The sequence below is a fragment of the Arachis hypogaea genome, chromosome 7 (assembly GCF_003086295.3).
Source record: "Arachis hypogaea cultivar Tifrunner chromosome 7, arahy.Tifrunner.gnm2.J5K5, whole genome shotgun sequence".
Lineage (NCBI taxonomy): Eukaryota > Viridiplantae > Streptophyta > Magnoliopsida > Fabales > Fabaceae > Arachis > Arachis hypogaea.
Genome location: NC_092042.1, coordinates 76,941,795 through 77,013,883, shown reverse-complemented (window position 1 = coordinate 77,013,883; position 72,089 = coordinate 76,941,795). Strand labels below are relative to the sequence as shown.

The following is a 72,089-nucleotide window of genomic DNA, read 5'->3' as shown; positions in this document are numbered from 1 at the left end:
GGGTTAGAGGTTAACTAAGTGAAGGCAATTTACATTTACCATCACAATTGACGACGATAACGAGGATAAGACTTCTAATTCTCTTTCCTTGCTAAGAGCTTTCTTAGTTGTTACTTTATTTTCTTGCTATTTTACTTTCTTGTATCTTAGTTCAAAAAACCCCAAAAATGTTTTTCCATAACCAATTATAAGTACACTTCCCTACAATTTCTTGAGAGACGACCCGAGGTTTAAATACTTCGGTTAATTTTATTGGGTTTGCTTAAGTGACAAACAATCTAAATGTTGATTGAGGTTTAATTGTCGGTTTAGAACTATACTTGCAACGCGATATTTTTGTGAAAATCTTTACCGACATTTTTCCTCCGTCAAGTTTTTGGCGGTGTTGCCAGGAAATTACAAATGTGTGCCTTATTATTGGTTATTGTATATATTGTGAATATGTTTGCCTTTGCTTCTTTGTTAGTTGTTGCTAGTTTTAACAGTATATTTTCATTATCTCTCATTAACTTTTGATTTTATTTTGTCTTTTCACCATGAATTCTCACTCCCTTGGCTATGAATGTAGTTCAAACTATGTTGTAGGAAATGGAGATTATAATGAAAACATGCATCAAGGATGGAACAACCAAAGGTGGGAGGAGTCTCAAGGATTTGATCAACCCTCTTGGCAACAATCCCCTCCAACATACTATGAGCAAGAGCCATCTCAAGATACATACCAAGACAATGGTTATGGTCATGGTGAACCTTCTTTTGATTATTAACAACCACCACCATATGCCCATGAAATCCAATTTCAACATAGTTTTGAACCACCATACTCGCAAGCTCCTTACCACCATTCACCTCCATATGACCCTAATTCATACCCACTATACCAACAATGATATGAGCCATATGAACCATATATGGAACCACCACAATTTCAACACCAATACTTCCAAGAACCACCACCTCCATACTATTACCAAGATGAACCACCTCCCATGTATGAAAACTTTCAACCACAAGCTGAATTCCCCTTTTCACCTCAACCCTCCATGGAAGAATGTCCATATCTATCAATCCAAGATCAATTTCACCCTACCTATATTAACCAAGTGGAACAAGAGCCAATGGATCGTCTTAAGGAAGTAATGGATCGGCTTCAAGCAACCATCTGTCAAAAGTTAGACTCATGGGATTCATGCCACAAGCAAAGCATTTCCACGGATGAATGTGAAAAATCAACTGGAGAGAGGAGCATGAAGGAGGTTTTAGAATCTCAACATGAGAACAAGAAAATAGAGTGTGTTTTGCAATAAGTGGAAAGGGTGGAGATTGTTGAAGAAGAAGAAGTGGTTGAAGACCTAGGTGAAGTTGAGCAAGAGGTGGATTCTAAGCTTGAGAACACTTCCACATCAAGTAATGTTGTTGATGATTTTGTGGACATTGTGGAACCTTCTTCCATTGAGCTTGAAGGTGATGTTGAGGAGGGTGCACAACCTCCAATCCATATGGTGAACGAAGAATTGGAAGAAGTTGAGCAAGCAACAAATCTTCCCCTTGATGATGATTTCACACCAACGCATAATCCTCTTGAGTTTGAGGATCATTCTCCCATTAAAATTTCGGTTGATGTTGAGATAGGTTCTACATTACCTCTAAGTTGTGATATGAAGAATGGAGAAGAATTAGAAGTGGATGTGAAATTGATGTTGAAGTGGACTTCGCACAACCTCCAAAATTTAATGTGATTGATGATGAAGAAGATTTAAAGGTGGTTAATGGAGAAAAGCTACAAAGTATTGAAGTGGACTTCACACAACCTCCAAAATTTGATTTTATTGATGATGAGGAAGAGTTGGAAGAAGTTGACAAACAAGTGGAAGTTGAAGAAAGTTGTCAAAAGGTAGAAGTCATCAAGGAGGAGTCAAAAGGAGTGGAGCTTACATTGTCAAGGCCATTGGATATCGTCCATGCTAAATCACCATCAAAATTACAAATTGAGTGGGTAATAATCTCATCCTTTAATTTTTTTGGCCCATATCAATATGCTTTGTTAAAAACGGATAGTCAACTTAGAGCTATTTGTGGGTTAGAAAGTAGAGAAAAGTTGGATGTTGGTTGGCAACAAGAATCAAGGTGCATAGTGGATGGAAGCTCAAAGTTTTGGATTCATAGGTGGAGTGAAGCTCAAGTCAATGGAATTAGGATGAGGATTAGGAGTTCTAAGGAGAATTCAAGAAGTTTATCACCCAATTGGAAGCATGACCATCAAGAAGAAAGGGTGTTAACAAACAAAGCATGGGATCCCGGAATACACATCAACAATCATCAGCCTTGGGGTCTTACTACTTGCTTGAGGCTTCTTGGAAGAGTGGTGTACATAATTTGAGATCTCGGAGGCTATTGGAAATGCAAAAACTGGTGGGGATTTATGGAACAATTCAAGTATAAGCCACCCTAGCAAGGGCATCCCCAATTGTCCAATTTAAAGACAATAAATAAAAGTGGTAGGTGGGAGACACCCCACCAAGGTAACATCTTTCCATTCTCTTGTAGATATAATCAATGAATGAATTGAGTTGCCATTATTAGGTACTTTCTTGATTTTATATTACTCTTGCATATATTGCTTTTGTTGTTAGTTTGTTTGGTTAGACTTATGCCTTAAATTGTAAGTTAGTAGTTTTGAATTACATCTTGTTTGGCATTGCATTATTTGTTTGAATTACTTAGTTGTATGTTTGCATAATTTTTATAAGTTAGGAATTTTGTTAATTTTGAATTTTGGTTGGCCTTAAGAATGTATGTAATGGGCGGGAGTGCCCTGTTTCTGTTTTATGCTTCTTTAATATATATATATATATATATATATATATATATATATATATATATATCACCCACAATATATATACATAAAAAAAAGAAAAAGATAAAAAGAAAACAATAAAAAGGGGACAAAATGCCCCAAAGTAAGTGGTGATGTCAATGCATATGTATTGTGTTCAAAATTAGGATGCATGAATATGTAGAAAAGATAGTCGATGGGTAGTTAGGTTTTGTATTTTGATTACATGGATTGTTTTAGGTTAGGTGGAAAGTTTAGGTTAATCAAGGATTCAAATTTTAGTCCACTTGGCCAAATACAATCCTACCTTGACCCTAACGTCATTACAACCCATGAAAAGACCTCTTGATATGTGTATTCATGCATTGAGTATATGTTGATTGGTAGAAGAAAAGCAAGCATTGGAAAGCAAGATTAGTAGAGAATAGAGAAAATCGACCCTCAAACACCAGAGAGATTAGAGTGTAAACACTTCCAGGGAGGGTTCGATGCTCAATTCCTTGTTCCCTGCTTTCACAAGCTTTCTTCTTGCAAGTCTATTTGAACTTCATTCTTGAGATTTGAATTAGTGGAATTCATGAATCATCATACTATCTTAGCCCTACTTGTTCATATATGTTCTTGGAGATTGATTTACTTTTAACCAAGTAGGTAGAAGCATTTAGCATGTAGTTGCATTCATATAGATAGGTTGCATTTAACAAATCCTACCATTCCTCTTCACCCCTTTATTGCTTTTCTTGAGCTTAGCATGAGAAAATATTTAAGTGTAAGGATATTGATAAACCACTATTTTACGGTTAATTTTGGATTGAATTGAGTGGATTTTGTCAACTATTTCCACACTTATTCATATAAATTTCATGGTTTTGTGAATCCTTCCTAATTTGTACTTAAGAATGAAAACATGCTTCATAGGCCTTAAAATTGCTAATTTTTAATCCTCTCTTATTATCATTCGATGCCATGATATGTTTTTTAAGTGTTTTCAGGGTTATATGACAAGAATGGCTTAGAGGATAGAAAGGAAGCATGCAAAAGTGGAAGGAACACAAAGAATTAAAGATTTGAGAAGCTGGTCCCAACGTGTAAGCATGGCTGACGCGTGCGCATGACCAGGAGCATCGTCCACCGGCGCGTACGCGTGATTGACGCGTGCGCGTGACCTTGTGCAAAGTTTGATGACGCGTACGTGTGACAAGCGTCATGTGCCTCACTTAAGGAAACACGCTAGGGGCAATTTTAGGCTGATTTCTGGCTCAGTTTCGAGCTTAGTCTGCAAATTAGAGGTTGGGGAGTGAAGGAGGATGACACACAACAACACATTAGTTTAGTTTTAGTTTTAGATAGATGTAGAATTCTAGAGAGAGAGTCTCTCTCCTCTCTCTAGGTTTTAGGGTTCTTAGTTTAATTTCTTCTTAGATCTAGATTTTAATCTTGTTTCAATTTAGTTTTCCTTTACTTTTTATCTCTAGTACCTTATTTTATCTACTTCTCTTGTTAATTTCTTTATTTTGCTAATTTTAGTTCGTGAACTCTTTTGTTAATCTCAATTCTCTTTTTGTACAATTTTATGTTTTCATGTCCCTTGATGTTTACCTTAGTTGCTATTGATGATTTCTTGCTTATGTTAGTTATGGCTTTTATTAATTCTTGCATTTTAAGATGTTTGCCTTTATTGCATTCTAGGTGTTTGATGAAATGTTTCTTTTTGCTTTAGTGTATATTTTTTTCTATTCTTGGCTTGGGGTGGTAACTTGGGGGACCTTGAGTTGCTAATGTCCAAGTGATTGATAATTGGTGTCCATTGACACTAGTCTTCACTAATTCAATTTGTGAGTGGCTAGGACTGATGGATTTGGATTGATGAAACTCATTTGACTTTCCTCCAATTGTTAGAGGATGACTAAATAAGATTGATCCTTACAATTATCATATTGTGGTTAGTAACAAGGATAGTGAAGCTTAACCATCAACCCTTGCCAAGACTTTTTTTATCATTTGAATTTTCCTTTCTTTATTAGTTAATTGTTATTTACTTTCTTACTGTTCACATTTCTTATCAATTGCTACCTCAACCCCCAATTTCCCTCATAGCCAATAATTGAGCACCCGCTTGCAATTCCTAGGGAGAACGACCCGGGATTAATACTTCCGATTATTTTGATTTGTATTGTGACAACCTTTTTAAACTTTGATTGGTAGATAAATTGTTGGTTTAGACTATGCTTACAACGAAATTCCTTTGAGAAATTCTAGACTGACATTTATCCCCCATCAATCATTGACGAAAATCTATTCCAAATTACAATTTCCACCTCCACATGGAAAACGAAGAAAAGAAAAAATGAGCATGGACTTGGGACAATAATGATGGAGAAGAGGAGAAGCGAGTGATGCGTGAGCATCTTATACCCTTTTTCATGGCATTTTCTAGTTGTTTTTAGTTAGATTTTATTAATTTTTACCATGATTTAGTGCAACATTCGTCTTTGGATGCTACTTTGAGTTTTTGTGTTATTTTTATGATTTTAGGTGAATTTTGGGCGAGTTTGGCAGAATCTTGTTCAGAGACGAAGAAAGGATAGCAGATGTTGACAATCCTGACCTCTGTGTATTCGAATGAGCATATCTTGAGGTAAAGAGGTTCAATTAACGCGGTCTCAAAAGTGTTGGAAAGCTAACTTCCAGCACTTTTCAACAATATATAATAGTTTATACTTCTCTCCCAGAATGATTGCCAAAACTGGCGTTGAACGTCCACATCTGGAGTTCAACGCCCAAGAAGGACCAACCTCCCAAGTTGAATGCCCAAAACTGGCGTTCAATGCCAGCCAGGGAGCAAAAAATAGCAAGCACGCCCCTCTCTCCAAGTTGAACGCTCAGAACTTGAGTTGAACGCCAGGCGTCACCAAATGGGCCCCAAAGTGGATTTTAGCACTCCTTAGGATTTTCTTATTTTATTTTTGTAATTCTTAAATTAAATTAACTTCTTTTAGGGTTAGCATTTACTATTTAAAAAGAAGATCACTTAGGTTTTAGAGGTTGAGATACAGATTACTTTAGATTTTCTTTTTGTTTTCTCTGTAAAGTATGAGTAACTAAACCTCCTGGTTAAGGTTAGAAGCTCTGCTTATTCCTGTGGATTAATATTATTACTCTTCTCTTTCAATTAATGTTTGATTCAGTTCTAAGGTGGTGTTTTCGTTCTTAATCCTATAGATCTGGGGTGGAACGGAAGTTTGATCCCTGATTCTACATGAGCTTTTTGTGATACTCTGACCAAGGTCGCTTGAGCTACAGCTTGAAAATACTCCTCCTAAACTGAGGGTTACCTGTGTTTGATTGGGATATGTGACATGAAATCCTGTCAGTTTTGGGTAATTAAGGTTTTTGTGACGCTAAACTAGAATGCTGAGCTTCACCCTTGTTCGAATCGAATGACCACTGACCCTGGCTTTTGATGAAAATCAGAGGAGATTAAATTGCCCAGGGATTGGGGTTTAATCAATTACAGTTTGTCATGGAAAGAATCATTCATTTTTAAAATAGTCAGCAAGAAGTATTAATCTGAAAAGATAAGCATCTTCGAATCCTTAACCACTTCCATATATTATCTCTTTAACAATCTTTAATTGCTTTTCTTTACTTTCTGGATTTATGCGCCTACAACAACACAACTCTTTTTTTGTTTCCCTGACTAAGTTTCGCAAGACAACTATTGCTTGTTCAATCCAATAATTCTCGTGGGATCGACTCTCACTCACCTGAGGTATTACTTGGACGACCCGGTGCACTTGCCGATGAAGTTGTGCGAGTTCAAATTTTGCGCACCAAGATTTTGGCACCGTTGTCGGGGATTGTTTGTGATTGACAACTACCGGTTATCTTGTTGCTTAGATCAAGTACTTTTTACTCGTTTTTCTTTTAATTGTTTTTTCTTGTTAAATTTTCGAACCCTCTTTGTTTTCTTTTCTTAAAATTTTTCAAAAATTCATCTTAGTCATCTTTTTCTCTTTTCCGGATTTTGTGTCAAAATTTTAAGTTTGGTGTTTCTTAGTTGTTTTGGTTACTTATTTTTCTTCTTCTTGATTTTCGAAAATTGTTCTTGTTTGCTTTCTTTTTGTTCGAATCTTTTTAGTAATTTTCTCTTGTTTGATTTCAAAATTTTTAAGTTTGGTGTCTTTTTTGTGTTTTCCTTTTCTTTTTGAATTTCAAAAAAAATTAAAACCCTTTCTTTTAATTTTTGAAATTTTAATTTAAATTCTTGAATCTTTATCTTATCTTTATTCAAATTCAAATTTTAAGTTTAGTGTTTCTTTAGTTTGTTTTCATTTTGAATTTCAAAAAAAAATTTAAAACTCCTCCCCTTTTAATTTTTGAATTTTATTTTTTTTTTAAATTAAATCTTACATCTTTACCTTAATTTTAATTTCAATTCTTAAGTCTGGTGTTTCTTGTTAGTGAAGTTAAATTTTCAAATCATATCTTGTTTATCTTTCTTGATTCTTGATCTTTATCTTATTTATCTTTTCCTTGATTCTAAGTTATTTGATTTTTTTTATTTAAATTGAAATTTTAAAATTCAAAATTTAAGTTTTCTTTTTCTCTCTTTTTGAAATTTGAAAACTTTGAAAACTTTTTCTTTTGAATTTTCGAAAATCTTTAATTAAATTGTACATCTTTATCTTATCTTTATTTAGTTTTAAATTTTAAATTCGGTGTCGTCTTTCTTTTCCTATTTGGATTTAAAAACTTTTTAAAACCTTCTCCCTCTAATTTTGAAATTTTAGATTAATTCTTGCATCTTATCTTGATTTAAATTCAAATTTTAAGTTTAGTGTTTCTTTGGTCTTTCATTTCCCTTCTTTTTTAAAATTTCGAAAACGTTTAAAAGCCCTTTCTTTGTATTTTTTATTATTATTTTTCAAAATTTCTAAATTACTTTTTTATTTTAGAATTAGTATTCTATTTCTTTATTTATTTTCGAATTAAAACAAAAAAATTGAAAACCCTTTCTTTTAATTCTTGCATTCTTGTTCTTGAATTTTCCTGTTTATAATTTCTTACTTTATATTACTTTATCTCTTTTTAAGATATCTCACTTGGAACTCTCTATACTCTGATATAGAGACTCTCCCTTTTTCTTTGCCTTTTGTTTGTGTATGCAAGAACAGGAAGAGTTCACTATGGACCCAAATGGGAGTGCACAATCCAGAAGAACCCTGGGATCTTACATAGTTCCCAATCCTGATTTCTATGGAAGGAGCATTTGTGTGCCTCCTATCAAAATAGAAAATTTTGAGCACAACCCACAATTGATCACTCTAGTGCAGCATAATTGTCAGTTTCATGAACTCTCACAGGAAGAACTCAATGAGTTCTTCGCTAATTTTCTATAGATCTGTGACACCGTAAGGACCAACAGAGTAGAACCTGACATCTACAGGCTGCTACTTTTTCCGTTTGCTGTGAAAGATCAAGCAAAAAAATGGTTGGATGCTCAACCCAAAGAAAGCATGAACACACGGAGTAAAGTAGCGAACAAGTTTTTGACTAAATATTTTCTCGCAAGGAAGCTGACTAAGTTGAGAATAGATATTCAGACCTTTAAGCAAGGAGAGAGCGAGTCTCTCTACGATGCTTAGGAGAGGTACAAGCTGATGCTTAGAAAATGCCCCACGAAAATGTTTTCAGATTGGGTTAAGCTGGATATTTTCTATTATAGACTCACGGACATGGCCAAGATGTCCCTAGATAACTCTATTGGTGGTTCAATACAAATAAAGAAGACAACTGAAGAAGCTGATGAACTTATTGAGATGGTTGCTAACAATCAGTATTTATACTCATCTGGAGAGATCACAATGAAAGGGGAAGTCAAGGCAATGTCCATTGAACCCACCACTCCTGAACAAAATGATAGTCCAGTAGTTGCACTTTCTCACACAACAAGTGCTGAGCTTGCAAGAAGTATTACAGGAGACCCGAGCCTCCAGCAAGAATATGAAAGTACAGTTGAACTAGGCCAAACAGCAGATATCTGAACATATAAGAGAAGAGTGCCAAGCTATTCAATTGAGGAGTGAAAGGACATTGAATACCCAACCTCAGAACAGTAGAGCACAGGATAAGGAGAAAACGTCATAAGATGAAAACGCAGTGACCCAGAGCATCATCAGGGGCACTGAATGCCCAGAAGGGGGCAGAACAGGCGTTCAATGCCCAGATAGGGGCAGCTCAGGCGTTCAATGCCCAGAGAGGGGAGAAGCTATAAACGCCAATCCAAGGGATCTATCCCCTAGACACCCTGATAACCCCATTCCGATTACCCTGGATATTCATCCTACATTGCCAAAAGCCCCAGAATATCAGGGCAAGCTACCATACCCTCAGAAGCTCTAGAAGGCAGAAAAGGACAAGCAGTTTGCCGAATTCTTGGAAGTTTTCAAGAAACTTGAGATGAAAATCCCTTTTGCAGAGGCTCTAGAACAAATGTCTTCCTATGCTAAGTTTATAAAGGACATATTGAGTAACAAAAGGGATTGGAAAGAGGCAAAAATAGTTGTGCTCACCAAGGAGTGCAGTGCAGTCATTCAAAGGAATCTACTGAAGAAACTTCAAGACTCGGGGAGCTTCATAATCCCCTGCACCATCAGAAACACCTGTATAAAGAAGGCCTTATGTGATCTTGGAGTAAGCATCAACTTGATGCCATTGTCATTAATGTGAAAACTCCAATTTCACAAAATTAAGCCCACTGGTATTTGCCTCCAAGTTGTTGACCGCTTATTCAAGTTTCCAGTGAGGGTGGTAGAAGATATGCTTATAAGAGTAGGACCTTTTACCTTTCCTGTGGATTTCGTGATACTGGATATGGAGGAGGACAAGAATGTATCCATCATTCTAGGGACACCTTTCCTCACCACAAGACAATCCATCATTGACGTCCAGAAGGGGGAAGTGACACTAAGAGTTAATGATGAGGAGGTTGTACTGAATGCAGTCGAGGCTATGCAACATCCAGATCTCCCAGAGGAATGCATGAGGATAGATGCCATAGAGCCACTGGTTGAAGAAGTGTTTGAGGCTGAAACATCTGAAGAGGACCTAGACACGACTCTTGAAAACATTCTGCCTGAACTGGATGAGCCGAAACTTCAGAAGGAGACGCTAAACACCTGGAGAAGAAGATAGGCCTCCTAAACTCAAGCTCAAGCCCTTACCTCCATCCTTGAAGTACGTGTTCCTAGGAGATGGCGACACTTATCTAGTGATTATAAGCTCCCGCCTACAGCAGCAAGAAGAAGAAGCCTTGATTCAAGTCCTCAGAACCCACAAAATAGCTCTCGGATGGACCATAAGTGACTTAAAAAGAATCAGCCCCACTCGGTGTATGCATAAGATTCAACTTGAAGATGATGCTAAACCGGTTGTGCAACCACAGAGACGGATGGATCCAGCTATGAAAGAGGTTGTCCAAAAGGAGGATACAAAACTTTGGGAGGCTGGAATCATATATGGTCCCTGGGTAAGCGCTGTGCAGATGGTACCAAGAAAGGGGGTATGATAGTGATCCACAATGAAAAGAATGAGCTGATTCCTACAAGAACGGTCACAGGATGGCGCATGTGCATCGACTACAGGAGGCTCAACAATGCCATAGGAAAGAATCACTTTTCCCTACCTTTCATAGATCATATGTTGGAGAGGTTGGCTGGCCATGCATTTTATTACTTTCTGGATGGCTACTCAGACTATAATCAGATTGCAGTAGATCCTCGGGACAAAAAAAAAGACGACGTTTACATGCCCATATGGAGTATTTGCCTACAGGAGGATGTCGTTTGGTCTCTGTAATACCCCAACAAAATTTCAAAAGTGTATGCTCTCTATCATCTCAAATATGGTTGAAAAATTCATTGAAGTATTCATGGATGACTTCTCTGTCTTTGGTGATTCCTTTGATTCCTGCCTTAACCATCTAGCCTTGGTTCTGAAATGATGTCAAGAAACAAACCTGGTTTTAAATTGGAAAAAATGTTACTTTATTGTAACTAAAGGAATTGTTCTCGGGCATCGGACTTCAAACAAGGGAATAGAGGTTGATCAAGCTAAGGTGGAAGTAATTAAAAAATTACCACTTCCTACTAATGTTAAGGCAATCCGAAGTTTCTTGGGGCATGCAGGATTCTACAAGAGGTTTATAAAAGATTTTTCCAAAATTTCAAAACTCCTATGCAATCTTCTACCTACTGACACTTCTTTCATTTTTAACAAGGATTGCCTACATGCCTTCGAAACTTTAAAAGCAAAGCTTGTCTCTGCACCTATCATTTCTGCACCCAATTGGTCCCTACCATTTAAACTAATGTACGGTGCCAGTGACCTTGCCATTGGAGCAGTTCTAGGACAAAGACATGATAAGCTTATGCATGTCATTTATTATGCCAGTCGCGTTCTGAATGATGCCCAAAAGAACTATACCACCGCAGAAAAGGAGCTACTTGAAGTTATCTATGCCATTGATAAGTTCAGATCCTATTTAATTGGTTCCAAGGTTATCATTTATACTGACCATGCCGCTCTTAAGTACCTTTTAATCAAGCAGGATTTTAAACTAAGGTTGATCAGATGGGTGCTGCTCCTTTAAGAATTCGACATTGAGCTCAGGGATAGAAAGGGATCAAAGAACCAGGTGGCTGATCATCTGTCAAGGATTGAGTCCGAAGAAGGAACGTCACCTCCCACTACTGCGGTGTTCGAGACCTTCTCAGATGAGCAACTTTTTGCAATCCATAGGGCACCATGGTTTGCAGCCATTGCAAACTATAAAGCCATGAGGTTTGATGAGTGGATAATTTATACGCTTTTTGGCATTGTTTTTAGGTAGTTTTTAGTATGATTTAGTTAGTTTTTAGTATATAATTATTAGTTTTTATGAAAAAATCACATTTGTGGACTTTACTATAAGTTTGTGTGTTTTTCTATGATTTTAGGAATTTTCTGGCTGAAATTGAGGGACCTGAGCAAAAATCTGATCCAGAGGCTGAAAAAGGACTGTAGATGCTGTTGGATTCTGACCTCCCTGCACTCGGAATGGATTTTATGGAGCTACAGAAGCCCCATTGGCGCGCCTTCAATTGCGTTGGAAAGTAGACATCTTGGGCTTTCCAGCAATGTATAATAGTCCATACTTTGTTCGAGATTTGATGGCCCAAATTGGCGTCAAAACGCCGGTCAGAGACCCTATTCTGGTGTTTAACGCCAGAACTGGGATAAAAGCTGGACTTAAACGCCCAAACTGGCACCAGAGTTGGCGTTTAACTCCAAGAAACGCCTGTGCACGTGAAAGCTTCAATGCTCAGCCCAAGAACACACCAAGTGGGCCCCGGAAGTGAATTTCTGCACTATCTACCTTAGTTACTCATTTTCTGTAAACCCTAGCTACTAGTTTTAGTATAAATATTACTTCTTCACATTGTATTAAGAGTCTTGGTTATTCTGGTTGCCCCTCTGGGGGCCGAAACCAATGAACACCATTATCACTTATGTATTTTCAACGGTGAAGTTTCTACACCTCATAGATTAAGGTGTGGAGCTCTGTTGTTCCTCATGAATTAATGCAATTACTACTGTTTTCTATTCAATTCAAGCTTATTCTTGTTCTAAGATATCCATTCGCACTTCAACATGATGAATGTGATGATCAAGTGACACTCATCACCATTCTCACTTATGAACGCGAGCTTGACAACCACTTCCATTCTACCTGAAAGCAAGCTTGAATGCATATCTCTTGGCCTTCTGGTCCACGATGCATGGTTGCCTCTCCTGACAACAGAGCCTTCCATTCCATGAGATCAGAGTCTTCGTGGTATAAGCTAGAATCAATTGGCAGCATTCTTGAGATCCGGAAAGTCTAAACCTTGTCTGTGGTATTCCGAGTAGGATCTGTGATGGGATGACTGTGACGAGCTTCAAACTCGCGAGTGCTGGGCGCAGTGACAGTGCACAAAAGGATCAATGGATCTTATTTTGACATGATCGAGAACCGACAGCTAATTAGCCATGCGGGAAACTGTAGAGGACCATTTTCACTAAGAGGACGGACGATAGCCATTGACAACGTTGATCCCCCAACATACAGCTTGCCATGGAAAGGAGTACGCATGACTGGATGAAGGCAGTAGGAAAGCAGAGATTTAGGAGGAACAAAGCATCTCTATACGCTTATCTGAACTTCCCACCAATGAATTGCATAAGTATCTCTATCCTATTTTATGTTTTATTTCTCTTTTAATTATCAAAACCTCATAACCATTTGTATCCGCCTAACTGAGATTTACAAGATGACCATAGCTTGCTTCAAGCTGACAATCTCCGTGGGATCGACCCTTACTTACATAAGGTATTACTTGGATGACCCAGTGCACTTGCTGGTCAGCTGCGTGGAGTTGTGAGAAAAGTGTGAACTCACGCTTTTGTGTACCAAGTTTTTGGCGCCGTTGCCAGGGATTGTTCGTGTTTGGACAACTGACGGTTTATCTTGTTGCTTAGATTAGGTATTTTTCTTTTTATTTCGTTCTTCAGAATTTTTAAAAACGAATTCTAGAGTTTCAGATGATGCTTTTATCATCACAGGAGCTAGTTGATTCCCATCAATTTGGCTGTTGTATGCAATGTCCTGCTGAAACTTGGTTAGTGATAAACCCATATTTTATGATATATATTGTGCTTAAATTGAATGATTTATTTAACCCTTCACCTTCTTATTCATATAAATTGCATGGTTTTACCTTCCCTTCCCTATTATATGATATATGTGAATTACATGTTTCCTATGCTTTAAAAATAATTATTTTAATTACTTTTTATTACCATTCGATGCCGTAATTTGTGTGTTGAGTAGTTGCAGAACTTCTAGGGCAGGAATGACTTAAAGGATGGAAAGGAAACATACAAAAATGGAGGAAAGCACAAATTGGAGTTTTGGAGAAACTGGCAGTGACGCGTCCGCATGGACGACGCGAACGCGTGGTTCGCGCAAAGGAGATTTGACGCGAGCGCATGGATGAGGCGAACGCATGACCTGCAAAATACAACTGACATGGGCACATGACAGACGCAGCCGCGTGGAAAAACAGAACTCCAGATGACGCGACCGCATGACTCACGCGGATGCGTGACTCACGCGGACGCGTGACGTGCGCGATCTGCAGAATTTGCAGAAGTCGTCCTCAGCGATTTCTGGGCCTTTTTTGGCCCAGATCCATCCCCAGAGAACACAGATTGAATGATTATAAATAGAGGAATCCACCCATTCATAAAGCATATAGAGAATTCACACTTTTTAGGATTTAGATGTAGTTTTTAGAGAGAGAGGTTCTCTCCCCTCTCTTAGGATTAGGATTAGGATTAGAATTAGAATTTATATTAGTATTAGGATTTATCTCATCTTCATATCAGGTTCAATATTCCTTTATTTTGACTTCTCCTATTTCTAATTATATATGTTGCCAATTTGGCTTAATGACATTCATGTTACGATTTTCTTAATTAATATTATTTGAGGTATTTTCAGATTTATGATTTGTTTTTTTATTTATGATATAAATAATTTAGATTTTTCTACCTTTTGGCTCTGGTTGATTAATTGGTGACTCTTGAATTTTCAAACTCATTGTTGACCGAAAATTGGAATTCTTCAAGAATTAATTCGAGTTCCACTAACTCTAGCCTTTCCCAAGGAAAGACTAGGATCTGAGGAACCAAACTTATTCCATCCACTTGACTTACCTTCATAGTTAGAGGTTGACTTAGTGGGAGAAAAATCCAATTCTCATCACAATTGATAAGGATAACTGGGATAGGACTTCCAGTTTTCATACCTTGCCAAGAGTTTTATTAGTTATTAATTTATTAATTCTTGCAATCTATTTCTCTTGCTTAAAACCTTTCTCAAACCCATACACTATTTTTCCATAACCAATAATAAATCATACTTTCCTGCAATTCCTTGAGAAGACGACCCGAGGTTTGAATACTTCGGTTTATAAATTTATTGGGTTTTTTTCAAATCACATCTTTTTAATTTCTAATTTCAAAATCTCTTTCTAAGCTCTTATCTTTTTTTAAAAAAAAAACCACCTAACCACTTTCTCACTTTTAATTTTCAAAAATCACTAACTACTTTTTCAAAAATCTTTAATTAACTAATTATATCAATTTTAATATTCGAATTTCTTCCTTCTCCTATCTCTTTCTATTTAATCACTAACACCTATCCTCCTTTGATAATTCGGACGCCCTCCCTCTCTATAAGTTCGAATTCCTCTCTCTACCTCATCCTTCTATTCTTCTTTTCCTCTGACACATCAAGGAATCTCTATACTGTGACATAGAGGATTCCATACTTTCTTTATTTTCTTCTCCTTCATATGAGTAGGAACAAAGATAAAGGCATTCTTGTTGAAGCTGATCCTGAACCTGAAAGGACTCTGAAGAGGAAGATAAGGGAAGCTAAAGCACAACTCTCTAGAGAGGACTGATGAGCGGATAATTTATACGCTTTTTGGCATTGTTTTTAGGTAGTTTTTAGTAGGATCTAGCTACTTTAGCGATGTTTTCATTAGTTTTTATGTAAAATTTACATTTTTGGACTTTACTATGAGTTTGTGTGTTTTTATGTGATTTCAGGTATTTTCTGGCTGAAATTGAGGGACCTGAGCAAAACTCTGATAAGAAGGCTGACAAAGGACTGCTGATGCTATTGAATTCTGACCTCCCTGCACTTGAAATAAATTTTCTGGAGCTACAAAACTCCAAATGGTGCGCTCTCAATGGCGTTGGAAAGTAGACATACAGAGCTTTCCAGCAATATATAATAGTCCATACTTTATTCGAGATTAGATGATGCAAACTGGCGTTCAACGCCAGTTCGATGCTGCATTCTGGAGTCAAACGCCAGAAACACGTCACGAACCAGAGTTGAACGCCAAAAACACGTTACAACTTGGCGTTCAACTCCAAGAGAAGCCTCTGCACGTGTAAAGTTCAAGCTCAGCCCAAGCACACACCAAGTGGACCCCGGAAGTGGATTTCTGCATCAATTACTTATTTCTATAAACCCTAGTAGCTAGTCTAGTATAAATAGGACATTTTACTATTGTATTAGACATCTTTGGTCTCAGTTTTAATCTATTATTCATCTGATGAGACTATTGATCATGTTTTGGGGGCTGGCCATTCGGCCATGCCTGGACCATCATTTATGTATTTTCAACGGTGGAGTTTCTACACACCATAGATTAAGGGTGTGGAGCTCTGTTGTACCTCGAGTTTTAATGTAATTACTACTATTTTCTATTCAATTCAGTTTATTCTTGTTCTAAGATATTCGTTGCAATTCAACATGATGAATGTGATGATTTGTGACACTCATCATCATTCTCACCTATGAACGCATGATTGACAACCACTTTCGTTCTAACTTAGGCCGGGCGTATATCTCTTGCATTCCTTAATCAGAATCTTCGTGGTATAAGCTAGAATTGATGGCGGCATTCATGAGAATCCGGAAGGTCTAAACCTTGTCTGTGGTATTCCGAGTAGGATTCTGGGATTGAATGACTGTGACGAGCTTCAAACACGCGATTGTTGGGCGTGATGACAAACGGAAAAGAATCAATGGATTCTATTTTGACATGATCGAGAACCAACAGATGATTAGCCGTGCCGTGACAGAGCATTTGGACCTTTTTCACTGAGAGGATGGGATGTAGCCATTGACAACGATGATGTCCTACATACAACTTGCCATGGAAAGGAGTAAGAAGGATTGAAGGAAGGTAGTAGGAAAGCAGAGATCCAACAGGGACAAAGCATCTCCATACACTTATCTGAAATTCTCACCAATGATCTACATAAGTATTTCTATCTTTATTTTCTATTTATTTATTATTATTGTTCAGAAACTCCATAACCATTTATTATCCGCATGACTGAGATTTACAAGGTGACTATAGCTTGCTTCATACCAACAATCTCTGTGAGATTGACCCTTACTCACGTAAGGTTTATTACTTGGACGACCTAGTACACTTGCTGGTTAGTGATGTGAAGTTGTGAAGAAAGTGCTGAGTTAGTAGATGCGCATACCAAGTTAAATTCCATTGTTAGAGATCACAATTTCGTGCACCAAGTTTTTGGCGCCGTTGCCGGGGATTGTTGAGTTTGGACAACTGACGGTTCATCTTGTTGCTCAGATTAGGTAACTTTCTTTTCAAAAAGTTTTCAAAAAGTTTTCAAAATTTTTTTTCTTTATTTTCATTTTTCAAAAAAATAAAAGAAAAAAAATCATAAAATCATAAAAACCAAAAATATTTTGTGATTCTTGTTTGAGACTTGAGACAATTTTTAAGTTTGGGGTCAATTGCATGTTTTAAAAAGCTTTGCATTTTTTGAAAATTCATGCATGTGTTCTTCATGATCTTCAAGTTGTTCTTGACAAGTCTTCTTGTTTGATCTTTAAATTTTCTTGTTTTGTGTTTGTTGTTGTTTTTCATGTGCATTTTTGCATTCTTAGTGTCTAAACATGAAAGATTTCTAAGTTTGGTGTCTTGCATATTTTTCTTTTCTTGAAAATTTTTCAAAAATAAGTTCTTGATGTTCATCATGATCTTCAAAGTGTTCTTGGTGTTCATCTTGACATTCATAGTGTTCTTGCATGCATTCCTTATTTTGATCCAAAAAGAAAAGAGAAAAACACAAAAATGACGTTTTTTTCTCTCTCCTCATAAAAATTCAAAAAAATAAAAAATATATTTTTCTTATCTCTCTCATAAATTTCAAAAATTTGAGTTGACTTAGTCAAAAATTTTTTAAAACTTAGCTATTTCTTATAAGTCAAGTCAAATTTTTAATTTCAAAAATCCTATCTTTTTAAAACTTTTTCAAAAATTAAATCTTTTTCATTTTTCTTATTATTTTTCGAAAAATCTTTAAATTGATTTTCAAAAATCTTTTTCTTATCTTTATTTCAAAATTGAAACTTTACTAACAATTAACGTGATTGATTCAAAAATTTGAAGTTTGTTACTTTCTTGTTAAGAAAGGTTCAATCTTTAAATTCTAGAATCATATCCTTTAGTTTCTTGTTAGTCAAGTAATCAATTTTACTTTTAAAAATTAAATCTTTTTCAAAATATCTTTTTCTTAAAAATCATATCTTTTAAAATTATATCTTTTTCAAAAATTTGATTTCAAAATATCTCTTCTAACTTCTTATCTTTTTAAAACTAATTTTCAAATTTTTTTCAACTAATTAATTAACCTTTTGTTTGTTTGACTATCTCTTATCTTTTTCAAAATCACCTAACTAATTTTCCCTCTCTAATTTTCAAAAACTTCTCACCCATTTTTCAAAACTTTTTAATTAATTAATTATTTTAAATTTTAATTTTAATTTTATTTCTTCTCTTAATTTTCGAAAATCACTAATCCTTTTTCAAAATTTATTTTCAAAAATCCTCTCTCCCACCTTCTTCTATTTATTTATTTATCTACTAACACTTCTCCTCCACTCAAGAATTCGAACCTATCCTCACTCTTGTGTTTGGATTCTTACCTTTTCCTTTTTCTATTCCTTTCTTCTTCTATAACATAAAGGAATCTCTCTACTGTGGAAAGAGGATCCCTATTATTATTTTCTGTTCCCCTCTTTTTCATATGAACAGGAGCAAGGACAAGAACATTCTTGTTGAAGCAGATCCTGAACCTGAAAGGACTCTGAAGAGGAAACTAAGAAAAGCTAAATTACAACAATCCAGAGACAACCTTACAGAAATTTTCGAAAAAGAAGAGGAGATGGCAGCCGAAAATAATAATGCAAGGAGGATACTTGGTGATTATACTACCCCTACTTCCAAATTTGATGGAAGAAGCATCTCAATTCCTGCCATTGGAGCAAACAATTTTGAGCTGAAGCCTCAATTAGTTGCTCTAATGCAACAGAACTGCAAGTTTCATGGACTTCCATCAGAAGATCCCTACCAGTTTTTAACTGAGTTCTTGCAGATCTGTGAGACTGTTAAGACTAATGGAGTAGATCCTGAAGTCTACAAGCTCATGCTTTTCCCTTTTGCTGTAAGAGATAGAGCTAGAACATGGTTGGACTCACAACCTAAAGATAGCTTGGACTCTTGGGATAAGCTGGTCACGGCCTTCTTGGCTAAGTTCTTTCCTCCTCAAAAGCTGAGCAAGCTTAAAGTGGATGTTCAGACCTTCAAACAAAAAGATGGTGAATCCCTCTATGAAGCTTGGGAAAGATACAAGCAGATGACCAAAAAGTGTCCTTCTGACATGTTTTCAGAGTGGACCATGTTAGATATATTCTATTATGGTTTGTCTGAGTTTTCTAAGATGTCACTGGACCATTCTGTAGGTGAATCCATTCACCTAAAGAAAACGCCTGCAGAAGCTCAGGAACTTATTGAAATGGTTGCAAATAACCAATTCATGTACAATTCTGAGAGGAATTCCGTGAATAATGGGATGCCTTAGAGGAAGGAAGTTCTTGAAATTGATGCTCTGAATGCCATATTGGCTCAGAACAAAATGTTGACTCGGCAAGTCAACATGATTTCTCAAAGTCTGAATGGATGGCAAAATGTATCCAACAACACTAAAGAGGCATCTTCTGAAGAAGAAGCTTATGATCCTGAAAACCCTGCAATGGCAGAGGTGAATTACATGGGTGAATCCTTTGGCAACACCTATAACCCCTCATGGAGAAATCATCCGAATTTCTCATGGAAGGATCAACAAAAGCCTCAACAAGGCTTTACTAATGGTGGAAGAAACAAGTTTAGCAATAGCAAGCCTTTTCCATCATCTTCTCAGCAACTGACAGAGAATTCTGAGCAGAGTACCTCTAGCTTAGCAAACATAGTCTCTGATCTATCTAAGGCCACTTTAAGTTTCATGAGTGAAACAAGGCCCTCCATCAGAAATTTGGAGGCACAAGTAGGCCAGCTGAGTAAGAAAGTCACTGAAACTCCTCCTAGTACTCTCCCAAGCAATACTGAAGAGAATCCAAAAAGAGAATGCAAGGCCATTGACATAATCAACATGGCCGAACCTAGAGAGGAAGGAGAGGACGTGAATCCCAATGAGGAAGACCTCATGGGACGTCTCTCAAGCAAGAAGGAGTTTCCTATTGAGGACCCAAAGGAATCTGAAGATCATAGAGAGACCATAGAGATCCCATTAAACCTCCTTCTACCATTCATGAGCTCTGAAGACTATTCTTCCTCTGAAGAGGATGAAGATGTGACTGGAGAGCAAGTTGCTCAATATCTAGGAGCCATCATGAAGCTGAATGCCAAGTTGTTTGGTAATGAGACTTGGGAAGGTGAACCTCCCTTGCTCATTAGTGAACTAGATACATGGGTTCAGCAAACTTTACCTCAAAAGAAACAAGATCCTGGTAAATTCTTAATACCCTGTACCATGGGCACCATGACTTTTGAAAAGGCTCTGTGTGACCTGGGGTCAGGTATAAATCTTATGCCACTCTCTGTAATAGAGAAACTGGGGATCATTGAGGTATAGCCTGCCACATTCTCATTAGAGATGGCAGACAGATCATAAAGACAAGCTTATGGATTAGTAGAGGACGTGTTAGTAAAGGTTAAAGGCCTTTACGTCCCTACTGATTTCATAATCTTAGAGACTAAGAAGAATGAGGATGAATGCATCATCCTTGGAAGACCCTTCCTAGCCACAGCAAGAGCTATAATTGATGTTGACAGAGGAGAGCTAGTCCTTCAATTGAACGGGGACTACCTTGTGTTTAAAGCTCAAGGATCTTCCTCTGCAACCATGGAGAGGAAGCATGAAAGGCTTCTCTCAGTACAGAGTCAAACAAAGCCCCCACAATCAAACTCTAAGTTTGGTGTTGAACTCCCACACTCAAACTCTAAGTTTGGTGTTGGGAGTCCACAACATTGACCTGATCACCTGTGTGGGTTCATGAGAGCCCACTGTCAAGCTATTGACATTAAAGAAGCGCTTATTGGGAGGCAACCAAATTTTTATTTATCTAATTCTATTTTTATTATTCTTTTATATTTTATTAGGTTCATGATCATGTGGAGTCACAAAACAAATACTAAAATTAAAAACAGAATCAAAAATAGCAGACGAAAAAGCACACCCTGGAGGAAGGGCTTACTGGCGTTTAAACACCAGTAAGGAGCATTTGGCTGGCGTTCAACGCCAGAACAGAGCATGGATCTGGCGTTGAACGCCAGAAACATGCAGCAATCTGGCATTTAAACGCCAGGATTGTACACTGAGGAAAGCTGGCGTTTAACGCCAGAACCATGTTGCAGACTGGCATTGAACGCCCAAAACAAGCATAGAACTGGCATTTAACGCCAGAAACAAGCATCAATCTGGCATTAAACGCCAGGATTGCATGCAGAGGGCATTTTACACGCCTCATTGGTGCAGGGATATAAATCCTTGACACCTCAGGATCTGTGGACCCACAGGATCATCTTAGGATCTATGGACCCCACAGGATCCCCACCTACCTCAACTCACTTTCTCTCCTCTTCACACAATCCAATAACACTCTTCCCCAAAAACCCTTCACCAATCACCTCAATCTCTCTTCCCCATCACCTCTTCACCACTCACATCCATCACCCTTCCCCATAAACCCCACCTACCTTCAAATTCAAAATTTCTTTCCCACCCAAACCCACCCAATATGGCCGAACCTTAACCCCTCTCCCTTCACTATATAAACCCCTCTATCCTTCTTCATTTTCACACAATACAACCTTCTCTTCTTCACCATGGCCGAAACCACACACCTCCACCTTTCCTCCATATTTTCTTCTTCTTGTTCTTCTCTTCTTTCTTCTTTTGCTCGAGCATGAGCAAAAAACTTCTAAGTTTGGTGTGGTAAAAGCATAGCTTTTTTTGTTTTTCCATAACCACTTATGGCACCTAAGGCCGGAGAAACCTCTAGAAAAGGGAAAGAGAAGACAAAAGCTTCCACCTCCGAGTCATGGGAGATGGAGAGATTCATCTCAAAAGCCTATCAAGACCACTTCTATGAAGTTGTGGCCAAGAAGAAGGTGATCCCTGAGGTCCCTTTCAAGCTCAAGAAAAGTGAGTATCCGGAGATCCGACATGAGATCCAAAGAAGAGGTTGGAAAGTTCTGACCAACCCCATTCAACAAGTCAGAATCTTAATGGTTCAAGAGTTCTATGCCAATGCATGGATCACTAGGAACCATGATCAAAGTATGAACGCGAATCCAAAGAACTATCTTACAATGGTTCGGGGGAAATACTTAGATTTCAGTCCAGAAAATATGAGGTTGGCATTCAACTTGCCTATGATGCAAGAAAACTCACGCCCCTACACTAGAAGGGTCAACTTTGATCAAAGGTTGGATCAAGTCCTTATGGACATATGTGTGGAAGGAGCTCAATGGAAAAGAGACTCAAGAGGCAAGCCGGTTCAATTGAGAAGACTGGACCTTAAGCCTGTGGCTAGAGGATGGTTGGAGTTCATCCAACACTCCATCATCCCCACTAGCAACCAATCTGAAGTTACTGTGGATCGGGCCATCATGATCTATAGCATCATGATTGGAGAGGAAGTAGAAGTTCATGAAGTCATCTCTCTTGAATTCTACAAAATAGCCGAAAAGTCCTCCACCATGGCAAGGCTAGCTTTTTCTCATCTTATTTGTCATCTATGTTACTCAGCTGGAGTTATCATAGAAGGAGACATCCTCATTGAAGAGGACAAGCCCATCACTAAGAAAAGGATGGAGCAAACAAGAGAGGCTATCCATGGATCTCAAGAGATGCATGAGGAAGCTCATCATCAAGAAATCCCTGAGATGCCTCAAGGGATGCATTTTCCTCCAAATAACTATTGGAAACAACTCAACACTTCTCTAGAAGACTTGAGTTATAACATGGATCAATTAAGGGTGGAACATCAAGAGCACTCCATCATTCTCCATGAGATTAGAGAAGATCAAAGAGCAATGAGGGAGGAGCAACAAAGGCAAGGAAGAGACATAGAAGAGCTCAAGGACATCATTGGTCCTTCAAGAAGAAGACGCCACTAAGGTGGACTCACTCCTTGTTCTTATTTCACTATTTTTCGGTTTTTATGCTATATGTTTATCTATGTTTGTGTCTTCATTACATGATCATTAGTGTCTAGTGTCTATGTCTTAAAGCTATGAATAATTCCATGAATCCTTCACCTTTCTTAAATGAAAAATGTTTTTAATACAAAAGAACAAGAAGTACATGAGTTTCGAATTTATCCTTGAAATTAGTTTAATTATATTGATGTGGTGACAATACTTTTTGTTTTCTGAATGAATGCTTGAACAATGCATATTTTTGATCTTGTTGTTTATGAATGTTAAAATTGTTGGCTCTTGAAAGAATGATGAACAAGAGAAATGTTATTGATGATCTGAAAAATCATAAAATTTATTCTTGAAGCAAGAAAAAGCAATGAATAAAAAGCTTACAAAAAAAGTGGCAAAAAAAATATGAAAGAAAAAGAAATAGCAAGCAGAAAAAGCTAATAGCCCTTAAAACCAAAAGGCAATGGTAAAAAGGATCCAAGGCTTTGAGCATCAATGGATAGGAGGGCCCAGGGAAATAAAATCCAGGCCTAAGCGGCTAAATTAAGCTGTCCCTAACCATGTGCTTGTGGCATGCAGGTCCAAGTGAAAAGCTTGAGACTGAGTGGTTAAAGTCGTGATCCAAAGCAAGAAGAGTGTGCTTAAGAGCTCTGGACACCTCTAACTGGGGACTTTAGCAAAGCTGAATCACAATTTGAAAAGGTTCACCCAGTCATGTGTCTGTGGCATTTATGTATCCGGTGGTAATACTGGAAAACAAAGTGCTTAGGGCCACGACCAAGACTCATAAAAGTAGCTGTGTTCAAGAATCAACAAACTTAACTAGGAGAATTAATAACACTATCTGAACTCTGAGTTCCTATAGATGCCAATCATTCTAAACTTCAGAGGAAAAAGTGAGATGCCAAAACTGTTCAGAAGCAAAAAGCTACAAGTCCTGCTCATCTAATTAGAACTAATATTCATTGATATTTTGGAATTTATAGTATATTCTCTTCTTTTTAATCCTATTTGATTTTCAGTTGCTTGGGGACAAGCAACAATTTAAGTTTGGTATTGTGATGAGCGGATAATTTATACACTTTTTGGCATTGTTTTTAGGTAGTTTTTAGTAGGATCTAGCTACTTTTAGGGATGTTTTCATTAGTTTTATGTAAAATTCACATTTCTAGACTTTACTATGAGTTTGTGTGTTTTTCTGTGATTTCAGGTATTTTCTGGCTGAAATTGAGGGACCTGAGCAAAACTCTGATAAGAAGGCTGACAAAGGACTGCTGATGTTGTTGGATTCTGACCTCCCTACACTCGAAATGGATTTTTTTCTAGAGCTACAGAACTCCAAATGGTGCGCTCTCAACAGCGTTAGAAAGTAGACATCCAGAGCTTTCCAGCAATATATAATAGTTTATAATTTATTTGAGATTAGACGACGCAAACTGGCGCTCAACGCCAGTTCCATGCTGCATTCTGGAGTCAAACGCCAGAAACACGTCACGAACCAGAGTTGAACGCCAAAAACACGTTACAACTTGGCGTTCAACTCCAAGAGAAGCCTCTGCACGTGTAAAGTTCAAGCTCAGCCCAAGCACACACCAAGTGGGCCCCGGAAGTAGATTTCTGCATCAATTACTTATTTCTGTAAACCCTAGTAGCTAGTCTAGTATAAATAGGACATTTTACTATTGTATTAGACATCTTTGGTCTCAATTTTAATCTATTATTCATCTGAGGAGACTATTGATCACGTTTTGGGGGCTGGCCATTCGGCCATGCCTGGACCATCACTTATCTATTTTCAACGGTGGAGTTTCTACACACCATAGATTAAGGGTGTGGAGCTCTGCTGTACCTCAAGTTTTAATGCAATTACTACTATTTTCTATTCAATTCAGTTTATTCCTATTCTAAGATATTCGTTGCACTTCAACATGATGAATGTGATGATCCGTGACACTCATCATCATTCTCACCTATGAACGCGTGATTGACAAACACTTCCGTTCTACCTTAGGCCGGGCGCATATCTCTTGGATTCCTTAATCAGAATCTTCATGGTATAAGCTAGAATTGATGGCGGTATTCATGAGAATCGGAAGGTCTGAACCTTGTCTGTGGTATTTCGAGTAGGATTCTGGGATTGAATGACTGTGACGAGCTTCAAACTCGCGATTTTTGGGCGTGATGACAAACGCAAAAGAATCAATAGATTCTATTCCGACATGATCGAAAACTGACAGATGATTAGCCGTGCCGTGACAGAGCATTTGGACCTTTTTCACTGAGAGGATGGGATGTAGCCATTGACAACGGTGATGCTCTACATACAGCTTGCCATGGAAAGGAGTAAGAAGGATTGAAGGAAGGTAGTAGGAAAGCAGAGATCCAACAGGGACAAAGCATCTCCATACACTTATCTAAAATTCTCACCAATGATCTACATAAGTATTTCTATCTTTATTTTCTGTTTATTTATTATTATTATTCGGAAACTCCATAACCATTTATTATCCACCTGACTGAGATTTACAAGGTGACCATAGCTTGCTTCATACCAGCAATCTCTGTGGGATCGACCCTTACTCACGTAAGGTTTATTACTTGGACGACCCAGTACACTTGCTGGTTAGTGATGCGAAGTTGTGAAGAAAGTGCTGAGTTAGTAGATGCGCATACCAAGTTGAATGCCATTGTTAGAGATCATAATTTTGTGCACCAAGGACCTGATAGAAATTTTTGAAAAAGAAGAAGACATGGCAGCCAAAAATAACAACAATGCCAACAATGCAAGGAAGGTGCTTGGTGACTTTACTGCACCAACTCCCTACTTCTATGGGAGAAGCATCTCTATTCCTGCCATTGGAGCAAACAAATTTGAGCTTAAGCCTCAATTAGTTTCTCTGATGCAATAGAATTGCAAGTCTCATGGACTTCCATTAGAAGATCCTCATCAATTCTTGGCTGAATTTTTACAAATCTGGGACACTGTCAGGACCAATGGAGTTGATTTCGAGGTCTACAGACTTATGCTTTTCCCTTTTGCTATAAGAGACAAAGCTAGCATATGGTTGAACTCACAACCTAGAGACAGCCTGAACTCTTGGAAAAAGCTGGTCAATGCCTTCTTAGCTAAATTCTTTCTACCTCAAAAGATGAGTAAGCTTAGAGTGGAAGTTCAAATCTTTAAGCAGAAGGAAGGTGAATCCCTTTATGAAGCTTGGGAAAGATACAAGCAATTGATCAGAAGGTGTCCTTCTGACATGCTCTCAGAATGGAGCATCATAGGTATCTTCTATGATGGTCTGTCTGAATTATCCAAGATGTCATTGGACCATTTTGCAGGCGGATCTATTCATCTAAAGAAAACACCTGCAGAAGCCCAGGAACTCATTGAAATGGTTGCAAATAACCAGTTCATGTACACTTCTGAAAGAAATCCTATGAACAATGGGACAACACAGAAGAAAGGAGTTTTTGAGATTGATACTCTGAATGCCATATTGGCTTAGAACAAGATATTGACTCAGCAAGTCAATATGATTTTTTAGAATCTGACTAGATTGCAAGCTGCATCCGGCAGTACTAAAGAAGCATCTTCTGAAGAAGAAGCTTATGATCCTGAGAACCCTGCAATGGAAGAGGTGAATTACATGGGAGAATCCTATGGAAACACCTATAATCTTTCATGGAGAAATCATCCAAATCTCTCATGGAAAGACCAATAGAAGCCTCAACAAGGCTTCAACAACAATAATGGTGGAAGAAATAGGTTTAGCAATAGCAAGCCTTTTTCATCATCTTCTCAGCAACAGACAGAGAACTCTGAGCAGAGTCATTCTTGCTTAGCAACCATAGTCTCTGATTTATCTAAGACCACACTAAGTTTCATGAATAAAACAAGATCCTCCATTAGACATTTGAAGGCACAAGTGGGTCAGCTGAGTAAAAAGGTTACTGAAACTCCTCCTAGCACTTTCCCAAGCAATACAGAAGAAAATCTCAAGAGAGAGTGCAAGGCCATAACCATGACCAACATGGCCGAACCTAGAGAGAGTGAGGAGGACGTGATTCCCAGTGAGAAAACCCTCATGGAATGTCCTCTGAATGAAAAGGAGTTCCCCTTTGAGGAACCATGGGAATCTGAGGCTCATACAGAGACCTTAGAAATTCCATTGAACCTACTTCTACCATTCATGAGCTCTGATGAGTACTCTTCCTCTAAAGAGGATGAAGATATTACTGAAGAGCAAGTTGCTAAGTACCTTGGAGTAATCATGAAGCTGAATGCCAAGTTATTTGGTAATGAGACTCGGGAGGATGAACCCCCTTGCTCACCAATGAACTGAATGACTTGATTAGGCAGACATTACCACAGAAGAAATCGGATCCCGAAAAATTCTTGATACCCTGTACCATAGGCACCATGACCTTTAAGAAGGCTCTGTGTGACCTGGGGTCAGGCATAAACCTCATGCCACTCTCTGTAATGGAGAAACTGGGAATTCTTGAGGTACAAGCTGCAAGAATCTCACTAGAGATGGCAGACAAATCCATGAAACAGGCTTATGGACTTGTAGAGGGTGTTTTAGTGAAGGTTGAGGGCTTTACATCCCTGCTGACTTCATAATCCTAGATACTGGGAAGAATAAGGATGAATCCATCATCCTTGGTAGACCCTTCCTAGCCACAGTAAAAGCTGTGATTGATGTTGACAGAAGAGAGTTGGTCTTTCAAGTGAATGAGGACTACCTTGTGTTTAAGGCTCAATGATCTCCTTTTGTACACATGGAGAAGAAGCATGAACAGCTTCTCTCAATACAGAGTCAAACAGAGCCCCCACATTCAAACTCTAAGTTTGGTGTTAAGAGGTCATCATCATGCTCTGAGTATCTGTGAGGCTCCATGAGAGCCCACTGTTAAGCTATTGACATTAAAGAAGCGCTTGTTGGGAGGCAACCCAATTTTTACTTATCTATGTTAAATTTCCATTTTCCATTGTTATTTTATGTTTTCTTTAGGTTGATGATCATGTGGAGTCACAAAAACAACTGCAAAATTCAAAGAAAATTCAAAAACAGCATTAAAAATAGCACACCCTGGAGGATGAACTTACTGGCGTTTAAACGCCAGTAAGGGTAGCAGAATGGGCGTTAAACGCCCATTCTGGCACCATTCTGAGTGTTTAATGCCAGAAAAGGGCACCAGACTGGCGTTTAACGCCAGAAAAGGGCAGTAGGTTGGTGTTAAACGCCAGAAAGGGAAGAAAAGTTGGCATTAAACGCCAGAAATGGGCAGCAACCTGGTGTTTAACACCAGGATTAGCACCCAGAGGGCGTTTACACGCCAGAATGGTGCAGGGATGAGAAATTCTTGACACCTCAGGATTTGTGGACCCCACAGGATCCCCACCTACCTCAACTCAATCTCTCTCTTCTTCACACATTCCAATCACCTCCATTTCTCTTCCCCATCACCTCTCTACCAATCACCTCCACCCACTCTTCCACTCTTATATAAACCCCTCATCACCCCTTTATTTTCACACCTCATATATACTTTGCACCTCCTTGGCCGAACCTTTCTTCACCCTCCATCTCCTCCATTTCTTCTTCTTCTCCGTCCCTTCTTTCTTCTTTTGCTCGAGAACGAGCAAACCTTTTAAGTTTGGTGTGGTAAAACCGTTGCTTTTTGTTTTTCCATAACCATTTATGGCACCTAAGGCCGGAGAAACCTCTAGAAAGAGGAAAGGGAAGGCAAAAGCTTCCACCTCCGAGTCATGGGAGATGGAGAGATTCATCTCAAAGGTCAATCAAGACCACTTCTATGAAGTTGTGGCCAAGAAGAAGGTGATCCCTGAGGACCCCTCCAAGCTCAAATTCCAATATGAAGTAACTAAAGATGGAGCACCAAGAGCACTCCATTATTCTCCATGAAATTAGAGAGGATCAAATAGCCATGAGGGAAGAGAAACAAAGGCAAGGAAGAGACATTGAGGAGCTCAAGCACTCCATAGGATCTTCAAGAAGAAGAACTAGCCTTCATCACTAAGGTGGACCCGTTCTTTAATCTCTTTGTTCTTATTTTTCTATTTTTTGATTCTTATGCTTGATGTTTTGTCTATGTTTGTGTCTTTATTACATGATCATTAGTGTCTAGTGTCTGTGTCTTGAAGCTATGAATAATTCCATGAATCCTTCACATTTCTTAAATAAATTGTTTTAATTGCAAAAGAATAAGAAATACATGAATTTCAAATTCTATCCTGAAATTGGTATAATTATGTTGATGTGATGGCAATACTTTTTGTTTTTTGAATGAATGCTTGAACAGTGCATATTTTTTATAGTGAAGTTATGAATGTTAAAATCGTTGGCTCTTGAAAGAATGATGAAAAAGGAGAAATGTTATTGATAAAAAAATTATGAAATTGATTCTTGAAGCAAGAAAAAGCAGTGAAAAACAAAGCTTGCGGAAAAAAATTGCAAAAAAAAAGAAAAAGAAAGAAAAAGAAAAAGGAAGCAGAAAAGGCCAATATCCCTTTAAACCAAAAGGCAAGGGTAAAAGAGATCCAAGACTTTGAGCATTAATGGATAGGAGGGCCCAAAGAAATGAAATCCTGGCCTAAGCAGCTAAATCAAGTTGTCCCTAACCATGTGCTTGTGTCATGAAGGTCCAAGTAAAAAGCTTGAGACTGAGTGGTTAAAGTCGTGATCCAAAGCAGAAAGAGTGTGCTTAAGAACTCAGGACACCTCTAACTGGGGACTTCAGCAAAGCTGAGTCACAATATGAAAAGGTTCACCCAGTTATGTGTCTGTGGCATTTGTGTATCCGGTGGTAATACTGAAAAACAAAGTGCTTAGGGTCACGGCCAAGACTCATAAAGTAGCTGTGTTCAAGAATCAACATACTGAACTAGGAGAGTCAATAACACTATCTGAATTCTGAGTTCCTATGGATGCCAATCATTCTGAACTTCAAAGAATACAGTGAGATGCCAAAAATGTTCAGAAGCAAAAAGTTACTAGTCCCACTCATCTAATTGGAGCTAAGCTTCATTGATATTTTGGAATTCATTGTATATTCTCTTCTTTTTATTCTCTTTTGTTTTCAGTTGCTTGGAGACAAGCAACAATTTAAGTTTGGTGTTGTGATGAGCGGATAATTTATACGCTTTTTGGCATTGTTTTAGGTAGTTTTTAGTATGATTTAGTTAGTTTTTAGTATATAATTATTATTTTTTATGAAAAAATCCCATTTCTAGACTTTACTATGAGTTTGTGTGTTTTTCTGTGATTTCAGGTATTTTCTGGCTGAAATTGAGGGACCTGAGCAAAAATCTGATTCAGAGGCTGAAAAAGGACTGTAGATGCTGTTGGATTCTGACCTCCCTGCACTCGAAATGGATTTTCTGGAGCTACAAAAGCGCAATTGGGGCGCTCTGAATTGCGTTGAAAACTAGACATCTTGGGCTTTCCAGCAATGTATAATGGTCCATAATTTGCTCGAGATTTGATGGCCCAAATTGGCATCAAAACGCCGGTTAGAGACCCTTTTCTGGTGTTTAACGCCAAAACTGGCATAAAAGCTGGAGTTAAACGCCCAAACTGGCACCAGAGTTGGCGTTTAACTCCAAGAAAAGCCTATGCACGTGAAAGCTTCAATTCTCAGCCCAAGCACCCACTAAGTGGGCCCCGGAAGTGGATTTCTGCACTATCTACCTTAGTTACTCATTTTCTGTAAACCCTAGCTACTTGTTTTAGTATAAATATTACTTCTTCTCATTGTATTAAGAGTCTTGGTTATTCTGGTTCCCCCTCTGGGGGCCGAAACCAATGAACACCATTATCACTTATGTATTTTCAACGGTGGAGTTTCTACACCTCATAGATTAAGGTGTGGAGCTCTGCTGTTCGTCATGAATTAATGCAATTACTACTGTTTTCTATTCAATTCAAGCTTATTCTTGTTCTAAGATATCCATTCGCACTTCAACATGATGAATGTGATGATCAAGTGACACTCATCACCATTCTCACTTATGAATGCGTGCCTGACAACCACTTCTGTTCTACCTGAAAACAAGCTTGAATGCATATCTCTTGGCCTCCTGGTCCATGACGTATGGTTGCCTCTCCTGACAACAGATCCTTCCATTCCGTGAGATCAGAGTCTTCGTGGTATAAGCTAGAATCAATTGGCAGCATTCTTGAGACCCGGAAAAGTCTAAACCTTGTCTGTGGTATTCCGAGTAGGATCTGGGATGGGATGACTGTGACGAGTTTCAAACTCGCGAGTGCTGGGTGCAGTGACAGTGCGCAAAAGGATCAATGGATCTTATTCCGACATGATCGAGAACTGACAACTGATTAGCCATGCGGGAAACCGTAGAGGACCATTTTCACTGAGAGGACGGACGGTAGCCATTGACAACGGTGATCCCCCAACATACAGCTTGCCATGGAAAGGAGTACGCATGACTGGATGAAGGCAGTAGGAAAGCAGAGATTCAGGAGGAACAAAGCATCTCCATACGCTTATCTAAAATTCCCACCAATGAATTGCATAAGTATCTCTATCCTATTTTATGTTTTATTTCTCTTTTAATGATCAAAACCTCATAACCATTTGAATCCACCTGACTAAGATTTACAAGATGACTATAGCTTGCTTCAAGCCGACAATCTCCGTGGGATCAATCCCTTACTCACGTAAGGTATTACTTGGACGACCCAGTGCACTTGCTGGTCAGCTGCGCGGAGTTGTAAGAAAAGTGTGAACTCACGATTTCATGTACCAAGGTTCATCCCCAAGGAGTTCACTGAACAGCAAGTTCGGAAGCTTCTATACGACACTAAATACTATTTGTGGGATGAACCCTATCTCTTTAAAAGATACTCAGATGGAATAATCCAACTTGTGTCTCCGAGGTAGAAACTCAGCAAATCCTCTGGCATTGGCATGGTTTTGAGTATGGAGGACATTTTGGAGGATAGCGAACAGCCACCATGGTCCTTCAGAGTGGGTTCTACTGGCCAACTCTCTTCAAGGACACCCGAGAGTTTGTCCGTGATTGTGATAGGTGTCAAAGAGCTGGAAACCTTCCTCATAATCATGAAATGCTACAACAAGGAATCCTGGAGAATGAGCTGTTTGACGTATGGGGAATCAACTTTATAGGACCTTTTCCACCCTTATATTCAAACACCTACATCCTGGTGGTGGTGGACTATGTGTCTAAATGGGTGGAGGCAATAGCGTCACCCACTAATGACACCGGATCGTGCTGAAATTCTTTTAAAAATACATATTCAGCAGATTTGGCATCCCAAGGACACTGATTAGTGACAGAGGCAGTCACTTTTGTAATTGACAGGTCGACTCAATTCTACAGAGATACGACGTGTGTCATAAAGTGGAAACCCCTAGCACCCGCAGACAAATCGAAAAGCTGAGGTCTCTAACAGGGAACTCAAGAAGATCCTGGAGAAGACAGTAAGCACCTCCAGGAGGGATTGGGCAAGGAAGCTTGATGATGCTCTCTGGACATACCGGACTGCATTCAAAACCCCAATTGAGATGTCCCCCTATCAGCTAGACTATGGTAAAGCATGTCATTAACCAGAAGAATTGGAGCACAGAGCTTACTGGGCAACAAGGTTCCTAAACTTTGACGCCAAGGCGGCAAGAGAGAAGAGGTTACTCCAATTAAATGAACTGGATGAATTCCGGCATGCTGCGTTTGAGAATGGTAAAATCTACAAGGAAATATCCAAGAAATGGCATGATAGGAAGTTATCTTTCAGAGTTTTTGAGCCTGGCCAGAAGGTTTTACTCTTTAATTCCATGCTCAAGCCCTTCCCTGGGAAGCTCAAGTCGCGATGGATAGGACCCTTCGTGATCACTAGAGTGTCTCCCTCTGGTCATGTGGAACTCCAGAATAGACATTCTGATAAAAGATTCATCATCAATGGCTAGAGAGTCAAACACTACCTAGGGGATAAAATCGAGCAAGGGGACTCCACCTTCTATTGACATGACAAAGGTGAATGTAAAGCTAATGACGATAAAAAAGCGCTTGTTGGGAGGCAACCCAACCATAAGTACCTTATAGTATTTTCTTCTTTTCTATTTTCTTTCTGTTACTTTAGTTTGATTTCATATTATTTTACTTTCTATTGATATTTCATAGTTTTCCTCTTTTTCTCATGTTTGTGATCATGTGTAGCACTTATAATAGAAATAAAAACGATTAGGAGAGAAATAGAACACCCTGGAGGGTGCCCCTTACTGGCATTCAACGCCCATAAGGGAGGGTGCATGGGTGTTCAACACCCATAAGGGAGCAGAGAGGACCCTCTGGCGTTCAAACGCCAGTCCTAGGGCTGAACGCCCAGAGGGGAAGGGAGCATTCCTGGCATTTAACGCTTATATAGGACCAAGTTTTCTTTGCTTGTACTTTTTAAGTTTGGTGTTGCAGAGCGAGCTCTAGGTGTATATTATCATCAATGGCATCAAAGGAAGGTGAATTATATTCACAGAAAAGCACAACCTGAGCAGCCACCAGCACTGAGGTGGTTGACTTTCATTATCCCTTCCTTTATCTTATTTTCTGTTTTCTATTCTAGCTTTTGCATGATCACTCTTAGGATTTTGCTTTAGTAGTTTATTTTCAAAATTTTTATGGTTAAAGATGTCTCTTGAATTGCCTACTAAGCTTAAAAAGAAAATTTTTGAAAAAAGAAGTAGTAAAATGCATGAGATTTTGAGTTATATAAGTTGTTCTATTTACCTTAAAGTGGTGGCCTTACCTTTATTTTCTGAATGTATGAATTAACTGTGCATAATTAATATTGAAGTTGAGCATATTGGTTCTTAAAAGAACAGTGAATTTAGAGAAGTATTATTGATTCTCTGAAACAGCAAAAAGATTGATTATTAAAGCAAAAGAAACAGCAAAAAAATAATCAAAAGAACAAGGGTCCAAGATTTTGAGCATCAATGGTTATGAGGGTCAAAATTGGCCTAAAAAACTTAAAAGAGTTGCTATCCCTAACTATATGCTTGTGGTGTGAAGGTGTCAAGAAAATCTTGAGACTGAACATTTAAAGTCGTGATCCAATGCTATAAAGGGTACGCTTAAGAACTCTAAGCACAACTGTTTGGGAATTTAAGCAAAGCTAAATTTGAATCCAATGGGTTCCTCCAGTTAAGTGCTTGTGGCGTTTATGTATCAAGTGGTAATATTTGAAAACAAAACGCTTAGAGTCACGGCTAGGCTCAAATGTGCAAAGCACCAAAAGAAAAAGCGGTGTTCAAGAATCAAGAAAAACTAAAAGAGGAGAATCAATAATATCATCCGGATTCTAGTTTCAAAGGATGCCAATATTTCTGAATTTCAAAGAAAAGTGAGATGCTAAAACTGTTCAGAAATAAAGAACTAATAGCCCCATTCAGTAATTAGAATTGAGATTTATTGACAACTCTTAAAACTTAATGTATTTTTATTGCTATTTATTATAATCGATATTAAGAATATAATTATTTTATAGTAATCTTGGGAAAAAATAATTTTGTAATTGAATAAGACCCATGGTGGAATCCGGCCGTAGAAGAACAAGTAGTTGAGGAGATAGTTGAGGAAAAAATTATTTAGTGGGTTAAAGTAATCTTAGGGAAAAAATTATTTTATATTTAAATTGATTTAGTAGGTTAAAATAATCTGGTAATGAACTAGCATAGAGTTTGGCAGCAAAGCCATCAGTTGAGGTTGACCCATTAGTTTCAACTGACTGACATGAGTGGTTTACTTGCTCTTATGTATCACATTGCAGGGGACAGTTGAGGAGAGAATGGAGGTGGTGCAAGCGCGTAAACAACGAATGATTTCTGATGCCCTGACTAATCAAGAGGTTCAAACTGCACGGATAGAGGAGCTGAAGATGCATTGTTAGGTTTACAAGTTTGGATTAAGTTGGAATTTTTTAAATTTACATATGGATCATGACTATGTAATTAAAACTTGTAGAATTCAACTTTTGAAATACATTGTTGCTATTTTTGTAAAACGTGTGGGATTGAATTTGGATTTGTTGAAAAACAATGTCATTTATGGAGAATTCAACTTTTGATAATAGAAATTTTGATGTTGGAAAGGTTATGACAGTTTAAAACAGTCACTAAATACAAGAAAAAACTGTCACAGGAATAAATAATTTAGTAACAGTTTTAAATCAAAAAATTGTCACTAAAAATATTGTGATGGTTTAAATAGTCACTAAATATGCCTAAAAATTGTCATAAGAACTACTAACTTAGTGACGGTTTAAATAGTCACTAAATATGTCTAAAAACTGTCACATGATTTAGTAATTTAATGACAATTTCAAAACATCGCGAAATACAATATAAAAAAATACCTTTACAAGTGTTACAAATTAGTGATGGTTTTATACTTTAAAAACCGTCACAAACAATTTAGCGACACTCCTTACCAACGGTGGTCTAAAACCGTCACTATGCCAACTGGCGACGCTCAAATTTGTGACTTTTTTTAGCCGTCGCAAAACTATTTAATGACAATTAAAACCGTCACTAAACATTAAAAAAACCATAATAAAAATACTGTTTTGTTATAGTGCAAATTTAAATTCATAGTAACAGTTATCTACGAATTCATAAGCTGCGGATTTAAATTCGCAACAAAAGTCGCAAAAAATTTCAGAGCTAATATGCTATTTTTTAGTAGTGAATAGGAAGAAGAGTGACATACTTATCAATTATTAAATTAAATAGATGGAAAAAAAATGAAATAACACAATAACTAAGTAACTAACGTTTAACAGCGTTAGCAATACGCAATGAGAAAACAAATTAAAAAAGAAAAGAAAGAAAAAATTGAACAAGAAGAAAATAAATACATAAAATCTTCAACGCTAACCTATGTTCTTAGGATTTAATTTACATTCATTCTTAATGAAAAAAATTTACATAAATATATAACTATATGTTATCTCATATTATAAACAAAAATATATGACCAACTATTCACACTAACTATAAAGATAAATTGCATAATTAAATAAAATAAATTTTAAAATTATTCAAATACAACAATTAGAAATTAATTATATTTCGGCCTGTAACTAATCTATATAAATTGCTATATTCTAAAGTAATTTATGTTTAAATTTCAAAATTCCACATCATATAACGATTTATATAGATTAGTTATATTATTATAGTACCGATATATAACCAATATCCAATTGTTCGTTGTATTTGGATAATTTTAGAATCTATTTTATTTGATTATATAATTTGCCCAATCTATAAAATCTTATAAACGTAACTGTCTAACCAAAAAAATTAATGATATCAACATCACAAGCAACATTATCCTAATAGTTACTGGCGAATCATGAGGACAAATTCGTCGAAGACACAAAGGGTGTGGACTGAAAAAGTGTTGTTTATTTTCTTTTAAAAAAGTAATAATAATGAAAATAATAAAATAAAATTATTATACTTTTTAAAAAGGTAAAAAATTAAAAATAGGAAATTATATATAGGCTCTAGTATTATTTGATAAGCCAAGTTTTTACAAATGAATTTGCCTCATCCAAAATGAAAAAAAAATTAAAAAGGAAATGAAAATTTTATCACTTTTGAAATTAAAACTTAAAAATGCTTTCTTAGTAGGTGCTTGTGATCTAAAGAATATTTTGATGTTAAAATGATTATTTTTAGTTTCAGAGAGAAATTATTTTTCTTTTGACGTTTGATGTAGCCTTGCTTTGGGTTGTTGAGTACTTCAATCAATGTCCTTTCTAATCCATAAGATAGTTGAAATTATTCTCTACGAGAAAAATCATTTTAGTGACAATTTATGCAATTTTTAATTATAATAAAAATAATCGTTAATACATTACCGGTAATTAGACATTAGTTGCTATATATTTTGTCACTAAAAAATATTTAGCGGCAATTTTTCAATAATTATGAAAGTCCTATAGCTTATGACACATAAAATAATAATAATAATAATAATAATAATAATAATAATAATAATAATAATAATAAATTAAAATTGTCACAAAATAATAATCATAATATTATTGTCACTAAAATTATTTTTTAGTGTAGGGATTCAACAATATTATTGGTGATATAATATTTATAATAATAAATAGGATTCATGCATCTTGTTCAGATATATAATTAATGGCATAACGACGGGGGATGCTTTTGCATTCAACCAAAGTGCATATTGAATGGAACACGTACGTTGAATATAATGAACGGTTTTTTGGAACGAATTTTGGTTGCTATTTCACGAATTTCTTGTAGTGATTCCCTATCATCATTTTATTATAATTTAGAATCGTCGTAATTTTTCACAATTTAAGTTTTTTATTTTATATTATAAGTTGTTATAATTTTCAATAATGTATGTGCTAATTAAAAATACACAATTTCAAAAATTTGGTTAGACTAAAAATAAGTTATATATTTTATAATAGTTATAAACTTATTTAAGTCATTTTCATATTATAAATTAAAATAAGATCCATATGAGATGCAACTATTATTTTTATTTGTGCGTATTTCTATTTTTCTAAAGTGTTACATAATACAAGCTACTGTCTTTCTTTTCTGATGCCAAAAAATTCTTATTTCAGTAATATAATAAATCTCTAGATTGATCTCAATTTTTGTATTGGAAATATTTGTCTTAAACAAAACGCATTCAACAATTTAGTCTTTGATTTTGTACAATATTGGAGACATGATGAAATAAAATAATAAATTAGTCTCTATCATGTTTAGAAATAAAATAATAAATAATTTTTAAATTTTTCTACAAAAATTAAAATAACACAGTTGAAAGATTAAATCATTTAAAATTTTAAAGATAAAAAACTAGTATATTTATTTACTTTATTAATTAATTTGTTTAATCTTATGAAATATAATATATCTATTAACTAAATATTTTTCATCAGAGTTTTTTCCAATATAAGATTATTAAAGATTAATTTAAAGTATCCACTCTTCTTATTTTCACGCTGAAATAAAAATAATATTTATGCCACTTTTTATATATTTTTTTCTTGTACATCTTTTTTATGTTATAAAAGAAGTTTTTATCTTCTCTTATTTTGTTATCAATCACTTTTAATATAAAAAATAACGTGGAGAAATTAAATAAAATCCATTCACATGTGACATGTGGGCTCGTTGCCTGGTTGTGACCACGACATTCGGCAAATAATTCATGCGAAGATAAGATGCTTTCTGGTTCTGGCACCGCTACATTGACCACAACATGCATGATTATTAATTACATGATTATTCATTTGAAAAAATTTTAAGTGTACCAAAAATACCGATGTTTCAATTGTTTTATCCATTAATTTTAATTAATATATATTATATATTTTTTATAATTCAAATTAATAATTAAAATAATTGGATCATAAATATTTTTGATACACTTAAAATTCTTTCTATTTATTTTGCACGCAATGATGTAAAGACTCTTACGTCAGAGTCCTTGCTGTCCAGCAGGTTCTACGTGTTATTAAAAAGTTTATTACAAATTACAGACAAAAAATTAAAATGATGAGAAATTATCAAATTTTTTAAATATAAAACGAAAAAATATAATTACTTGAAATTTAATTTAAAAGATTAAAATTTTAAAAATTGTAATTTGTAAATTCTTTATATAATATTATTAAACAAATATTTATTGAATATTTTAAAATTTTTCTTTGATAAAATAAAAATTATATATTAAAAACTAATAAAATTTAAAATAATACTGGTCAAACCAAATGTAAAGATCACGAACTGATGAGTTCTAACTTCGGTGAAAATAGAATCAGGTTGAAAAGAGAGAGACAACTTGCAAGACACTCTAATACTTAAGTTAACAATGTGTTTAGATGTTTTATGATTCAGAGTTTACTTATTGAATTCCTTCTCCTTTTATCCCTTTAATTCGGAATGACCGTTTTTTTTTTTTGGACATTTATTGCCTTTATAACATGCTCTTAATGCCATGATTTGGTTGTTTCATGACTTGGTAGTGTAGCTATTATGTTGTACTTGACGTTATCTTATAATCCCAGATTCTCATTTAGTTAGGGGTGAGCAGGGGTTGCTTAGTTAGGGGTGAGCAGGGGTTGCGGATATTCGATTACCCGTCTGAATTTGAATCGAACCAATTAAATTGGTTCTGAAACCAACGGGTAACAATTCTGATATGCGGAACCCGAATCAATCCGTAGACCCGACCATATATTAATTAAATAAAAAAAATTTAAAAAATATATATGCCTTTTAATATGTTTGGATTTTAATGTCTTTAGTGATTAATATGTTTGGATTTTAATGCGTTTAATTTTTAATGTATTTGGTGTTTAACATGTTTGGATTATTTCTATTAATGTTACATGTTTGTTGTACTTACAGAATTTTTAAGATAAAGATTTTGCTTTTTTTTATGAATTTCTGTTTTATCGGGTACCCAATTATCCGAAACGAACCAATCCATTTTTAATCGGTTTGGTTTGGTTCGGTACACACAAAAAGCACAAATCCAAACCAAACCAAACCAATTACAAAATTGGTTCGGTTCTAATTTCACCTTAAACCTGAACCAACCCGACCCGTGCTCTCACCCCTACATTTAGTTGTTATTTCATATATCATAATTTGTCTAGAACAGTACCCCAACTTGAGTCCCTTGACTTTATGATTTTGTCAAGAGTATCCGAGTTTATGAGGTCAGATCTAAGTGAGTCCTTAATTTCTTAGGCGCCAAAATTCTAAGGAAACTGTTTAGTTTCCTTTAACCTTCTTTGTGTGATTGTAACTTTTCTTGGTTTACGAAACGTCAGGCTATTTATGAATTCTCTCTCTATCAATCAATGTCACATTAATTTCTAATTAAACAATCTTTACTCTAACTTTACTTTTCAAAACATTTCCTCTCTTCAAGGAGGCTTCTCTCTTTCGTTCTTCTTTCCCTTCCTTCTTTTTGCTACCATTTCAAAGAAGAAAGGCTAGCTTTCTGTAACTATTTTTCTACGCGAAACACTTTGCAAATTTTGGTAAGGTTCTAAGGTTCTTTTTGCCTCCTTCCTTCTTTTTGAACCAATTTGTTAGTGTTTCTTACTTTTGGGTTTTGCATTACGCTTTTCTTCATTGCCCCATTCATTTCTTCCATGATTCTAGTTATTGCTCCATGTATTTCTTTATGTGATTTTGGTTTTTACATTTGCCACGTTTGATTAAGTTAATATAGTAGGGGTACCACTATCTTAGGTTTTCCTAACTCGATAGCAATGATTTTTACATTTCATTTTGCCCTATTCTACCAACACCTTTCTGGATTTTCCAGAACTATGGTGAATTTTTTAACTTCATGGGTAGATTTTAGAGTTTTCCAATCCTGAGTAACATAGTGGTGGTGCCCTTGTAGATTTTTTCCGAGATGCCAAGGAAAAAAGGTTATAGCAGCTCGTGAACGTGGTGGTACCGCTAGTCGTCCGAGGCCCCGACCTACCCAGTTCCTCATATAAACAGTAAGCTTGAAGAGGGGCTTGAGAACTTGCGAGAAGCCAGAATTATCTTTAATTTCGACTTGAGCAATTTTTATATCTTTTCGGTCCTTAGACTAGCAGATCGTTTGTGCCATATTAATGAGCATGCTAGTAATATCCCTGACTGGTTATGGATGTATGAGACTCTGTTTTTTTGAGTTGAAGTCCGACTTCTCTTTTCTGATTTCCAAGTGAACGTCTTAACTCATACTGGATGCGCTTCTTCCCAACTTCATCCGAATAGTTGGCCATCATTCGCTGTTTTGAACTTTTGTGCTCATTCTTAGATATCGAACCTTCCCTCAAAGACTTTTTCTTCTTTTTCACTTTGTTGATGCCCTTTAGGTCACAATTTCGTGGGTTCATCTCATTCTGAAGTGTTCCAAATAGACGAATTTTTAATATTTTTGAAGAGTCTTATCATGGATTCAAAGAGAAAATTTTCAAAATTCAAGGAATTGAAGGTACAAACCCTTTTTTCTTGACCTTGGAATGTGAGAAAAGGTTTAACTTGTTTTGGAATTTTAATGTGTCGTCTCCAAAAATCCACGTTAGCGGTGTCAATGCATCCGAGCTTGTGAGCATCAATACACTAATGTTGCTATGGAATAAACGTCCTCTCAACTTGAAAGACATTAAATGAATAGGCTTCTTGAAATGCTATTAGTAAGCTTTCCTTCTTTCTCTTTCTCTTGTGTACGGTGTCATTATTTCATTCAAGTTGGCTGCTCGTAATGCTATTAGTAAGCTTTCTTTCTTTCTCTTTTCCTTTTATATGTATGATTTTATTTTATCATTAAAGCCTTATGTCTTTATTTTAGTTGACATGGCTGGAAGTCTTGCTACCATCGCTGCTATGAAGAACATGTTGGAATCTCAATCTATCTTTTTTGATTAATGCGAGTGGCGACCGGATTTCCTCTTCTACTACAATGAGCCACCTGCCACCACCCTGGAAAACTGAAGACAGTGGGGGAGCGGGTTGAGGCGCAGTGTCATCGGCCTTGATCCTGCAAAAAAACCAAGATAAACTTGTCATTAGGTTAGTTAAGTTCCGCCCCACGGTGGGCACTGGTGCACGAAATTGTGATCACACTTTTCACAATTCCGCACAACTAACCAGCAAGTGCATTGGATCGTCCAAGTAATACCTTATGTGAGTAAGGGTCGATCCTATGGAGATTTCTGGCTTGAAGCAAGCTATGGTCATCTTGTAAATCTCAGTCAGGCGGATTCAAATGGTTTTGAGGATTTGATAATTAAAAGATAAATAAAATGGAAAATAACATAGAGATACTTATGTAATTCATTGGTGGAAATTTCAGATAAATATTTGGAGATGCTTTGTTGCTTCTGAACCTCTGCTTTCCTATTGTCTTCATCCAATCATGCATCCTCCTTTCCATGGAAAGCTGTATGATCCTCTCAGTGAAAGTGGTCCGGCTATGGTTTCTGTACGACTAATCAACTGTCGGATTTCTTGTCTCGGATGAAAAATACCAGGCACAGCTACCACAGGACTAATCATCTGTCGGTTCTCACTTGTGTCGGAATAGGATCCCTTGATCCTTTTGCACACTATCACTGCGCCCAACAGTGGCGAGTTTGACGTTTGTCACAACCATTCCTTCCCAGATCCTACTCGAAATACCACAGACAAGATTTAGACTTTTCAGATCTCAAGAATGTTGTCTATTGGTTCTAGCCTATACCACGAATGTTCTAATCTCATATTCGGATGCTCTGTTGTCAGGAGAGACGATGCGAATCGCGGATCAGAGACCCAAGAGAATATACTCCGGCTGTCGTCCAATGACTACATTGAACATCTTGTAGACCGCTTGTGATTGTCAGGCACGCGGATCTTGGCTAAGCGAGTAATGAAGATAATGGGTGATTGTCACGGGTCACCCCTTCATTTTGACTTAAATTAATTAAGTACGAGAGTATATCTTGGAGAAGAAGTAGGCATGAATTGAAAGAAAAACAATAGTACTTGCATTAATTCATGAGGAACAACAGTGCTCCTCACCTTAATCTATGAGATGTAGAAACTCCACCATTGGAAAATACATAAGAACAAATGGTCTAGCCATGGCCGAATGGCCAGCCTCCCTAATGGCATGATAAATGATAAAAGGGTTCAAATACCTCCAATACAACAGTAAAAAGTGCTATATATACTTAACTAGTTACTTGGGTTTACAAAAAAATGAGTAACTAAGTGCAGATAGTGCATAAATCCACTTCCGGGGCCTACTTGGTGTGTGTTTGGGCTGAGCTTTAAAGCTTTCACGTGCATAGGCCATCCTTGGAGTTAAATGCTAGCTTGGATACCAGTTTGGGCGTTTAACTCCAGTTCTGGTACCAGTTCCGGCATTTTACGCCATAAAAGAGTCTCTGGTGGGCGTTTGGACGCCAGTTTGGGCCATCAAATCTCGGGCAAAGTATAGACTATTATATATTTCTGGAAAGCCCAAGATGTCTACTTTTCAACACAATTAAAAGCGTGCCAATTAGGTTTCTGTAGCTCCAGAAAATCCACTTCGAGTGCAGAGAGTTCAGAATCCAACAACATCTGCAGTCCTTTCTTAGCTTCTAAATAAGATTTTTGCTCAGGTCCCTCAATTTCAGCCAGAAAATACCTGAAATTATAGAAAAATACACAAACTCATAGTAAAGTCTATAAATGTGATTTTTCATAAAAACTAATAAAAATATACTAAAAAGTAACTAAAAAACACTAAAAACTACCTAAAAACAATGCCAAAAAGCGTATAAATTATCCGCTCATCACAACACCAAACTTAAATTGTTGCTTGTCTCCAAGAAACTAAAAACAAAATAAGATAAAAAGAAGAGAATATACAATAAATTCCAAAACATCAATGAAGCTTAGTTCCAATTAGATGAGCGGGACTAGTAACTTTTTGCTTCTGAACAGTTTTGCCATCTCACTTTATCCTTTGAAGTTCAGAATGATTGGCATCCATAGGAACTCAGAATTCAGATAGTGTTATTGTTTCTCCTAGTTCAGTATGTTGATTCTTGAACACAGCTACTTGTGAGTCTTGACCGTGACCCTAAGCATCTTGTTTTCCAGTATTACCACTAGATACATAAATGCCACAAACACATAACTGGGTGAACCTTTTCAGATTGTGACTCAGCTTTGCTAGAGTCCCTAGTTAGAGGTGTCCAGAGTTCTTAAGCACACTCTTTTTCTTTGGATCACGACTTTAACCACTCAGTCTCAAGCTTTTAACTTGGACCTTCATGACACAAGCACATGGTTAGGGACAGCTTGAATTAGCCGCTTAGGTCAGGATTTTATTCCTTTGGGCCCTCCTATCCACTGATGCTCAAAGTCTTGGATCCTCTTTACCCTTGCCTTTTGGTTTAAAGGGCTATTGGCTTTTTCTGCTTGCTTTTTCTTTTTCTTTCTTTTTCTTTATTTTTCGCCTCTCTTTTTTTTCTTTTTTTTGCAAGCTTTGTATTTTTCACTGCTTTTTCTTGTTTCAAGAATCAATTTTATGATTTTTTCAGATTATCAATAACATTTCTCTTTTTTTATCATTCTTTCAGGAGCCAACAATTTTAACATTCATAAACTTCACTATAAAAAATATGCACTGTTCAAGCATTCATTCAGAAAACAAAAAGTATTGCCACCACATCAAAATAATTAAACTAATTTCAAGATAGAATTCGAAATTCATGTACTTCTTGTTCTTTTGCAATTAGAAACATTTTTCATTTAAGAAAGGTGAAGGATTCATGGGGTATTCATAGCTTTAAGACATATACACTAGACACTAATGATCATGTAATAAAGACACAAACATAGACAAAACATAGAGCACAAAAACCAAAAAACAAAAAGATAAGAACAAGAAAATTAAAGAACGGGTCTACCTTAGTGATGGCGGCTAGTTTTTCCTCTTGAAGATCCTATGGAGTGCTTGAGCTCCTCAATATCTCTTCCTTGCCTTTGTTGCTCCTCCCTCATGGCTCTTTGGTCCTCTCTGATTTCATGGAGGATGATAGAGTGCTCTTGGTGCTCCATCCTTAGTTGCTCCATATTGGAAAACTCAAATCTCCTAAAGAGGTGTTGAGTTGCTCCCAATAGTTGTGTGGAGGAAAATGTATCCCTTGAGGCATCTCAGGGATTTCTTGATGAGGGATTTCCTCATACTCTTGTTGAGGTCCATGAGTGGGCTCTCTTGTTTGCTCCATCCTCTTTTTAGTGATGGGCTTGTCCTCTTCAATGAGGATGTCTTCCTCTATGACAATTCCAGCTGAATTGCATAGGTGACAGATGAGATGAGGGAAGGCTAACCTTGCCAAAGTGGAAGGCTTGTCAGCCACCTTGTATAGTTCTAGAGGTAAGATCTCATGAACTTCCACTTCCTCTCCAATCATGATACTATGGATCATGATAGCCCGATCCACAGTTACTTCGGACCGGTTTCTAGTAGGAATGATAGAGCGTTGGATGAACTCCAACCATCTTCTAGCCATGGGTTTGAGGTCAAGCCTTCTCAGTTGAACCGGCTTGCCTTTGGAGTCTCTCTTCCATTGGGCTCCTTCCACATAGATGTCCATGAGGACTTGGTCCAACCTTTGATCAAAGTTGACCCTTCTTGTGAAAGGATGAAGATCTCCTTGCATCATTGGCAAGTTGAATGCCAACTTCACAGTTTTCAGACTGAAATCCAAGTATTTCTCCCGAACCACTGTGAGCCAATTCTTTGGGTTTGGGTTCACACTTTGATCATGGTTCTTAGTGATCCATGCATTAGCATAGAACTCTTGAACCATTAAGATTCTGACTTGTTGGATGGGGTTGGTGAGAATTTTTCAACCTCTTCTTCAAATCTCTTGTCAGATCTCCGGATATTCGTTCTTTTTGAGCTTGAAGGGGATCTCGAGGATCACCTTTTTCTTGGCCACAACTTCATAGAAGTGGTCTTGATGGACCTTTGATATGAATCTCTCCATCTCCCATGACTCGGAGGTGGAAGCAATTGCCTTCCCTTTCCTCTTTCTAGAGGTTTTTTCGGTCTTAGGTGCCATTAATGGTTATGGAAAAGCAAAAGGTAACGTTTTTTTTCCACACCAAACTTAAAATATTTGCTCATCCTCGAACAAAAGAAGAAAGAAAAGAAGAGAAGAAAAAGAAACGGAAGAGATGGAGGTGTAGGAGTGGTTCAGCCAATGGGGGTTGGAAGTGTTTGTGATGTGTAAAAATGAAGGAGTAAGGAGGGGTATTTATAGGGTAAAGGGGGTGATGGTATCCGTGTGATAGGGGTGGGGTTTGGGAGGGAAATTATTTGAATTTGAGTGGGTGGGGGTAGGTGAGTTGTATGATGGGAAATAGTGGATGGATGTGAGTGGTGAAGAGATTATGGGAAAGAGGGTAGGATTTGATAGGTGACTGGTGTTTGGGGAAGAGTGTTTTGGAAAGGTGTGAAGAGGAATGAGAGTGAGTTGGGGTAGGTAGGGATCCTATGGGGTCCACAGATCCTGAGGTGTCAAGGATTTCTCATCCATGCACCTTTCTAGCATTTAAACGCCCTCTGTGTGGCATTTCTGGCATTAAACGCCAGGCTGATGCCCCTTTCTGGCATTAAATGCCAGTCTGGCTACCAGTTCTGGCGTTTAACGCCCAGAATGCTGGCAGACTGGGCGTTAAACGCCTATTCTGCTACCCTTACTAGTGTTTAACGCCATCCAGACACCATACACCCTCTTCTGGCATTAAATGCCAGTCTGTGTGCCATTTCTGGTGTTTAACGCACAGAATGATGCCAGACTAGGCATTAAATGCCAAATTTGCTATCCTTACTGGCATTTAAACGCCAGTAAGCTCGTCCTCCAGAGGGTGCTATTTTTTATGCTGTTTTTGATTTCGCTTTAATTCTGCAGTTATTTTTGTGACTTCACATGATCATCAACCTAAAGAAAGCATATAATAACAATGGAAAATAAAATGAAAGAGTAATTAATATAGATAAATAACATTGGGTTGCCTCCCAATAAGCGCTTCTTTAATGTCAATAGCTTGACATGAAGCTCTTATGGAGCTTCACAAACACTCAGAGCATGATTGTGGCCTCCCAACACCAAACTTAGAGTTTGAATGTGGGGGCTTTGTCTGACTCTGTATTGAGAGAAGCTTTTCATGCTTCTTCTCTATGTTTACAGAAGAAGATCCTTGAGTCTTAAACACAAGGTAGTCCTCATTCAATTAAAGGACTAACTCTCCTCTGTCCACATTAATCACAGCCTTTGCTGTGGCTAGGAAGGGTCTTCTAAGGATGATGGATTCATCCTCATCCTTTCCAGTCTCTAGGATTATGAAGTCAGTAGGGACGTAAAGGCCTTCATACTTCGCTAAGACATCCTTTACAAGTTCATAAGCCTGTTTCATTGATTTATCTGCCATCTCTAGTGAGATTCTTGCAGCTTGTACCTCAAAGATCCCTAGTTTCTCCATTACAAAGAGTGGTATGAGGTTGATACCTGACCCTAGGTCACACTGAGCCTTTTCAAAGTTCATGGTGCCTACGGTGCAAGGTATTAAGAACTTTCCGGGATCCGGTTTCTTTTGAGGTAATGTTTGCTGAATCCATGTATTCAGTTCATTAATGAGCAATGAAGGTTCATCCTCCCAAGTCTCATTACCAAATAACTTGGCATTCACCTTCATGATTGCTCCTAGATACTGAGCAACTTGCTCTTCAATAGTGTCTTCGTCCTCTTTAAAGGAAGAATATTCATCAGAGCTCATGAATGCAATAGTAAGTTCAGTGGAATCTCTATGGTCTCTGTATGAGCCTCAGATTCCTCTGGTTCCTCAATAAGGAACTTATTATTGGTCAGTGGACGTCCCTTGAGGTCTTCCTCACTGGGAAGAACTGCCTTTTCACTCTCTCCAGGTTCGGCCATTTTGGTTATAATTATGGCCTTGCACTCTCTTTTGGGATTCTCTTTTGTATTGCTTGGGAGAGTACTATGAGGAGTTTCAGTAACTCTTTTACTCAGCTGACCCACTTGTGCCTGCAAATTTCTGATAGAGGACCTTGTTTCATTCATGAAACTAAGAGTGGTTTTAGATAGATCAGAGACTATATTTGCTAAGCTAGAGAGGCTCTGCTCAGAATTCTCTGTCTATTGCTGAGAAGATGATGGAAAAGGTTTGCTATTGCCAAACTTATTTCTCCCACCATTATTGTTGTTGAAGCCTTGTTTAGGCTTCTGTTGATCCTTCCATGAAAAATTTGGATGAATCCTCCATGAAGGATTATAGGTGTTTCCATAGGATTCACCCATGTAATTCACCTCTTCCATTGTAGGATTCTCAAGGTCATAAGCTTCTCCTTCAAAGGAGGCTTCTTTAGCACTGCCAGATGCAGCTTGCAATCCAGTCAGATTCTGAGAAATCATATTGACTTGCTGAGTCAATATTTTGTTTTGAGCCAATATGGCATTCAAAGTATCAATCTCAAGAACTTCTTTCTTCTGAGTCCTCCAATTGTTCATGAAATTTCTTTCAGAAGTGTACATGAACTGGTTATTTGCAACCATCTCAATAAGTTCCAGGGCTTCTGCAGGTGTTTTCAGATGAAGAGATCCACCAGCAGAATGGTCCAATGACATCTTGGACAATTCAGACAGACCATCATAGAATATACATATGATGCTCCATTCTGGAAGCATGTCAGAAGGACACCTTTTGGTTAATTACTTGTATCTTTCCCAAGCTTCATAGAGGGATTCACCTTCCTTCTGTTTGAAGGTTTGGACTTCCACTATAAGCTTGCTCATCTTTTGAGGTGGAAAGAATTTGGTCAAGAAAGCATTGACCAACTTGTCCCAAGAGTTCAGGCTTTCTCTAGGTTGTGAGTCCAACCATGTTCTAGCTCTGTCTCTTACAACAAAGGAGAAAAGCATAAGTCTGTAGACCTCGGGATAAATCCCATTGGTCTTAACAATATCACAGATCTGCAGGAATTCAGCTAAGAACTGATGAGGATCTTCCGATGGAAGTCCATGAAACTTGCAATTCTGCTGCATTAGAGAAACTAATTGAGGCTTAAGCTCAAAGTTGTTTGCTCCAATGGCAGGAATTGAGATGCTTCTTTCATAGAAGTTAGAAGTTGGTGCAGTATAGTTACCAAGCATCTTCCTTTCATCTTTGGCATTATTGTTGGGTTCGGCTGCCATGTCTGCTTCTTTTTCAAAATTCTCTGTAAGGTCCTCTCAGGAGTGTTGTGCTTTAGCTTCTCTTAGCTTCTTCTTCAGAGTCCTTTCAGGTTCAGGATCGGCTTCAACAAGAATGTTTTTATCTATGTTTCTGCTCATATGAAAAAGAAGAGAATAAAAGGGAGTAGTGGAATCTTCTATGTCACAGTATAGAGATTTCTTGATGTGTCAGAAGAAAAGAAGAATAGAGGAATGAGGTAGAGAGAGAATAAGAAGAATTCGAACACATAGGGAGAGAGAGGGTTCGAATTATAAGTAGAAGAGAAGTGTTAGCAAATAAATAGAAAGAGATGGGAGAGAGAGAGAGAGTATTCAAAAATTAAAACTAAAAATATTTTTAAAAAAATTTAAAACTAAAAAGATTTTTAATTAACTAATTGTTTTAGTTTTAATTAAAAATATTTTTGAAAAAGTGGTTAGTGATTTTCAAAAATTGGAAGTGGAAAAGTGGTTAGGTGGTTTTGAAAAAGATAAGAAATAGTAATTAGTTGAAAAAGATTTGAAAATAATTTTGAAAAGATAAGAAGTTAGAAAAAAGATTTTGAAATCAAAATTTAAAAAAAAAGATATGATTTAAAAAGATATGATTTTAAAAAGATATGATTGAAAAGATATGATTGAAAAAGATTTGATTTTTAAAATTGATGACTTGACTAATAAGAAATTAAAAGATATGATTCTAAAATTCAAAGATTGAACCTTTCTTAACAAGAAAGTCACAAACTTGCAATTTTTTTTAATCAAAACATTAATTGTTAGCAAGGATTTTTTGAAAATGTGAAAAGATAAGATTTTAAAATTATGATTTAAAACATGAAAAATTGAAAAAAATTTGAATTCGAAATGAAATTACCTCCCATGTGTCATCCTGGCGTTAAACGCCCAGAATGATATCCATTCTGGCGTTTAACGCCCATGTGGCTGCCTCGTTGGGCGTTTAACGCCCAGCCAGATACCCTGGCTGGCATTAAACGCCAGGAATCCTTTCTTACTGGGCATTTTTCTAAACGCCCAGAATGCTGCCCATTCTGGCGTTTAACGCCCATAATGGTACCTTTACTGGCGTTAAACGCCCAGAATGATAGCCATTCTGGCGTTTAACGCCCAAATTGCCTCTTTACTAATGTTTTAACGCCAGTGATATCTTTTTCTCTGTGATTCTTCTGCCTTATGTTCTGAACCTTCATTTCTCTGTATTATTTACTTTAGAATATATTTTTTTATTTTTGAAATTTTAATGAAGAGAGAGAAAAACAACAAAATGAAATAAAACATAAAAATGCAAGATCAAAACAAGTAATGCATGCAAGGACACTTTGAATGTCAAGATGAATACCAAGAACACTTTAAAGATCATGATGAACATCAAGGACATATCTTTGAAAATTTTTAAGAAAAGAAAGACATGCAAGACACCAAACTTAGAAATTTTGAATGATCAAACACTATGATTTTGAAAATGCATATGAAAAACAACATAAAACACAAAACAGGAAAATCATAAGATCAGACAAAGGGAATCGTAAAGAACCACTCAAAGATCACAGAAGAACACAATGCATGAATTTTTTCGAAAACTTAGGAAAATTAAAAACATGCAATTGACACCAAACTTAGGATTTGACACTAGACTCAAACAAGAAACACAAAATATTTTTTGGTTTTTATGATTTTTTTAAATTTTTTTGTATTTTTTGAAAATAAAAAAAACTTAAACATAAAATATAATTACCCAATCTAAGCAACAAGATGAACCGTCAGTTGTGCAAACTCGAACAATCCCCGGTAACAGCGCCAAAAACTTGGTGCACAAAATTGTGATCACACTTTTCACAACTCCGCACAATTAACCAGCAAGTGCACTGGGTCGTCCAAGTATTACCTTACGTGAGTAAGGGTCGATCCCACGGAGATTGCCGGCTTGAAGCAAGCTATGGTCATCTTGTAAATATCAGTCAGACGGATTCAAATGGTTATGAGGATTTGATAATTAAAAGATAAATAAAACGGAAAATAACATAGAGACACTTATATAATTCATTGGTGGAAATTTCAGATAAGCGTTTGGAGATACTTTGTTACTTCTGAACCTCTGCTTTCCTATTGTCTTCATCCAATCATGCGTCCTCTCTTCCATGGCAAGTTGTATGATCCTCTCAGTGAAAATGGTCCGGCTACGGTTTTTGTACGGCTAATCAACTGTCGGATTTCTCATCTCGGATGAAAAATACCAGGCACAGCTACCGCAGGGCTAATCATCTGCCGGTTCTCTCTTGTGTTGGAATAGGATTCCTTGATCCTTTTGCACACTGTCACTGCGCCCAACAGTCACGAGTTTGAAACTCATCACAGTCATCCCTTCCCATATCCTACTCAGAATACCACAGACAAGGTTTAGACTTTCTGGATCTCACGAATGCTGTCTATTGGTTCTAGCCTATACCACGAAGGTTCTAATCTCAGATTTGGATGCTCTGTTGTCAGGAGAGACGATGCAAATCGCGGATTAGAGACCCAAGAGAATATACTCCGACTGTCGTCCAATGACTACATTGAACATCATATAGACCGCTTGTGGTTGTCAGGCACGCGGATCTTGGCTAAGCGAGTAATGAAGATAATGGGTGATTGTCACGGGTCACCCCTTCATTCTGACTTAATTGAATTAAGTACGAGAGTATATCGTGGAGAAGAAGTAGGCGTGAATTGAAAGAAAAACAATAGTACTTGCATTAATTCATGAGGAACAGTAGAGCTCCTCACCTTAATCTATGAGGTGTAGAAACTCCACCGTTGGAAAATACATAAGAACAAATGGTCTAGGCATGGCCGAATGGCCAGCCTCCCTAATGGCATGATAAACGATAAAAGGGTTCAAATACCTCCAATACAATAGTAAAAAATGCTATATATACTAAACTAGTTACTAGGGTTTACAGAAAAATGAGTAACTAAGTGCAGATAGTGCAGAAATCTACTGTCGGGACCCACTTGATATATGTTTGGGCTGAGCTTTGAAGCTTTCACGTGCATAGGCCATCATTGGAGTTAAATGCCATCTTGGATGCCAGTTTGGGCGTTTAACTCCAGTTCTAGTGCCAGTTCCAGCATTTTACGCCAGAAATGGGTCTTTGGTGGGTGTTTGGACGCCAGTTTGAGTCATCAAATCTCGAGCAAAGTATCGACTATTATACGTTTCTGGAAAGCTCAAGATGTCTACTTTCTAACTTAATTGAGATCGCGCCAATTAGGCTTCTGTAGCTCCAAAAAATCCACTTCAATTGCAGGGAGGTCAGAATCCAATAACATCTGCAGTCCTTTCTTAGCCTATGAATTAGATTTTTGCTTAGGTCCCTCAATTTCAACCAGAAAATACCTGAAATCACAGAAAAGCACACAAACTCATAGTAAAGTCCAGAAATGTGATTTTTGCATAAAAACTAATAAAAATATAATAAAAAGTAACTAAAACACACTAAAAACTTCCTAAAAACAATGCCAAAAAGCGTATAAATTATCCGCTCATCAGGTACCAAATGTTCTGGTAATGATACTCTTCCGCGCTATAAGTCGGGTATGAACTTTTCCACAAGTCTTTGAGAACCTTTTGATCGGCGGGGAAGTAATCCTCTGAACTCGGACTCAAGTGTGGAACCTGCAAAAAGGAGTCAAGTTAGTTTAATATCTTTGAAGTAAAAAGAGTATAATGGATGTCTTGTTCTTTTGTTCTTCTTCTCCCTATCGTCGGCCGAGAACTTTTATTTATAGTCACATAGGAGTATTAGCCGTTGGTTATTTTTGAGTTCTTAGGAGGCGAGATCTTAGGGATGTTGGAGATATATGGAGAGTTTGTTATGGTAAGCTGTTTGTTTTTGTTTCGCCGAGGTTTAACTCGTTTCATCCGAATTATATGGGATATGATACAAGGATCTTGGTGGCCAAACCGGTAAAACCTCCTATCAACAGCCTAACTTATAGGCACTATACAGTAGGCGGTCTGAAGATTCTTCAATATGGCTTCTCCTTCCATGGTAATGCTGCCACCAAGAAGACAAAGTTGTTCATCAACAACCTCCTTAATAGGAATTCTAGGAGTGACAATATCACCATACCGAGAATAGAATTTGGATTATTTTTTCTTCTTTAGACTAGGACCCACCACCCTTTCTGAATTCTTCTAGGAAGAAGAGGAGGGGAGATGTTTAAAACTTTTGCTACTAAGGTCGGATCACATTGTTGAAAAGAGGAAGTTGTGCCCAAGTTTGTAGCACCAGAGACTCAAGCTGCAATGTTCTATTTGATCTGTTACAAGCGTTGAAAGACACCTAAGTTGCTAGTCATCTTTGCTACAAGCACTCCTTCAACGCCTCAACCATGAGTCAGTTTGTGATTTCAATAACATCAAAGTCGTATCTAGAACTTTCAATATCTTTATGAGAGTAGATATTATACATAAATTTTGACTTCTTTGACTCAAAGAAAGGAACGACTCCCTCACAAAGGGAAAGGGAGGTTTTGAAATTAAAATTTTTGAAGTCATAAAATGAATCTTAAAAACTGTTCAAAACTTTTCGTACTTGGTGAGCTTGAAAAGAGGCCCACTACTGCTAGCTATTGGCACTAAAATGTTTAGTTAAGTGAGAAAGTTGGAAAAAGACACGAGGGGAGGTAAAAACTCCTAAAAGCTTGCATATAACCTCACAAGCTTGGATAAAATCTCATTCTATAAGAAAATCATCTATTCAACAACTCTTAAAAAATGTAGTTAAAAATATATAAAAAATAATGTCTTTAGCAAAAGTTACGTTTTCTTGACTTTGGAGACGTTTTAGTGGGAGATGCCTATTTAGGCATTGTCTATTCTCAAAGGCTACGCTTTTCTGTATAAAAAACTACACTTTTAGCGTTTAGAATAGAATATGTTTTTCAAGTGAAGCGCTTGAGAACCAAAGACTACACTTTTCATCATTCATATTTATGAGAATTCAAAAGAATATGTCACACTTATCTTTGCTACTGCATCACTTTAAAAAATAACAACATTGTATACCTATAGCTACTATATATATATATATATATATATATATATATATATATATATATATATATATATATATATAATATTCTAATAATTTTTTTCTAAAACTTAATATTTAATAATATAATTATATATATAATTCTGCATTTTTAATTAAATTAGTCAAATATTATAAAATAAAAATAAATACATAATAATACTATATAATATTCTTTAAATAATAAAAATTTTCTTTAAACAAAATTTATTTATAAACCAAGAGTATTAAGATAGTAATAATTTTAAATATTCATATATTTCAGTAAAATAAATATATCCATATTAAAATATGCATGAAACCACTTAAAATTTACTACTAATAAACTATAAAAATAAACCATAATATTGTATATCCTACCTAAGTATTTTCTAATTAAACTCATTGTCAATTCATAAATCTCTTCCTCTTAGTGTTGCTATTTAGCCTTCATGTCTCCAAATTCACTCTTCAAAGAAATTACTATGATAGTATGCTGCCTCTTTATGGAAAATTGCAAAAGAAGTTAAACAATAAGGTGAAAACACGTCTAAATATGTAATATATGTTCATGACTTACACATAATAACATATTTAACATTTTTGAGACACCGAGTCCTAAATTATAATATACAACAACATAAGCAATATTAAATTGCAATCCAATGCTCATTTGGATATCAAAATAAATAAATAGAAGTGAAAGAATTCACACAAGTTAAAAAAGAATAAATTAGTATTATTAAAAATTTATTCACCAACGTATTTTTATGACAAAAGAATGAAAGGTTTTCAAGTGTAACAAAATAAATAAACAAAAGAATAATGGTTGCTTTTGTTTTACCTAGTTAACGTCCAAGGAAGGGACTATTGCAAAATGTAGTAGTCTATGTACCTTATTCGAGTTAATAAATAAACAGTTCAAAATGTTAAAATTTAAACATGATGCGTGAGTATTTTTCTTATTTTATTTTAGTGAATTTGCATTTAAATTTGCTAAGTTTAATCAAGATATAAATATTTTTAAGTCACTATAAATACTACTTTGAGTTGTGTAAAATTTAGTTTATTTCAGATAGTATCCGAACAGATTTGACAGAGTTTAAAAAGAAGAAATAGAACCGTAGCAACTCCAGGAGGTGGCACCAAACTTGAAACTCTCCAAGTTTAGCACCATGATCATTACAAGCTTCCTATTTGTGCTGCCTTGGTGGCAACAAACTTGGGAATTCCAAGTTTGGCGCCAGGATGAAGAGAGAGCCACCATCACACGCGGGCATAGTGGCGCCAAACTTGGTCCCCAGCTTCAGGATTTAATAGTGGTCCCTACGCTTCCAGGAGCTAGCAACGAGATCCTCCAATAATTTTGATTAGAACTTTATTTTATTCACAATAAGAAAAGGTATTATTGAGCTTTAGAAATATATTTTATATTAATTAAGTTAGATATAAAAGAGAAAAGATTCAACTCTTTGCACTCTCTTCTCTCTTACGGACCTCATTCTACAGTTTACACTTTGAAACTCTAGTTTTTTCTCTGAGCCATGAGCAACTAAACCTCCACTGTTAAGGTTAGGAGCTCTGTTTATTCAATGGATTAATACTATTACTCTTCTATTTTAATTAATGTATTGATTTTAATTTCAAGGATTTGTTTTCATTTTTCATCTAAAGAATTTGGGTAGATCGGAAGAATAATCCTTATTCTAATTGTGTTCTTGCTAAATCTTGGAAAAATAATTTACTTCAACAACGGTTTGAAAATAATTTCTCCTAAACCACTAATTATCTGGATTTAACGAGATACGTGACATATAATCCTCTTATATTTGAGTAATTAGGATTTTTGTGGTTGATAAATTAGAATTGCAATTAAACCTCTAATTGAAATTAAGTGACTAAGGAATTGGCGGTTAACTAGGTTAGAGGAGACTAAATTACTAAGAAATTAGGGTTTAGTCAAATACAGTTTGCTATGAATTAAATCTTGCATAATTAAAATAGTTGGTAAGAAATAGAGATCCGGAAGATAAACAACTCTAAAACCTTAACTGTTTTCTCTTATAGTTTTCATACCAAGTTTACCGTTTGCCTTCTAATTGTCTAAATTTACTGTTTAATGCAACTAAATTCTCAAAATATCATTTTTTTGTTTGTCCAACTAAGTGAATCATTCACCTATTGTTGCTTGGTCCATCAATCCTTGTGAAATCAACCCTTACTCACTTGAAGTATTACTTGGTACAACTCGATGCAGTTGCCAATTAGTTTATAAACTTTAAATTTCGCACCCAAACACCATTATAATCTTAGCAAGCTATACCTGTGCAGTGTGCACACTTTCTGTAGTTCTTTATCTCGACTTGAAGTAACATGTGATCTGAATACCTGCCGTTACCATTAGGACCAGAACCCTTAAAGCTAATAAGAAAAACAAAACATACTACAATTTAGATGCAATTAAAAAGGTGGCATACTACAATTTATCAAAATTTGATGTTAAAAAGGGTTATAAAACTTTAAACTTATCATACTCAAAACACACTCATACATGAACAAAATAATGGGGAGGACGAGAGAACTTCGAGTTACGGTAACACACCCTGACCTCCGAAGTCGGAAGAACGACCTTATACTTACCTTCATCTTCTAGTTTGGTGAAAATTAAACGACTTGCAAAACCATTAGACATAAAAAAAAACATATGTAAATAATTTAATATGTATAATGTGTATTATAACATAGTAAGTACTGTTTAAAATAAGAGTATAAATTTAGGAAAAGTACAAGTAGATAATGAAAATATTAAAAAAATGTGAACAATGGATATGTCAGATGTTCAATTTAATAGGTATGCAGATGATTATATTTATTATTTTTAATTAGATAATTATTTCTTTTGATTCGATTTACTCATGCACAAAATAATGGTTGGATATTCAATTCACTAAGTGTGCAGATGATTATCCTAATGTTAAGATTTAGGAAGTAATTTGAGGTTGAAATTTTTTTACTTTATTGGGTCAATTCTAAAACACATTGTTCACATAGTTTACAAAAATCATTGTCTACCTAGCAAAATCCATAAATTTATTATGTATGAATATTTAATAAATTTATAATAAATATAGACTAAAATAAAAATAATAAGTTAATCTATTTAAAGATTAAGACAACTCAAACAAAATAAAATGATAATTTTTTTTAAACTCTTTAATTTTTATAATAACAATAATTATTAAATGATCTTTTTTCACTATATGAAGATTATTTAAATAATATTTTGAAGCAAAATAAAAGACATATTTTTAATATATTACATAATTGTATATATTAAAAAAGATATTGTTTCAATTTTTTTATATTTGATTATTTTAATTTCATAAAGCATTGTCTAAATAAATCTAACAATACTAAAATCTTAAAATATATTATTAAATATTAATTTTTATATAATATAATTATTAATTTAATATATATACCATAAATTATATTTTGTTAATTTTTTATTATATTATATTTTAATTTATTTTATTTTATATTTAGTTTGATCCTTCTCTTATAAAATTTCTGATCCCACCACTGTCTACTAGAAAGGCACCACCTAATACCTATCATTTGCCTAGCACTTCTTACTTCTTCCACTAACTGCAAACACAATGATTGCATTTCCTAAATGGCCCAAGCTAAGCAACCTACAAAGTTAAAAAACACAGAAGAAAAAACAGTGAAGATAAAACGCAAGGGAAGGCACTAACTTGGATAGGTGAGTTTGCAAACGGTAGACAATGCACAAGCAGCAGATGAGGAAGATGAACAATCACCAAAGAGAGAAGATGCGAAGAGAACACGAAAAGAAGAAGATAGAGGAAGGCAGTATTTTGAGGATACTACGGCTGGGGGCCAAAAATTAAATTTGTGGGATTTTTTAAACAACGAGGCACAACTCTGCAGAAAACTGAAAAGATGCGGGATTAATGAATTATTTGTTATATAAAAATACTATATGTCTATGAAATACAGACCTTTTCTTAATTTGCTTCTCGAACATATTTTAAATATAACATTCTTTGTGTGTTTTGTATACACATTATATATATAATTATTTTTATATAGAATAAAATATATTTTTTACCTAAAAATTTGATAAAAATTTAAAAATATTTATAAATTTTATTTTATTTTAATTTTATCTAAAAAATTTTCAATTTACATCAAATATATTCCTGATAATTAATTTTTTAAAAATTTAGAAACGATTCAATAACAATTACATAAAAATAACTTTCAATATAAATAAAACAAATATAATTGACATGCATCATTGTTGGATTTGTTTTATTTTCTTTTAAATTTAGCGATTAGAAATATATTTAATATAAATAAAAAATTTTAAAATAAAATAAAAATTAAAAATATTTTTCTTTTTTTTAATATTTACTAACATATTGTTTGTTTTTCACGTTGGGCGTGCAAGGCATGTAACTTGATGAAATCACATTGCACATGCATATAATGGACCCAAAATAGGTCTATGATATGATAAGAGAGATAGGAGAAGAGGAGGGGGGGCATGCTATTTCTTCAAAACCTGCTCCGTGTCCTGACACTGAACTTTCAACATTTTAATGGTCCCGGTACTCTCTGTATGTAATAATTGTTATATAGTAACTTGTTAATTGTTATTTCCATGTACGGTAGATCCATTTTAATATGTTATCCTTGTATGAATGGCTGAAAACAGATATAGCACTAAGACAAAATTGTGCCAGTTATTTGATGGGTTGAAACAAAACTGAAGAGCAGCTATAAATATACATATAAAGCATTTTTTTTATTAGAAAAGAGAATCATTCATAAACAACTAAAAAAAATTTATCAATTTCTTTTATAGTTAAATAATGAATTTCCAAAGCAAGGAGAATATTCATCTATAGTACAATAAGACTTGGAGTACAAAATAGTCTAATAAATTTTGATGAATTACCAAACATTCGTAACTTTAACTCTCACCTTGAAAAGTTAGTAAAATCTAATTCTTTTTTACATTAGAAATACAAATGCAAACAGGAAAGTTTTGGTAACTGTTTCGACGTTTACCTGAAACATTGATTTGGGTCTGGATGTAAAATCCAGAGTTCTTTTGAAGCAGTATCCGACTGTTTGATGTCGATATGCCATCGTCCGAATTCCTCTTGAGGAAGTGGGGGGTAGTATCTGCAGAGACCTCGATACTTAAGTTAGCAAGAGCTTTAGGCAGGTTAGTATATACCTGAGAAGTGTCAGTGTATTTATAGTAGAGTTGATAACCACTTTTGCTGGAGTAATTCCACCTTTATTGATGGATAACCGTTCCCTTTATCTTTGGGGAGTTCGTTAGGATCTATCTTTTAGGAAGATAGAGATATTGGGAGAAATTGGGGGAGACAGTTACTTATTCAGATAAGTACAAGCCGATCCTTTTCGTTGCGTCCGACCTCTTAAAGAGGTCGGGTATTCAGTAGAGGTCATCCTTTGAAGTGGGCCTTTCGTCTTTATTGAGTCTAGCTTTATATATAATTTGGGCCAATGCATGAACAATACCCCTGCTTGAGTCTGAGCTTTTTGGAGGTCGGATTCAAGCATTTTGTTGCTTCAATATTCGTCGTCTGGTACACCGCCTTCAAGAGGTCGGGTACTCGATATGTTTTAAGTTTTTGAATGTTACTACTTTAAATCTGGGGCAAACATTGCACGTCAATTTCCTTGGAATTTGTGTGTGGCTTTAAGAGGGGCGAGAAATATCCCTTTTGCCTCTTCTCTCTTTATAAAAGGCTTCGTTGCTTCCTTATTTTTCCTTTTTTATTTCTGAAAATTGTTCTATTTGCCTTCATTGTCTTCAAGAAATCTTTTCTTCCTTCGCTTCTTACTTCACAACTGCCTTTCAGTTTCAAGATTTTCTCTATCTTGATTCCTTGAAAGATCTTATCTTGCTGTACGGAGGGGAACGTTCATGTTTACTGCTATTTGGCACGCCCCTTCCTTTCTTCATATCTTCATCAAGGTTGGTACTTTTGACTCTTGACTTCTTGGCCTTTTTGAATCTGTTTCTTGTGTTTGGGCAACATTTAGAGTAATGGAGGAGATTCTTACATTGATGATTTTGTTGTATCTTAAAGCTCCTTTGATTGCTGCAACTTTATCTACTAAAAAAACCCTTTTTTGAAACTATTTTGTCGTCTGATATGTTAATGTTTGATTGTGTTTCTGGAATTTGGAAAAACTTGTTGTTGTTTTATTACTGTAGAACCTAATTGTATTGCCCCTCTAATGGTGTTGCTGCTGGTAGTGTAGGAGGGATGCCATTTTTATGCTTTCTATTTTGAAAAGATCTTTTGAAATCGTGTTTTATGTTTTGTTGCTTTTGCCCGACTTCTTTTACTGGTGGCCGAGCTCTTTAGTGACATTTTCTTTATTTTGCATTTGTAGGTGCAGCTTTATATCTCAGTCTGTAATTATCAACATTTCATCAAAAAGTCCTGCCTTCTTTATTATCTTGGGTAGATACTACTGTTCTTATTCCTGTTTCCATAGTTGATAAAGAGTACGCTGAGATATTCCGTATACACCATAGGATATGTGAGAACCGGGAGGATTAGATGAATTACGAGATAATGGTATTCGATCCTGAGGAGAGGGTGTGTTTCTCTGCTTTAGACAACTCGGAATGCCCTTTTTTCTATGTGTATGGTTGTTTTTTTCTCAAAGCTAGATGTTAAGCTTCCTTTTTCTGATTTTGAGAGTAATGTTCTTTGGACCTGTAATGTTGCTCCGTCTCAACTTCACCCGAATTCTTGGGCTTTCCTCAAAATGTACCAACTCCTATGTCGGGAGCTTGACGTCTAACCTTCCCTAAAGGTTTTCTTTCATCTCTTTATTTTGACCAGACCTTTTGGTGCAAAAAAGTTAGCTTGGCTTTCCATCCAACTGTTCAAGGTAGGAAGGTTTTTTCTATTTTAGCTAGGATAACAGCATGGAAGATGGGAAGATCATACTCGTCCCTGAAGACAAGGAGGAGGAGCCTTTGCCCGACCTGAAGTCTTCGGGTGCACAACTTGGTCAGGCTTCTCAGACTCTCGAGGTCCCACCCAAGGTCGTCAACATCGAACTCCCTCCTTCGTTACCTGGTGCCATCTCGGCCGTGCCGGTTTCTAAAGGATGTCATGACTGGAGAAAACCTTAACCCTTTATTGGGTCCTTCTTCATAGTTTAATGTGAATGTGTTGAATGGCCCGTATGTGTGGGTCCTTCTGATGAACAATTTTTGTTTGTATTAGTTGGTAGCTCTTCGGACAATTGATAGATGTACTTTAAACAAATTTTTTATTCAAAACAATCTTTAAAATTTGAAGAGCTTTTCCGCACCTTAAATAATGTGACTAGGCACTTTAGATTTAGCTTTATATAGTTGCTTAGTTTAGTGTTATACTTTTAGCAACTTTTTCAGCACTGTTTCTTTGCTGAATTTAGGCAAGAAGTTTGTTTATATGGATTTCCTTTTAAGTTCCGACTTCGTGTAGTCAGACTTTGTTAAGTTACTTCTACACTTCGTTTTTGTTCTGCCTTATAATTGAGGTCAGTTTTTATGAGTTGTTTATATAACTTCTTACATTAATTTGTACCTCGTCGCTTCATCTTGCCACCCATTTTAGGTCGGAAAAAATCTTAAGGTTGGGAAAAAGAGTACATCAGAGAGTAAGGTACGCTACCTAACTGTAATACTTCTTTAGGTTATATGCGTGCCATGACCTCGGGAGCTCCCTTCCTTGGAGGTCGGACACTTTATAGTAACCTTTTCCTAAGACCTCTACATCCTTGTAGGGTCCTTTCCAGTTTGCCGCTAGGTTCCCTTCGCCCGACTTCTAAACTCCGATATTGCTAGTGATTGAGCTCCTAGGTGGTTCCCATATATGTCATTGTGTACTTCCTCTAGGACCTTCTTTGTGTTAGAGGTCGGGACACACTTCAAGAAAGGTGTTGACATGCCCCTTTTATGTAGGATATTATGGACTAATGTATAATTTTGTGCTTCCCTTATCAACCTTCGAGCCTCTTTTTCATTCTCCGAGAGGATATCAAATTTAAGAGAGTTGACTATAGGAATCATCCATCATAAATTTTGATTAGATATACCCATCACATCAAAGTTGTCATCTTTCTTTGATATCGATGGTGCCTGGAGAGTCTCCTGGATGAGACTTCTATTGTTTTCCTTGGCTTGGTAATGGCTAGTTTGGAGAGGGCATCTGCTTGGGTGTTTGATTCCCAAGTTATATGTCGGACCTCTTCTTATGAGAATTATGCTAGCTGTTTTCATGCTTCCTCTAAGTATTTCTTCATGTTGGGGTCCTTGGCTTGTTAAGTACCATTAGTTTATGAAGTTATTACTTGGGAGTTACTGAACACCATCAGCCTTTCTATCCTAACTTCTTTAGCCAGCTTCAAGCCAGCAAGCAAGGCTTCATACTCTACTTGGTTATTAGAAACAGGAAACTTAAACCATAGCAAGAATTCTATCCGAGTTCCTTTTTCACTTTCCAGGATCACGCCTACTCCACTGCCGGCTTTATTAGATGACTCATCTATGTATAGGCTCCATGTTGTTGGGCTTTCCTGACTTTCGATGTATCCAGCTACGAAGTCGGTGAGGTATTGAGATTTGATTCTTGTTCGGGATTCATATCTCAAGTCAAACTCAGACAGTTCCACAACCCATTGTAGCATCCGTCTTGCCAAATCCGTCTTTTGTAGAATGTACTTCATTGGTTTGTTAATACGGACCTTTATAGTATGAGCTTGAAAATAAGGTCGGAGCCTTTGAGAGGTGAGGATAAGAGTATACTGGTGGACGAAATTGTGATAAAAGAGTTCCAGGCACTGTTAGAGAAGCTCACAACTCCGTTCAACTTAACCAGCAAGTGTACTAGGTCATCCAAGTAATACTTTACGTGAGTAAGGGTCGATCCCACAGAGATTGTTGGTATGAAGCAAGCTATGGTCACCTTGTAAATCTCAGTTAAGCAGATTAAATGGTTATGGGTTTCGAAAATTAATAATAAATAGAAAATAAAAAGGGATAGAAATACTTATGTAAATCAATAGTGGGAATTTCAGATAGGCGTGTGGAGATGCTAGAATCCTTTCGAATCTCTACTTTCTTATTGCTCTCATCCAATCCTTCTTACTCCTTTCCATGGCAAGCTGTATGTAGGGCATCACCATCATCAATGGCTACTTTTAATCCTCTCGGGAAAATGGTCCTATGCGCTGTCACTGCACGGCTAATCGTCTGGAGGCATCACCCTTGTTGATAGCTACATCCCATCCTCTCAGTGAAAATGGTCCAAATGCTCTGTCACAGCACGGCTAATCATCTGTCGGTTCTCAATCAGGTTGGAGTAGAATCCATTGATTCTTTTGCGTTTGTCATCACGCCCAGCCTTCAGGAGTTTGAAGCTCGTCACAGTCATTCAATACCAGAATCCTACTCGGAATACCACAGACAAGGTTAAACTTCTCGGATTCCCGGGATCCTACTCGGAATACCACAAACAAGGTTAGACTTTCCGGATCCCCATGAATGCCACCATCTATCTAGCTTATACCACAAAGATTCTGTTGGGGAATCTAAGAGATATGCACCCGGCTTAAGGTAGAACGGAAGTGGTTGTCAATCACGCGCGTTCATAGGTGAGAATGATGATGAGTGTCACGGATCATCACATTCATCAAAGTGTTGTGCAACATATATCTTGTAATAAGAATAAAAGAGAATTGAATAGAAAGTAATAGTAATTGTATTGAAACTTGAGGTACAGCAGAGCTCCACACCCTTAATCTATGGTGTGCAGAAACTCCACCGTTGAAAATACATAAGTGAAAGGTTCAGGCATGGCCGAATGGCCAGCCCCCTTTGTCTAAGGACTATGCGCCCCCAAATGTTCCTCAGATCTAAAGTGATCAAAAAGATGTATAATACAATAGTTAAATGTCCTATATATACTAGACTAGCTACTAGGGTTTACATGAGTAAGTAGTTGATGCATAAATCCACTTCCGGGGCCCACTTGGCGTGTGCTTGGGCTGAGCTTGATCTATCCACGAGCTGAGGCTTTTCTTGGAGTTGAAATCCAAGTTATAACGTGTTTTGGGCGTTCAACTCCGGATCATGACGTGTTTCTGGCGTTTAACTCCAGACAGCAGCATGTACTTGGCGTTCAACGCCAATTTACGTCGTTAATTTCCGAATAAAGTATGGACTATTATATATTGCTGGAAAGCTCTGGATGTCTACTTTCCAACGCAGTTGTGAGCGCGCCATTTGGAGTTCTGTAGATCCAGAAAATTCATTTTGAGTGCAGGGAGGTCAGATTCCAACAGCATCAACAGTCCTTTTGTCAGCCTTTTTTTAGAGTTTTGTTCAAGTCCCTCAATTTCAGCCAAAAATTACCTGAAATCACAGAAAAACACACAAACTCATAGTAAAGTCCAAAAATGTGAATTTAACATAAAAACTAATGAAAACATCCCTAAAAGTAGCTTAAACTTACTAAAAACTACCTAAAAACAATGCCAAAAAGCGTATAAATTATCCGCTCATCACAACACCAAACTTAAATTGTTGCTTGTCCCCAAGCAACTGAAAATCAAATAGGATAAAAAGAAGAGAATATACTATAAATTCTAAAATATCAATGAATATTAATTCTAATTAGATGAGCGGGACTTGTAGCTTTTTGCTTCTGAACAGTTTTGGCATCTCACTTTTTCCTTTGAAGTTTAGAATGATTGGCTTCTCTAGGAACTTAGAATTTTGGATAGTGTTATTGACTTTCCTAGTTAAGCATGTTGATTCTTGAACACAGCTACTTATGAGTCTTGGCCGTGGCCCTAAGCACTTTGTTGTCCAGTATTACCACCGGATACATAAATGCCACAGACACATGACTGGGTGAACCTTTTCAGATTGTGACTCAGCTTTGCTAGAGTCCCCAGTTAGAGGTGTCCAGAGCTTTTAAGCACACTCTTTTGCTTTGGATCACGACTTTAACCACTCAGTCTCAAGCTTTACACTTGGACCTTCATGACACAAGCACATGGTTAGGGACAGCTTGATTTAGCCGCTTAGGCCTGGATTTGGGCCCTCCTATCCAGTGATGCTCAAAGCCTTGGATCCTTTTTACCCTTGCCTTTTGGTTTTAAGGGCTATTGGCTTTTTCTGCTTGTTTTTTTCTTTTTCTTTCTATATATATATTTTTTTTGCCATTATTTTTTTTTCACAAGCTTTTGCTTTTTCACTGCTTTTTCTTGCTTCAAGAATCAATTTCATGATTTTTCAGATCATCAATAACATTTTTCTTTGTTCATCATTCTTTCAAGAGCCAACAGTTTTAACATTCATAAACAACAATATCAAAAGACATATGCACTGTTCAATCATTCATTCAGAAAACAAAAAGTATTGTCACCACATCAATATAATTAAATTAAATTCAAGGACAATTTTCGAAATTCATGTACTTCTTGTTCTTTTGAATTAAAAACAATTTTCATTTAGGAAATGTGAAGGATTAATGGATTTTATTCATAGCTTTAAGACATGGTTACTACATACTAATGATCATGAAGTAAAGACACAAAATATAAATGAACACAACATAAAAACCGAAAAGCAGAAAGAAATAAGAACAAGGAATGAATCCACCTTAGTGAGGATGGCACCTTCTTGAAGGTCCAATGGTGCTTTTTGAGCTCCTTTATGTCTCTTCCTTGCTTCTGTTGCATGATTCCTAGTAATTTTGGTGTTCCTATCCTTAGTTGCTCCCAATAATTGTGTGGAGGACAATTTATCCCCTAAGGTATCTCAGGGATCTCTTGATTTGCAGTCAAATGTTCTACCACTGAGCTATAAACCCTTTACATGAGTCTTTCCGTCTCCCATGACTCAGAGGTGGAAGCTTTTGTCTTCCCTTTTTTCTCTTCTTCTTTTTTTTTTTTGAGGTTTCTCTGGCCTTAGGTGCCATCAATGGTTATGGAAAAACATATGTTTTTACCACACCAAACTTAGAAAATTGCTCGCCCTCGAGCAAGAGAAGAAAGAAAAGATGAAGAATAAGAAGAAGATATGGAAAAGATGGAGGGATATGTGTATTCGGCTATATGGGTGGGATTGGGTGGGAAAGAGATTTTGAATGTTGAAGGTAGGTGGGGTGTTTGGGGAAGAGTGGATGGATGTGAGTGGTGAATGGAAAACAGAAGGGATGACCATGAATGGAGAGAGAGAGGGCGAGGTAGGTGGGGATCCTGTGGGGTCCACAGATCCTGAGGTGATCCTGTGGGGTCCACAGATCTAGAGGTGTCAAGGAATTTCATCCCTGCACCAAATATGCATGTAAAATGCCTTTGCACACCATTCTGGCGTTTAAATGCCGAGTGGTGCACGTTCTGGGCGTTCAACGCCCATGTAAAGCATGTTTCTGGCGTTGAACGCCAGTTTCATGCTTGTTACTAGCGTTCAGCGCCAGCTTTTCCTCTAGGCACATTCCTGGCGTTCAGCGCCAGAATGTTGCTTGTTTCTGGCGTTCAGCGCCAGTTTCATGCTCTGTTCTGGCGTTGAACGCCAGCCAGATGCACCTTACTAGCATTGAACGCCAGCTTGTGCTTCCTCCAGGGTGCAAATTTTTTTCTGCTGTTTTTGATTCTGTTTTTAATTTTTATGATTTTTTCGTGACTCCACATGATCATGTACCTAATAAAACACAAAATAACAATAAAATAAAATAAAATAAAAATTAGATAAATAAAATTGGGTTGCCTCCCAACAAGCGCTTCTTTAATGTCAATAGCTTGGCAGTGGCTCTCATGGAGCCACAAAGGTGATCAGGTCAATGTTGTATAGTCCCAACACCAAACTTAGAGTTTGGATATGGGGTCTTAACACCAAACTTAGAGTTTGGTTGTGGCCTCCCAACACCAAACTTAGAGTTTGACTGTGGGGGCTCTTCTTGACTCTGAACTGAGAGAAGCTCTTCATGCTTACTCTCTTTTGTCACAGAGGGATAGCCATGTGCCTTAAATACAAGGTAGTCCCCATTCTATTGAAGGACTAATTCACCTCTGTTGACATCTATCATAGCTCCTGCTGTGGCTAGGAAAGGTCTTTCAAGGATGATGCAATCATCCTCTTCCTTCCTAGTGTCTAAGATTATGAAATCAGTAGGGATGTAAAGGCCTTCAACCTTTACTAACACGTCCTCCACTATTCCATAAGCTTGTCTTAATGACTTGTCTGCCAATTGTAATGAGAACAAGGCAGGTTGTACCTCAATGATCCCCAGCTTCTCCATTACAGAGAGTGGCATAAGATTTATCCCTGACCCCAGATCGCACAGAGCTTTTGTAAAGGTCATGGTGCCTATGGTACAAGGTATCAAAAACTTGCCAGGATCTTGTTTCTTTTGAGGTAGAGTTTGCTGAATCCAGGTATCCAGTTCACTAATGAGCAAGGGAGGTTCACTTTCCCAAGTCTCATCACCAAACGACTTGGCATTCAGCTTCATGATAGCTCCTAAATATTGAGCAACTTGCTCTCCAGTCACATCTTCATTTTCTTTAGAGGAAGAATAATCTTCAGAGCTCATGAATGGCAGAAGGAGATTTAATGGAATCTCTATGGTCTCTGTATGAGCCTTAGATTCCTTTGGATCCTTAATAGGAAACTCCTTCTTGCTTGAGGGACGTCCCAGGAGGTCTTCCTCACTAGGATTTTCATCCTCCTCCTCCCTTGTGCATTCGGCCATATTGATTATATCAATGGCCTTGCACTCTCCTTTTGGATTCTCTTCTGTATTACTTGGGAGAATACTGGGAGGAGTTTCAATGACTTTCCTACTCAGCTGACCCACTTGTGCCTCCAGATTTCTGATGGAGGATCTTGTTTCACTCATGAAACTGAAAGTGGCCTTTGACAGATCAGAGACTAGATTGGCTAAATTAGAAGTGTTTTGTTCAGAATTCTCTGTCTGTTGCTGAGAAGATGATGGAAAAGGCTTGCTATTGCTCAGCCTGTTGCGTCCACCATTGTTAAAGCCTTGTTGAGGCTTTTGTTGATCCTTCCATGAGAAATTTGGATGATTTCTCCATGATGAGTTATAGGTGTTTCCATAAGGTTCACTCATGTAATTAACCTCTGCCATGGCAGGGTTCTCAGGATCATAAGCTTCTTCAGAAGCTGCCTCTTTAGTACTGTTGGATGCATGTTGCCATCCATTCAGATTTTGAGAGATCATGTTGACCTGTTGAGTCAACACTTTGTTCTGAGCCAATATGGCATTCAGAGCATCAATTTCAAGAACTCCTTTCTTCTGAGGTATCCCATTATTCACGGAATTCCTCTCAGAAGTGTACATGAATTGGTTGTTTGCAACCATGTCAATGAGTTCTTGAGCCTCTTCAGGCATTTTCTTTAGGTGAATAGATCCACCTGCAGAATGGTCCAATGACATTTTCGAAAATTCAGATAGACCATAATAGAATATATCTAATATGGTCCATTCTGAAAACATGTCAGATGGACATCTTTTGGTCAGCTGCTTGTATCTTTTCCAAGCTTCATAGAGGGATTCACCATCTTTTTGTTTGAAGGTTTGAACATCCACTCTCAGCTTGCTCAGCTTTTGAGGAGGAAAGAATTTATCCAAGAAGGCAGTGACCAGCTTATCCCAGGAGTCCAGGCTATCCTTGGGTTGTGAATCCAACCATATTCTAGCTCTGTCTCTTATAGCAAAAGGGAAAAGCATGAGTCTGTAGACTTCAGGATCAACTATATTCGTCTTTACAGTCTCACAGATTTGCAAGAACTCAGTTAAAAACTGATAAGGATCTTCAGATGGAAGTCCATAAAACTTGCAGTTTTGTTGCATTAAGGCAACTAGCTGAGGTTTCAGCTCAAAGTTATTGGCTCCAATGGCAGGAATGGAGATGCTTCTTCCATCAAATTTGGACGTTGGCTTTGTGAAGTCACCAAGCATTCTCCTTGCATTATTATTATTTTTGGCTGCCATCTCCTTCTCTTGTTCGAAAATTTCTGAAAGGTTGTTTCTGGATTGTTGTAATTTAGTTTCTCTTAGTTTCCTTTTTAGAGTCCTTTCAGGTTCAGGATCAATTTCAACAAGAGTGCCTTTTTCCCTGTTCCTGCTCATATGAAGGAGAAGAAAACAAGAAAAGAAGAGGAATCCTCTATGTCATAGTATAGAGATTCCTTTATGTTAGTAGAAGAAGAAAGGGGAGAAGAGTAAAGAAGAATGGGTTCGGATTTTTAGATGAAGAGAAGTGTTAGTAAATAAATAATTAAATAGAATAAGAAAAGGGAGAATTCGAAAATTAATTTTTGAAAAAGGGTTAATGATTTTCAAAAATCAGAGATAAGATATAATTAAAATTAAAATTTAAAATAAAAAAGAATTTTTGAAAAAGAGATGAGATATTTTCGAAATTAGGGAGGGAGAAGTAGTTAGTTGGTTTTGAAAAAGATAAGAAACAAACAAAAAGTTAGTTGGTTGATTGAAAAAGATTTGAAGTTTTTAATTTTAAAAAGATAAGAAGATAGGAAGATAGAAAAGATATTTTAAAATCAAATTTTGAAAAAGATAAAATTTTGAAAAAGATATGATAAAAAGATAAGATAAGAAGATGTGATAAAAAGATATGTTTGAAAAAGATTTAATTTTCAAAATTAAAATTGATTACTTGACTAACAAGTAACTACAAGATATGATTCTAGAATTTAAAGATTGAACCTTTCTTAACAAGAAAGTAACAAACTTCAAATTTTTGAATCAATCACATTAATTGTTAGCTAATTTTTGAAAATTTGATATAAAGATAAGAAAAAATTTTTGAAAATATTTTGAAAAAGATTTTTGAAATTTTCGAAAAAGAGGAAAAATTGGAAAAGATATGATTTTTTGAAAAAGATTTTGAAAAGATAATATTTTTAAATTTTGAAAATTTGACTTGACTTGTAAGAAATAACTAATTTTAAAATTTTTTGACTAAGTCAACTCAAATTTTCGAAAATTATGAGAAAAATAAGGAAAAGGTATTTTTTTGATTTCTTTTTTGAATTTTTAATTATGAGAGAGAAAAACACAATTATAACCCAAAACATAAAAATTTTGGATTAAAACACATGATGCATGCAAGAACACTATGAATGTCAAGATGAACACCAAGAACACTTTGAAGATCATGATGAACATCAAGAACATATTTTTGAAAAATTTTTGATGTAAAGAAAACATGCAAGACACCAAACTTAGAAATCTTTAATGCATGGACTCTAACAAACAGAAAATGCATATGAAAAACAACAAACAACACAAAACAATAAATCATCAAGATCAAACAAGAAGACTTGTCAAGAACAACTTGAAGATCATGAAGAACACTATGAATGCATGAGATTTTCGAAAAATGCAAGAAAAATTTTAAAAGCATGCAATTGACACCAAGCTTAAAAATTGACTCAAGACTCAAACAAGAAACACAAAATATTTTTGGTTTTTATGATTTTATGAATTTTTTTGTATTTTCTTTAATTTTTTCGAAAAACATTATTAGAAAAACGAAAAAGAAAAGAAAAATTTTGAAAAAGATTTTTTTGAAACATTTTTAAAAAGAAAATTACCTAATCTGAGCAACAAGATGAACCGTCAGTTGTCCATACTCGAACAATCCCTGGCAACGGCGCCAAAAACTTGGTGGACGAAATTGTGATAAAAGAGTTCCAGGCACTGTTAGAGAAGCTCACAACTCCGTTCAACTTAACCAGCAAGTGTACTGGGTCATCCAAGTAATACCTTACGTGAGTAAGGGTCGATCCCACAGAGATTGTTGGTATGAAGCAAGCTATGGTCACCTTGTAAATCTCAGTTAAGCAGATTAAATGGTTATGGGTTTCGAAAATTAATAATAAATAGAAAATAAAAAGGGATAGAAATACTTATGTAAATCAATAGTGGGAATTTCAGATAGGCGTGTGGAGATGCTAGAATCCTTTCGAATCTCTACTTTCTTATTGCTCTCATCCAATCCTTCTTACTCCTTTCCATGGCAAGCTGTATGTAGGGCATCACCATCATCAATGGCTACTTTTAATCCTCTCGGGAAAATGGTCCTATGCGCTGTCACTGCACGGCTAATTGTCTGGAGGCATCACCCTTGTTGATAGCTACATCCCATCCTCTCAGTGAAAATGGTCCAAATGCTCTGTCACAGCACGGCTAATCATCTGTCGGTTCTCAATCAGGTTGGAGTATAATCCATTGATTCTTTTGCGTTTGTCATCACGCCCAGCCTTCAGGAGTTTGAAGCTCGTCACAGTCATTCAATACCGGAATCCTACTCGGAATACCACAGACAAGGTTAGACTTTCTGGATTCCCGGGATCCTACTCGGAATACCACAGACAAGGTTAGACTTTTCGGATCCTCATGAATGCTGCCATCTATCTAGCTTATACCACGAAGATTCTGTTGGGGAATCTAAGAGATATGCGCCCGGCCTAAGGTAGAACGGAAGTGGTTGTCAATCACGCGCGTTCATAGGTGAGAATGATGATGAGTGTCATGGATCATCACATTCATCAAAGTGTTGTGCAACGTATATCTTGGAATAAGAATAAAAGAGAATTGAATAGAAAGTAATAGTAATTGTATTGAAACTTGAGGTACAGCAGAGCTCCACACCCTTAATCTATGGTGTGCAGAAACTCCACCGTTGAAAATACATAAGTGAAAGGTTCAAGCATGGCCGAATGGCTAGCCCCCTTTGTCTAAGGACTATGCGCCCCCAGATGTTCCTCAGATCTAAAGTGATCAAAAAGATGTATAATACAATAGTTAAATGTCCTATATATACTAGACTAGCTACTAGGGTTTACATGAGTAAGTAATTGATGCATAAATCCACTTCCGGGGCCCACTTGGCGTGTACTTGGGCTGAGCTTGATCTATCCACGAGCTGAGGCTTTTCTTGGAGTTGAAATCCAAGTTATAACGTGTTTTGGGCGTTCAACTCCGGATCATGACGT

At 36.5% G+C, this 72,089-nt stretch overlaps 1 long non-coding RNA gene and 3 other non-coding genes across 4 annotated transcripts; 1 reads left to right on the top strand and 3 right to left on the bottom strand.

Moving 5' to 3' along the window:
* Positions 1 to 19,096: 19,096 nt before the first annotated feature.
* On the bottom strand, positions 19,097 to 19,200 carry LOC112704201 (small nucleolar RNA R71). The gene has a single exon (XR_003154837.1). It is a non-coding gene; the product is annotated as a small nucleolar RNA R71 (small nucleolar RNA).
* A 6,986-nt stretch (positions 19,201 to 26,186) lies between these two features.
* Positions 26,187 to 26,290, bottom strand: LOC112704636 (small nucleolar RNA R71). The gene has a single exon (XR_003155252.1). It is a non-coding gene; the product is annotated as a small nucleolar RNA R71 (small nucleolar RNA).
* A 22,063-nt stretch (positions 26,291 to 48,353) lies between these two features.
* Positions 48,354 to 48,461, top strand: LOC112704435 (small nucleolar RNA R71). Its single transcript, XR_003155060.1, has one exon. It is a non-coding gene; the product is annotated as a small nucleolar RNA R71 (small nucleolar RNA).
* A 3,150-nt stretch (positions 48,462 to 51,611) lies between these two features.
* Positions 51,612 to 58,595, bottom strand: LOC112703536 (uncharacterized). Its single transcript, XR_003154634.3, has 4 exons — positions 57,718 to 58,595; positions 56,283 to 56,380; positions 52,439 to 52,560; positions 51,612 to 52,281 (listed from the first exon to the last, which is right to left on the bottom strand). It is a non-coding gene; the product is annotated as an uncharacterized lncRNA (long non-coding RNA).
* Between the last annotated feature and the right edge of the window lie 13,494 nt (positions 58,596 to 72,089).